General features: G+C 43.9%; 1 protein-coding gene across 2 annotated transcripts; it reads left to right on the top strand.

Moving 5' to 3' along the window:
- Positions 1-20109: 20109 nt before the first annotated feature.
- MTMR8 (myotubularin related protein 8) lies at positions 20110-64966 on the top strand. 2 transcript variants are annotated; one of them, XM_077285070.1, is made up of 14 exons: positions 20110-20301; positions 20709-20831; positions 22837-22999; positions 28672-28829; positions 38482-38610; positions 41518-41652; positions 43985-44117; positions 49880-49989; positions 50875-51000; positions 53161-53210; positions 55566-55766; positions 56449-56574; positions 57634-57760; positions 59745-64966. In XM_077285070.1, the coding sequence occupies exons 1-14, from the start codon at positions 20278-20280 to the stop codon at positions 60009-60011; spliced, it is 1872 nt and encodes a 623-aa protein (XP_077141185.1). In that variant the 5' UTR covers positions 20110-20277; the 3' UTR covers positions 60012-64966. The 2 variants fall into 2 exon arrangements, with proteins under 2 accessions (XP_077141185.1, XP_077141186.1); XM_077285071.1 differs by having other exon boundaries at positions 20147-20301; positions 59748-64966.
- The last annotated feature ends 7123 nt before the right edge of the window (positions 64967-72089 follow it).

The raw sequence follows: 72089 nt of genomic DNA, 5'->3' as shown, positions 1-72089 counted from the left end.
GTGCCAAAGCGACCTATGATGCAGCGTATGCGTCATGGAGGGATCGCGTCCCTGCAGATCGGGTGAAGGGGTTAACTCCCATTTTACCCGATCTGCAGAGACAGGGGGAGTGGTGCTTCAGCCCAGGGGGGGTGGCTTCACCCCCCCCGTGGCTACGATCGCTCTGATTGGCTGTTGAAAGTGAAACTGCCAATCAGAGCGATTTGTAATATTTCACCTAAAAAACTGGTGAAATATTACAATCCAGCCATGGCCGATGCTGCAATATCATCGGCCATGGCTGGAAAACCTGAAGTCACCCCCCCCACACCCACCGATCGCCCCCCCAGCCCTCCGTTAGTCCTCCGGTCCCCTCCATCCGCCTGCCGGCTCCCCCGTCCTCCTGTCCGCTCCCTCCTTGCTCAGGATCCCCCCCCCTGTGCTCCGATCACCCCCCCTGTGCTCCGATCCACCCCCCCACCACCCCTTCATACTTACCGATCCTCCCGGTGTCCGGCCGTCTCCTCGCTGGGCGCCGCCATCTTGGAAAATGGCGGGCGCATGCTCAGTGCGCCCGCCGAATCTGCCAGTCGGCAGATTCCTTACAGGTACATTTTGATCGCTGTGGTAGGTTCTATCACAGCGATCAAAATAAAAAAAATAATAAATAACCCCCCCCCCCCTTTATCACCCCCATAGGGACAATAATAAAATAAAGAATTTATTTTTTTTTTTTTCCACTAGGGTTAGGGTTAGAACTAGGGTTAGAACTAGGGGTAGGGTTAGGGGTAGGGTTAGGGTTACGGGTAGGGTTAGGGGTAGGGTTATGGCATGTGCACACAGAGCGGATCGGCCGCGGATCGGCAGCGGATCGGCAGCGGATCGGCAGCGGATCGGCCGCGGATCCGCAGCGGATCGGCCGCGGATCCGCAGCGGATCGGCCGCGGATCCGCAGCGGATCGGCCGCGGATCCGCAGCGGATCGGCCGCGGATCCGCAGCGGATCGGCCGCGGATCCGCAGCGGATCGGCAGCGGATCGGCCGCGGATCCGCAGCGGATTGGCAGCGGATCCGTAGCGGATTGGCCGCTGCGAATTCGAAGCAGTTTTCCATCAAGTTTACAGTACCATGTACACCTAAGGAAAACCAAATCCGCTGTGCCCATGGTGCGAAAAATTCCGTGCAGAAACGCTGCGTTGTATTTTCCGCAGCATGTCAATTCTTTGTGCGGATTCCGCAGCGTTTTACACCTGTTCCTCAATAGGAATCCGCAGGTGAAATCCGCACAAAACAACACTGGAAATCTGCTGTAAATCCGCAGGTAAAACGCAGTGCCTTTTACCTGCAGATTTTTCAAAAATCGTGCGGAAAAATCTCACACGAATCCGCAACGTGGGCACATAGCCTTAGGGTTAGGGTTGGAATTAGAGTTAGGGTTGGAATTAGGGCTAGGGTTTGAAATAGGGTTAAGATTAGGCTTGTGGTTAGGGTTACGGATAGGGTTAGGGGTGTGTTGGGGTTACAGTTGTGGTTAGGGTTGGGATTAGGGTTACGGTTGGGATTAGGGTTAGGATTAGGGTTGGAATTAGGGTTACGGGTGTGTTGCGGTTAGGGTTGTGGTTAGGGGTGTGTTGGGGTTAGGGTTGTGATTAGGGTTATGGCTACAGTTGGGATTAGGATTAGGGGTGTGTTGGGGTTAGTGTTGAAGTTAGAATTGAGGGGTTTCCACTGTTTAGGCACATCAGGGGTCTCCAAACGCAACATGGCGCCACCATTGATTCCAGCCAATCTTGCGTTCAAAAAGTCAAATGGTGCTCCCGCCCTTCCAAGCCCCGACGTGCGCCCAAACAGTGGTTTACCCCCACATTTGGGGTACCAGGACAAACTGGGCAACAACTGTTGGGGTCCAATTTCTCCTGTTACCCTTGCAAAAATAAAAAATTACTTGCTAAAACATAATTTTTGAGGAAAGAACAATTATTTTTTATTTTCACGGCTCTGCGTTATAAACTTCTGTGAAGCACTTGGGGGTTGAAAGTGCTCACCACACATCTAGTTAAGTTCCTTCGGGGGTCTAGTTTCCAAAATGGGGTCACTTGTGGGGTGTTTCTACTGTTTAGGCACATCAGGGGCTCTGCAAATGCAATGTGACGCCCGCAGACCATTCCATCAAAGTCTGCATTTCAAATGTCACTACTTCCCTTCCGAGCCCTGACGTGCGCCCAAACAGTGGTTTACCCCCACATATGGGGTATCAGCGTACTCACAACAAACTGGGCAACAAATATTGGGGTCCAAATTCTCCTGTTACCCTTGTGAAAATAAAAAATTGCTTGCTAAAACATCTTTTTTGAGGAAAGAAAAATGATTTTTTATTTTCACGGCTCTGCGTTGTAAACTTCTGTGAAGCACTTGGGGGTTCAAAGTGCTCACCACACATCTAGATAAGTTCCCTTGGGGGTCTAGTTTCCAAAATGGAGTCACTTGTAGGGAGTTCCTACTGTTTAGGCACATCAGGGGCTCTGCAAACGCAACCTGATGCCCGCAGAGCATTCCATCAAAGTCTGCATTTCAAAACGTCACTACTTCCCTTCCGAACCCCGACGTGTGCCAAAACAGTGGTTTACCCCCACATATGGGGTATCAGCGTACTCAGGAGAAACTGGACAACAACTTTTGGGGTCCAATTTCTCCTGTTACTCTTGCAAAAATAAAAAAATTCTGGGCTAAAAAAATATTTTTGAGGAAAGGAAACACATTTTTTATTTTCACGGCTCTGCGTTATAAACTTCTGTGAAGCACTTGGGGGTTCAAAGTGCTCACCACACATCTAGTTTAGTTCCTTGGGAGGTCTAGTTTCCAAAATGGGGTCACTTGTGCGGGAACTCCAATGTTTAGGCACACAGGGGCTCTCCAAACGCGACATGGTGTCCGCTAATGATTGGAGCTAATTTTCCATTCAAAAAGCCAAATGGCGTGCCTTCCCTTCCGAGCCCTGCCGTGCGCCCAAACAGTGGTTTACCCCCACATATGGGGTATCATCGTACTCAGGACAAACTGGACAACAACATTTGGGATCCAATTTCTCCTATTACCCTTGGGAAAATAAAAAATTCTGGGCTAAAAATCATTTTTGAGGAAAGAAAAATTATTTTTTTATTTTCACGGCTCTGCGTTATAAACTTCTGTGAAGCACCTGGGGGTTATAAGTGCTCACTATGCATCTAGATAAGTTCCTTGGGGGGTCTAGTTTCCAAAATGGGGTCACTTGTAGGGGAGCTCCAATGTTTAGGCACACAGGGGCTCTCCAAACGCGACATGGTGTCCGCTAACGATTGGAGCTAATTTTCCATTCAAAAAGTCAAATGGCACGCCTCCCCTTCCGAGCCTTGCCGTGCACCCAAACAGTGGTTTACTCCCACATATGAGGTATCGGCATACTCAGGAGAAATTGCCCAACAAATTTTAGGATCCATTTTATCCTGTTGCCCATGTGAAAATGAAAGAATTGAGGCTAAAAGAAATTTTGTGTGAAAAAAAAAGTACTTTTTCATTTTTGCGGATCAATTTGTGAAGCACCTGGGGGTTTAAAGTGCTCACTATGCCTCTAGATGAGTTCCTTGGGGGGGTCTAGTTTCCAAAATGGGGTCACTTGTGGAGGGGCTCCAATGTTTAGGCACACAGGGGCTTTCCAAACGCGACATGGTGTCCGCTAACGATGGAGATAATTTTTCATTCAAAAAGTCAAATGGCGCTCCTTCCCTTCCGAGCCTTACCATGTGCCCAAACAGTGGTTTACCCCCACATGTGAGGTATTGGTGTACTCAGGAGAAATTGCCCAACAAAATTTAGGATCCATTTTATCCTGTTGCCCATGTGAAAATGAAAAAATTGAGGCAAAAATAATTTTTTTGTGAAAAAAAAGTACTTTTTCATTTTTACGGATCAATTTGTGAAGCACCTGGGGGTTTAAAGTGCTCACTATGCCTCTAGATGAGTTCCTTGGGGGGTCTAGTTTCCAAAATGGGGTCACTTGTGGAGGAGCTCCAATGTTTAGGCACACAGGGGCTTTCCAAACGCGACATGGTGTCCGCTAACGATGGAGATAATTTTTCATTCAAAAAGTCAAATGGCGCTCCTTCCCTTCCGAGCCTTACCATGTGCCCAAACAGTGGTTTACCCCCACATGTGAGGTATTGGTGTACTCAGGAGAAATTGCCCAACAAAATTTAGGATCCATTTTATCCTGTTGCCCATGTGAAAATGAAAAAATTGAGGCAAAAATAATTTTTTTGTGAAAAAAAAGTACTTTTTCATTTTTACGGAACAATTTGTGAAGCACCTGGGGGTTTAAAGTGCTCACTATGCTTCTAGATAAGTTCCTTGGGGGGTCTAGTTTCCAAAATGGGGTCACTTGTGGGGGAGCTCCAATGTTTAGGCACACGGGGGCTCTCCAAACGTGACATGGTGTCCGCTAAAGATTGGAGCCAATTTTTCATTCAAAAAGTCAAATGGCGCTCCTTCCCTTCCGAGCCCTGCCGTGCGCCCAAACAGTGGTTTACCCCCACATATGAGGTATCAGCGTACTCAGGACAAATTGGACAACAACGTCCGTGGTCCAGTTTCTCCTTTTACCGCTGGGAAAATAAAAAAATTGTTGCTAAAATATCATTTTTGTGACTAAAAAGTTAAATGTTCATTTTTTCCTTCCATGTTGCTTCTGTTGCTGTGAAACACCTGAAGGGTTAATAAACTTCTTGAATGTGGTTTTGAGCACCTTGAGGGGTGCAGTTTTTAGAATGGTGTCACTTTTGGGTATTTTCAGCCATATAGAACCCTCAAACTGACTTCAAATGTGAGGTGGTCCCTAAAAAAAATGGTTTTGTAAATTTTGTTGTAAAAATGAGAAATCACTGGTCAAATTTTAACCCTTATAACTTCCTAGCAAAAAAAAAATTTATTTCCAAAATTGTGCTGATGTAAAGTAGACATGTGGGAAATGTTATTTATTAACTATTTTGTGTCACATAACTCTCTGGTTTAACAGAATACAAATTCAAAATGTGAAAATTGCAAAATTTTCAAAATTTTCGCCAAATTTCCGTTTTTTTCACAAATAAACTCAGAAATTATCGACCTAAATTTACCACTAACATGAAGCCCAATATGTCACGAAAAAACAATCTCAGAATCGCTAGGATCCGTTGAAGCGTTCCTGAGTTATTACCTCATAAAGGGACACTGGTCAGAATTGCAAAAAATGGCAAGGTCATTAAGGCCAAAATAGGCTGGGTCATGAAGGGGTTAATGGTTGCAGTCGGCATGTTTAAACCCAGCATAAGACCTTGAGGTGAAGCATGCATGATGAATCCTGCTTGCAGATCAGCTCCCTCGAGATTCAGATCCAGCTAAGGATTACTGGAGTTGTTGGCTGTTTGAAACCTATGACTGGACTATATCTGACTATAGCTGAGTGTAGCGCTGTGCTCAACTGTCTTTGATAGTGTCGTAGACTTAAATGGAGCAGCACATGTGCAAGCTGCAGCTTCATTCTTTTCCTCCTGATCCTAGTCTTGTGGTCATGTGAGAATGGGGGACATAAGTTCACTGTTTTGGCATTTTGCTGGAGTCCCAAGAATTTGCCACCATCAATTTATCATTTTCACTTATCTATTGGATAGATGCTAACTACTTTTAGTTGAAATACCTTGAACAAAACGTTCCACAAGAGTAAGTAGAAGCAAAAATACTTGGTAGTTCAAGGGGACGTGGATAGTCTGCAAGGGGAGACAAATCACACTACTCAGAAGCAAGTGTGATAATCAGTTCCTAAGAATATGGCCATTAAGGGAAAGCAAACTGAAAATAAATCAATATTGACTAAAATACTGAGCGCAAGGAACAAGAGTAAGGTGGCTTTTGCAAATATTCGGCCACAAGTATTTAATGCATTCCAAGAAAAATAATTGTCAGACAAGGTATAACAACAAAAAAAAATCAAAATTCTTTAGCACAAAAAATACATTTTCATATTTCACAAATAGATTTTTCTTTTATTAGTTTTTGTATGTACATGACTGAAATGAGAGGTATTATTAGAAAAGAAAATCAAGATGTAAAACAAGTGAACAATCACAGAGTGACCAAAGATGTCTCCAAAAATATTGGTTAAAAAAATATTGGTTTGAAAAATTGAAGGGGCGTTACATAACCCAAGTTGCATGACAAGATGCCCTCTGAAAAATTAAAGGCAATTTTCCATTCATCGTGTTCTCTCATACAAATCAGGTCAGACGCTCTCCTAAGATTTAGCTTGGTGAATCAACGTGCAACCCATTAACTGATTGTAGAAGAGCAGGAAAGAGATGGGAGATCAGGAATGAGAAGTCCTAATGCAGCCTTTATACAGACTGACTGCTATAGAATTTTACATGGCCTTACATTGTGGACCAGAAAGATTATATTTTTTAAATTTTGGCTATAAATCAATTGGGCAAACATAGGCCCCTTTGTGGTTGGAGTTTTGAGACTCCTCAAAAGAAAATATATATTGTGGAAATATTCAGGTAATCTCATCAGGAATATTGGCACAGTATTTAATTAAGTCACTCAGAAAAATTCAAAATTAGATGTTTTAATTTTTCAACTAATTTTGATATTGTCATATGTAGGACTGTTAGAGATGCGGCAAAACCGAATAGTTTTTTTTTAATGTCTTTATTTTTTGCATTGGGTTAATTTAAACTTTTATATTTTTTGCATTCTTTAAATATTTTTAATAACTTCCCTTCATTTGTCCAGCCTACTGTAATAATTATAGGGGATAACTCAGGAGACTCTTTGCGTGGAACAAGACAACTACAGGACACAGTATTATAAGTGGTAAAGTCTATATTATCATATGGTGATTCAAGCAGGTGCAGAGAGAAACTCAAGTCCACAACACTTGGTGCAAACGCAGTTTAGCAGTCTATAGGAAACTTCAGAGGAAAATGCAATCAAGCAGAAAGTCTATGAAGCACAGTTATTCTTGAGGATACTTGGCACGAATAAATCCTTGTCTTAGTCCAAACACAGATAGATATGCTTATAAGGCAGTTCAAATCATATCTTAGCTCAACCAGGGAGGCCTGGTTAATAGTCTCAGGTTTTTGCAGAGCAGCAACAGCTTACATGTCCAGCAAATGTAGATGGAAGTAAACACGAGCAGCAGATGAAGGAGGATTACTGGAAACTTGTGTATGCAGCAGGAACTCAGAGCAGAGTAGCAGGATCACCACACAGGTTCACGGTTCACAGGAGCAGGTATATAGCCAGGGAGTAATCAGAGGTCAGTAGCTAGATGCAAGGCAGAATACTCTAGCACAGACTGAAGGCTGGGGTGGAGTTTTATAGCAGGAAGACACAGTGCACATGAGACCAAAGACGCCATCTTGGAAAAGGGCAGTAATGCACAAAAGGTAAAAAATGTTCAGAGTCCTGACACCCACATAGGGAACTTGAACTTACGATAGAGATTGGGGGGAGTGCAAAGAGGGAAGAGTCAAAGTTCTCTAGATTTCCCTGGTAACCCATGAATGGGTCTCACGCACATCAGAACCATATAAATATTATATAAGACACTGAAAGTGGCATCCAAATGGTTGAATTTGCGCAATCATAGCAAGCTGTGGTGCTGCTGTAAGAGGCAAGAGTCAGCTATATAAAACAACTGACACAATTTGTACAGCGAGCTCAGTTACTGAGATAGCACCATATATCTATACCAATCGGTCGGGAAATGGTATCACTAAAAAATTTTTTTCTGATAATGCAGTAAGACAGGTAACGATACTTTTGCTAAACCAAAGAGAAATACCTGTGCGCCGGGTGGGCATACCTGTAACTAACTAGATGCTGGAGTTTTCCAGCATCAGCTGTTTGGGTCAGGCTTGTATTAGGTGACCAGACTCGACATAGTAGTAACAGACAACCAATTTCCAACACATGTTCATTGGTAATGGTACCGAGCCACGATTGTTGGGACCACAGCCCTGGGAAGAGAGGTTGCAAAAAATGAATGTTGTCTTTGTTTCTACAAATGTTCATCCAGATGAATATCCATGGACACAACTGATTCCTATGACTTCTTTCACATAATCAGAAAGTCCACATGAAAATGAAAACAGAGCGTGATCATTCCATTATGAGTGAATATCTCAGCGACAAATTCACACAAAACTCTTCAGCAGGGAATTATCCTTAGCATAAGGATTGGACCTTACTTTCCAGAACTATAACAGTCAGTCGTTGTGTAGTAGTCCCAATACCAAGCGTAAGACTACTGAAAGCTCTAGATAGCTCTAGAAAGCTCTATGTTTAAATCTAAGAGAGACAGGAGAATTTGGGAGTATAAATTTATGGCAACCTTTGACACACTTAGTGCAGGAATGAATGTGTCGCATGGATTTAGGTATTTTTACATCAATTAAGGAATTTGCACTTGAGGCCATGTGGGGTCATCATAACAGAACCAGACCCCAATCAGAGGACAACAAAACATTCACTCCTAATCTAGGAACTTTCCAATATTTATCGACACAACTGTTTATCACTTATCACTCTCCCATAATGACAGTTCTGTGCTGTGTACAAATATGTGATTCTTCAGAATTTGCTTTAGTCTGTGCCTGATGAAGAGATCTGAGTAGTCTCGAAAGCTTGCAATTTGTGACCATCTTTTCAGTTAGCCATTAAAGGGTATCAACCACTGAGGACTCTCAATTCTAAATATTTTTTCCACTGACATGAACAGTCTATAATTTTAAGAGTAGGTTAATTTTAACATTGAGAGATAGACTATCAAAAATAAAATCCAGAAAATTACATTGTATAAATTATATAAATTTATTTGCATTTTGCAGTAAGAACAAAGTAATTCATCCCCTACTACACATTAAGGCTGCCGTCACACTAGCAGTATTTGGTCAGTATTTTACATCAGTATTTGTTAGCCAAAACCAGGACTGGGTGATAAATGCAGAAGTGGTGCATATGTTTCTATTATACTTTTCCTCTATTTGTTCCACTCCTGGTTTTGGCTTACAAATACTGATGTTAAATACTGACCAAATACTGCTAGTGTGACAGCAGCCTTAGAGTTCTGGCTCCTACAGACCAGGTAGACGCTCCTAATCAACTCAATACCTGCATTAAAGACAGCTGTCTTGCATAGTCACCTTTATAAAAGACTCCTGTCCACAGACTCAATTCATCAGTCAGACTGTAACCTCTACAACATGGGCAAGACTAAAGAGCATTATAAGGATGTCAGGGACAAGATCATAGACCTGCACAAAGCTGGAATGGGCTACAAAACCATAAGTACGACACTGGGTGAAAAGGAGACAACTGTTGCAATAGTAAGAAAAGGGAAGAAATACAAAATGACTGTCAATCAACATCGATCTGGTGCACCATGCAAAATCTCACCTCGTGAGGTAATCCTTGATCCTGAGGAAGGTGAGAGATCAGCCTAAAACTACACAGGGGAACTTGTTAATGATCTCAAGGCAGCTGGGACCACAGTCACCAAGAAAACCATTGGTAACACATTATGCCGTAAAGGTTTAAAATCTTTCAGTGCCCACAAGGTTCCCCTGCTCAAGAAGGAACATGTGTAGGCCCGTCTGACGTTTGCCAGTGAACACCTGGATGATTCTGTGAGTGATTGGGAGAAGGTGCTGTGGTCAGGTGAGACAAAAATTGAGCTCTTTGGCATTAACTCAACTCGCTGTGTTTGGAGGAAGAGAAATGCTGCCTATGACCCAAAGAACACAGTCCCCACTGTCAAGCATGGAGGTGGAAACACTATGTTTTGGGGGCGTTTCTCTGCTAAGGGCACAGGACTACTTCACCGCATCAATGGCAGACTGGATGGAGAAATGTACCATAAAATACTGACCGACAACCTCCTTCCCTCCACCGGGACATTAAAAATGGGTCGAGGCTGGGTCTTCCAGCAAGACGATGACCCAAAACATACAGCCAAGGCAACAAAGGAGTGGCTCAAAAAAGAGCAAATTAAGGTAATGGAGTGGCCTAGCCAGTCTCCAGACCTTAATCCCATAGAAATCCTATGGAGGGAGTTGAAGCTCCGAGTTGCCAAGTGACAATTTAGAGATGATCTGCCTGACATGTGAACAAACCTCATCATCAACTCCAAAAATGTCTGACTGCTGTGCTTGTCAACAAGGGTTTTGCCACCAAGTATTAAGTCTTGTTTGCCAGAGGGATCAAATACTTATTTCTCACTGCAAAATGCAAATAAATTTATATAATTTATACAATGTGATTTTCTGGATTTTATTTTTGATATTCTAGCTCTCAATGTTAAAAGTAACCTACCCTTAAAATTATAGACTGTTCATGTCTTTGTCAGTGGGCAAACTTACAAAATCAGCAAGGGATCAAATACTTATTTCCCCCACTGTACGTGGCCCTGGCGTCTTCACCATCAGAAGTAATACGGGGAACAGGGCAAGCTAGGGTGTCCCTATTTTTAGGGACAGGAATGAAGCCCCTGGTCCTTGGACACCCAACAACAGAGTCATGACAATCTATCAAAAACAGGCTTGTCACTCCATTTGCCTTGACAAAGTAACTGCTGGTTTTTGGAGTGATTTGAGAGAAGAGATGTCACCAAGTTTGGTCCGAACCAGAGAAGGAACGATAATAACAGAATTTAATACCAAAACTATAGTTAGGGGTCAGATGGGAAGTTCAAGACCAGAGGTTTATAAATTAGGCATAAGAGTAAATTGAGATTACAGGGCTCAAATTCTAAAGGGCACCCACGCAGTTAAACAGTAGAAAAAAGTGGAACAGAAACCAGGTCAGTATACAAAGGGACAATCCAACATAAACGCACCAAGACTGTAGTACAATACAATAAGGCAATTGGCAGGTCTCACACAGGGATTCAGCTACAGCGCTCGGTGTTCCTTCTACTGGCCCTCAGATGCATGAGATAATTGGTTTACTGTCTAATCGCAGCAATTGGAAGGCAGTCGCATCTTTAACTACTATATCATTTATAGCTGGCCACATGATCTAGCAAGAGAGTAGTGCACTAGAGTCCACTGTATTCCAGCATTACCATCACCACCTCCCCTTCTGTTAGCGCCACACAAAAGTGAGCACAAGACTTACAGGACTCTGCTACTCTTATATAATATTGTTGAGGGTTTCCTTTAACTGCTGTTGAAAACCTCAAGCTAGTACCTCAACTAAGTTGTAACTAATAAGAGTAACTTCCTGTTGCTGCAACATTTCTTTTGCGAAAGAGCAGCACACACCTTAACCTCAATCTTGGGCTAAGCACACACTGTGCTTCTGCACTTACCAAAAGGTATACAGTGCCTACAAGTAGTATTCAACCCCCTGCAGATTTAGCAGGTTTACACATTTGGAATTAACTTGGCATTGTGACATTTGGACTGTAGATCAGCCTGGAAGTGTGAAATGCACTGCAGCAAAAAAGAATGTTATTTCTTTGTTTATTTTTTTTTTTAAATTGTGAAGTGTCTTTTCAGAGGGTCATTTATTATTCAACCCCTCAACCCACCAGAATTCTGTTTGGTTCCCCTAAAGTATTAAGAAGTAGTTCAGGCACAAAGAACAATGAGCTTCACATGTTTGGATTAATTATCTCTTTTTCCAGCCTTTTCTGACTATTTAAGACCCTCCCCAATCTTGTGAACAGCACTCAAACATGGTCAACATGGGAAAGACAAAGGAGCATTCCAAGGCCATCAGAGACAAGATCGTGGAGGGTCACAAGGCTGGCAAGGGGTACAAAACCCTTTCCAAGGAGTTGGGCCTACCTATCTCCACTGTTGGGAGCATCATCCGGAAGTGGAAGGCTTATGGAACTACTGTTAGCCTTCCACGGCCTGGACAGCCTTTGAAAGTTTCCTCCCGTGCCGAGGCCAGGCTTGTCCGAAGAGTCAAGGCTAACCCAAGGACAACAAGGAAGGAGCTCCGGGAAGATCTCATGGCAGTGGGGACATTGGTTTCAGTCAATACCATAAGTAACGTACTCCACCGCAATGGTCTCCGTTCCAGACGAGCCCGTAAGCTACCTTTACTTTCAAAGCGTCATGTCAAGGCTCGTCTACAGTTTGCTCATGATCACTTGGAGGACTCTGAGACTGACTGGTTCAAGGTTCTCTGGTCTGATGAGACCAAGATCGAGATCTTTGGTGCCAACCACACACGTGACGTTTGGAGACTGGATGGCACTGCATATGACCCCAAGAATACCATCCTTACAGTCAAGCATGGTTTTGGCAGCATCATGCTGTGGGGCTGTTTCTCAGCCAAGGGGCCTGGCCATCTGGTCCGCATCCATGGGAAGATGGATAGCACGGCCTACCTGGAGATTTTGGCCAAGAACCTCCGCTCCTCCATCAAGGATCTTAAGATGGGTCGTCATTTCATCTTCCAACAAGACAACGACCCAAAGCACACAGCCAAGAAAACCAAGGCCTGGTTCAAGAGGCAAAAAATCAAGGTGTTGCAGTGGCCTAGTCAGTCTCCTGACCTTAACCCAATTGAAAACTTGTGGAAGGAGCTCAAGATTAAAGTCCACATGAGACACCCAAAGAACCTAGATAACTTGGAGAAGATCTGCATGGAGGAGTGGGCCAAGATAACTCCAGAGACCTGTGCCGGCCTGATCAGGTCTTATAAAAGACGATTATTAGCTGTAATTGCAAACAAAGGTTATTCCACAAAATATTAAACCTAGGGGTTGAATAATAATTGACCCACACTTTTATGTTTAAAATTTATAAAAATTTAACTGAGCAACAAAACTTTTTGGTTTGTAAGATTTATGCATCTGTTAATAAATCCTGCTCTTGTTTGAAGTTTGAAGGCTCTAACTTATTTGCATCTTATTAAACCTGCTAAATCTGCAGGGGGTTGAATACTACTTGTAGGCACTGTATGTCAAGAGCATATATTTTAGCGTTGCCATTGACCCCTGGCCCACACTGTGTGCCCAATATGCGCTTGCATACTGCTTTTTCTTACTGTATAGAATAGGGCAGCCGGCATATTACTTTTTCCACGTTCATGCATGTGCACTTTCGACTGAGCTCGGAGATCATAGATATAGGGGGTTGAGAGGAAGCGGTCAGCTGGCTGGGACAACTGTTCAATGTGTGTGGCCAGCATTAGGGATTACTGTAAAAAAAAATGTAATTGCGTCAGTTCCCTGTCTCGTTAAACAAACTATATTGAGACAGGGAACTGAAGCAATAGGAGATCTGTAGATAAAAATCACTATAGTGTGCTGACTCGTGTGGCTAGTATAGTGGGAAACACAGCAAACACAAAGGGTTTTAGTTCCTTAGGCAACCAAATTGCATGGTTCTGAAAAAGGAGTCGGTGGACTCTGAAATGCGTCGACAATAAACCTGAAATTTTATCTACTATAACTCATGTCACAATTCCAGAGAGGGCAGAGACACTTCCAATCTGGTTACCTTTATAATCACAGCAATTGACAGACAGTAGTAGCTTTAACTACTTTATCATTTATGGCTGGGCCCAAGCAATCACTGGCTAGCAAGAGTAGTGCACTCCCCTCCAGCACTGAAACAACTAGAGCCCACTGTGTGGCAGCATTACCATCACCACCTCCCCTTCTGTTAGCGCCACACAAAAATGAGCACAAGACATACAGGACTCTGCTACGGCTGTGAGACTCAGAGGCACAAGCTGAATGGTGGAGCAGGGACCTTATAGCTCTCTCCTCCACTCTTGTGTTCACCAGTAACTGTATCTGCCATTGATGCTCCAAATCACAGGTGTGATATGATGTCGTGCGTGCTGCAATGAGACTCAGACGCTGAGTGAATGGTGCAACAGGGACCTTAAGGCTCCCACCTCCTCCCTTGTATACAAGTGCATCTGTCACTGATGCACCAAACAGCAGGCATGATCTTGTGATGTCATTGTGTCTGCTGTACTGAGACTCACAAGCTAAATGGTGGAACAAGGAGCCGGTAGCTCCATCCTTCACCCTTGCATTTAACTTTATCTCCATCTGCCACCGTTTCCAGCACTTTTTTGTGCCTCAGTTTGCAAGGACTGCGTTGTTTGACTTGTCTCTCCGAAATCAGCAGGTTGAACGGACATTCATCTAAAGTGAAAGTGTATCCCCTGTAACATGACTTCCAGACACCTAGTAGACGGGAGGTGTGTATCACAGAGGTGGTTGTCCTCTGTGATGTAAACCTGATCTAATGATCTAGTGCATATAGTACAAAGAGGCTTGTTTTGTGCATCTGGGCCAGATTTTACGGGCAGCCTTAGACATGGATGGGTCTGGCTGCCCAAATACCCCACCTCTAGGTGTGGTTAACAAGGTAAAATGGAGTCTGTTTGTTTGACACATGGTCTGTGTGTGGAGGTTAGAAGACCTCCTGTGTGTTATCTCCAGACTGAGTCTGTATACTGGATGCTATTCAGCCTGTGTGATATGGACCGTCTCTAAAGTGACTTTGTTAAGAACTCTTTATTGTGTTGCTTGCACTCATGCTTGTGGCATGATTTATGAAGCGCCAATAAACCAGCATGGACATTTCAATGGAATCGGTTCCTGTGGAGCTTTGCCATGCACCCAAGTGAGAAGCATTCCCACACCCTTAGCAATATGTCTTCTGTATCAGGGTTGCCAACTTCCCAAAAAATCACGGACAGACAATATTTTTTAAGGACATATTGGAAAACCATAATAAATAATTGATTAGAAGTGATACATGTTTACAGCTAATAATTCTGATATAAAGATGTTATCTGCAATCACTATAAGCTGTAAAGTGATAATTAGTCAAAATCTGTAAAGGTTTCTTCAGCTTAAAAAAATCACATTCGCCTTAAATTAATATTTATAGACAGTGCAAAAAAATGTCTTGTTTTTACAGACTGTCCTGGAGTTTCTGGATAGTTAGCAATACTGTGCTATATGTTTTAGAAATATTGATACAGAATTCAATGGTTGGAGAAAGTCTGAGAGGCACAGGAAGTCTTTAATCTTTAAGCACAGAGCAAGAAGAGTCATCTAATTTTTTTTAACGTTTTGAAATATCTGCATGTGTCTTCTGTTCATAATTAATAAGTCAGTGCAACAAAGGGTGCTAAACTTATTAGGTCTCATTTATGATTAGACCACAAAACAATTAAACCAGCAAACATCAACTGGTATGACAAATTATATTATATTGCCCCAGCACCATGATAGGGTTAAAGAGAAAATTGTATCTAGTGCTACTTTTCATGATCTTTAGTGCTCATACTCACTTGCGAGAAACTCGGATGAGTCTCGCACGGCAATACCCGGCTCTGCACCCGGCACTCAGGAGCGGAGCGTGCAGCGGCATGTATTCCTATGTGGCCGCACGCTCCGATCTGAGTGCCGGCAGCAGCGCCGGGTATTAACATGCGAGACTCATCCGAGTTTCTCGCAAGTGAGTATGAGCCCATACCAAAGCAGTTTATCATACTGACTTGGAGAATCATATTGCCAGGTCAGTTTTACCATAAAGTGAACAAGGTGAATAAAAAAACCAGCTCTGAAAATCCAGGGTAGCACATCTACCCCAGACTTTTATCTCCAGCAGACCACCACTTTGGATCCAGTGGACTAGTATCGAGCCATAGACACTGCATTGTGCTTCCTGTTTTGGCTTGGTCTTTTTAAGGGGGCATTGTTATAAAGGTGTAGCGGCATCAACATAAATGGGTAAAATTATAATGCTATTGCACTGCAATAGATATACAACCCTCTGGCAGCTGATGTTGGTGTGCTCGTCATTGGTGGCGCATGACATCACTGTATGTGAATAGCATCAGGATAGGGGACATTATTATAGGATGGGGCAAGGATAGAGGATACTATTACAGGATGGGGAAAATAAGTCTTTGTATCTGGAGGTTTTAAGGGAAGCTGCATGGAAATTACAACCTTTGCTACAAAAAGGTGCCCAATTAAAATCTGTATTTCCAGCCCCTTACCCTCATTTCTGTTTTAAGCAGGTCCCAAATTTTAGAAGCATCACTGTCAAAAGCTCCCTGTCCTCGCCAACAAAAAAATCCTTTCCCTACAAGCAGAAAAAAATGGAAAACCTGTCCATTTATAATAACAACTGACAAGATAAAGATTCCCCGCTCACATCAGGACTACAAGATACCAAGTAATTTCAGCTGCATCACAACTAATGTAGTGTACTTAATTAGTCATGTCCAAAAGTGTTGACACCTTTGAAATTGTTCCAGAAAATGAAGTATTTCTCCCAGAAAATGTCTGCAATAACACGTTTTGTTACACACATTTATTCCCTTTGTGTGTATTGGAACAGCACAAAAAACAGAGAAGAAAAGGCAAATTGGACATAATGTTACTTTCTGCGGAGACGAGTCCTGAACAAGTAACGGCAGCCTGCGCCGGATGAAGAAAATGGAAAATGAGTGACTTCAGTTGGATGCATTAATGGTAAACCTCTGGATTCACCTTTACTATATCCACTCATATTGTGTAATGTCATCAGTAGTAATATTAGCGTTAGTACTGTGGTTCTTGATAATGATCAATATGGTGATATAATGCAGTTACTATGTTGTGCAGTTTTCCTTGTTCTGCCATGGCAAGGGTTAATCCGTTTAGTTGATCTTCTGGAGCTCTCCATCCTGAATTGTCTCAGCTGTTCTGTGTTTGCCACTCTCTATTGGTATATATGCTCACCACTGACACTTGGGAATTGCCAGTGGTATTTCTACTTCCTGGTTTGATGATGAAGGAGAAAGTTCAGTATTTGGAGTTGGCAGTTGGAGAATTTTTCTCGAGATTGCTGCATGGAGTTGGTTTGCGTGTTTTTCCTTAGGCTGGTTTCACATTTGCGTTGGGCAGAGCTTTGGAGGGCTGCATACTTCCTCCGTTAAGCCCCACCCACTGCTGAACCTCTTCCATTCAGCTCCGCCTACGTCTGCACGCCTATGTCTACGTCTGGTATGCAGGCCATGCGGATGCATCCGCGTCGTTTTGACGCTGCGCCGACCGCAACAAAATGCAACATGTTGCATTCAACACGTAAAACCAGCCTTTTCCTCTCACATTTGGTTTCCCCTGCCTATACCTTCCGTTTCCCACTCTGTTGTTTTTGTGAGTGAATTTGTAAGATTGTAGTTTTCTTTTATCCCTGTTTATTAAGCTTGTCTGTCTGGTTAGTGTTTGTCTATCCACTTTAGCCCCTCAACTCCCTGGGTAGGGAAGGATCAGATAAGGGTTAAGTTAGGAGCATAGCTAGATACTCTCCACCATCCGGGCTAATCCGGGGACAGGGATAGACTAGGGCACCCCTAGATTGAGGGTGGGTGCCCACAGTCCATTGTCACTACGTGACAGGTACAGTGCTCTTGTCCATGAAGCCAACCAATCCTGGTCATAGCCTCGCCACACCATAGAAACAAGAGGCACATGACTTATTAACGGTCATGTGATTCCAAATGAATGAAAATATTGCATATGTCCGAATAAAAGCACATCAGAGAAAGGGGAAAAGATAAGAGGGGGCACATAAGTAAGCAGAAACTGAGGCAAGAAAGAGGCAAAATAGATAAGACAGTCAATAATTATATCTGTCTTTGCTTACTTAGTTTTTACCTATGTTGATGTTTATTAAATATTTGATTCTGTGGGTTGGGTCTTTGTAGTGATTGGTGTAAGCAGGTTTGTAAACCACACTATATAAGCCTGCCCCATTGCTCCATGTTCGTACTTGAAAAAGACCTTCTACAGGTTGGAACGTTGTTCATGTTTATGGCAGAATAAACTTTGCTTTAATTTAATTTGTTGGACTTGGACTCTGTATTGCGCACGTATTGAGATTTGTGGCAAGGCGCATGCCACTTTTCAGGCGCGAGGGTACACATATGTTTTTACAGGATCAGAAAGTTATAGGGGCCCATACCTCTGACCACCATGATGGGCCTCTGCATTAGGGCGCATAAAACTCTGATTATGCCTCTGGCAAGGGGCCATTTTTCCCTGTAATTGGAGGTACTATGGCTGCACCAGTCACAATGGAAAAAAGGATCAATAAAGGACCACCAAGCTATGACTTGCCTACTTTGGACACATCATATGAAGAGAGCAATCACTGTAGAAGGACATCATGGTTAGAAAAATAGATGGTACAAGGAAGACTGGCAACCCCATGGTTTGGTACTATCGAGATAACGGAAGAGAAGACCCTGGTGGACCTATCTAGTCTTTGACAAGATCGATCTTCCTACAGAGCGTTCATCCATCAAGTCGCCATGAATATAGTATAGGGTGTTAATATATTTACTGATCGCCGCCTTCCCCAGTTTCCAGCGCCGTTCCGGTCCTGTTGCCACTCACATGGCTGAAATTCCAAATTGCCATAAGACTGTGGTTTATATGGACAATACATTAAGACTGGGGTTGCACACCAGTCTTCATGAAGGGCTCGCCTTAGTACAATGCACCAAATTCATTAAGAGGCGCGCACCAATTAATGAATTTGGCACATGATCTGAGTGGAGCGTGCCTCTCCAGAAATACTACTCCAGTCAGAGACTGGAGTAGAGCTTTGGTGTGCACATGCTGCCATTTATAATTAAGTAGCAGCGCTCCGTCTCCTTTCCAGCTGCTCCTATTTTGGCAGAGCTGCCTCAAAATGTGAAAAATCGCCAAAAGTTGCGACACTTTTGCACAATTCCATAATGAGCTAAAATTTTGTGACTTTTTAAAGACTTTGTCAGTTTTCTGTTGAACAAGCATTGATGATTTGGACCCCATGTGTCCCCAACGACCCCAGAAGTCGTTTATACAATGTAAGTCTAAGGAGTGTCAGAATGAGGCCCCACAGACTTACATTGTAAAAGAGACTTCCCGCTCACAAAGAGCATAGAGTGATCCAGACAGTCGGCAGGCAAAGAAGTCACACGAGTGAGAAGAGGACTGGAGAGAGACAGCGAAGACAGCGATCGGGAAGTAGATTCCTGCAATTACACCACACACATTTACACAGGTTTAAGCTGTAAAAAAGATAAAGAGAGCTTTTTCTGGTTTGATCATTAATGGGTTGGAGTCTATTCCGTGCTACTCATTCCATAGGTTACCGGCCACCTCTGCAGCCTATCAGTGGGGGTTGGTCTCCTAGGCAACAAGTGCAGGGGTGCTTACAAGCGCTACTACATGGCATGTGAGACGTGCTCTGTATATGGCCGGATAGTTTCACCCAGCAATCCCCAGCGGCCTTGTGCTGCTGGGGGTCTCATCTGTATCAGACAGCGCCCCGCTCAGGCCAGTGGTGCAACCATTCTGCTTCACTAATCTGTCAATCATGAGCACACACCCCAGGGGGGGGCAATGGAGCGCGGTGCGGCTGAGGAACAACCCTATAAGGGGGCACTCTGGGTGCATTAGTTTGCTCTCTCCTGACAGCTCTGCCGGACTAAGCTGCCCTCTCTGCTCCTCGGTTATTCCTCCTGGAAATGTCACAGCCTGCAGCCTGTCCATCCCGTCTGTACTGCTGCGTGCTCGGCCATCTTTACACCTAAGGCCACAGTCACATTCGGTCAGTTTTGTACCTCAGTATTTGTAAGCCAAAACCAGGAGAGGGTGATAAATGCAGAAGTGGTGCATATGTCTCGATTATACTTTTCCTCTGACTGTTCCGCTCCTGGTCTCTTCTATGCTGATACCTCCTTACATACAAGCTCCGGGAAACAATCAGTAAGGAGGGGAGCGGGCCGTCTCTGCTGGAACGTTCCCCCAGAGTTGGGGAGGATAAAACCCTGAAGCCCCATCTGCAGCATTAATCCTGACTGACCAGGAGTCACTGACAACAAGCAGAGATCCTGGAAATGGGGCGCAATGACCAAACAGGCAGGAAACCTGTCTGCGTCGCCCATAGCAACCAGATCCCCCTTCTGTCAGTGTAGGGTCAGACCTGCCGCCATTAGTGACACTGCTGGAGAGCGGTCCGCCGGCGGGAGTGCCCGGGTGCACCGTGTACTGTGGGTGCCGCCTCTGCCCGCCGTACAGCCGGGTGCCGTCTCCATGGTGACACACCTGTGTACAGGAAGTGCTCGGCGTTTCCAGCTGTGGGTGGTCACGTGAGGTCAGCTGACAAGGAGGAGGCGGCGGCCAGGAAGATGGCGGGCGCTGTGACAGCACGAGGGGCGTGGGGCGGCAGGAGGTGAGGAGCCGGGGCAGACGACCATGGAGCACATCTCCACCCCGAAGGTGAGGGCAGCTGTGGCGGCCTGCGCCCACTGATAAAGTTCCCTACCACTGTGTCCTCAGCAGGATGGCAGCAGTGATGCTGTGAGGTCTGTGCTCCTGCTGACAGTCCACGCTGAGGGTTCTCCTCCCTGCTGTGTGGCACGGGTGCTGATCTATATGAGGCCCCCAGGTGATGTGGCGGAGAGCGCACACGATGGAGGTCACTGGGGGCGTATAGACCTGTCCACTGTCAGGGGTCGTGTGTGACACGTGTGGGCGAGACCCCGGGATGTGACCTGTATCTACAGCCTCCATTCCTACAGCCTCCATTCCTACAGCCTCCATTCCTACAGCCTCCATTCCTACAGCCTCCATTCCTACAGCCTCCATTCCTACAGCCTCCATTTCTTGTCTTCCTCTTTCCCTAGGTGGAGAATGTGAAGTTATTGCACAGATACACCAGCAAGAGGCCGGCCTCCGGGACCCTCTACCTGACTGCCACCCACCTCATCTATGTGGACGCCGCTGCTGGTGGCCGCAGGGAGATCTGGGTGAGTAGCTCCGGGTCTGTTCACATGAGCAGTCGCGCAGAGTACTGGACCTACCCGTATTGTCATTACTGCTGTTGGATAGAAAGGCGATCTGATGCGCTAGTTACATAGGTTGAAGCAGGGGGACACATTCATGGCGTTACTCTGATTTGTTTGGTCTCTATATTTTTTTTTTTAAATGAAGTGTTCAGAATTGTTTCTTCTTCTGTTCTGTAAAACGCACACCAAACGGAACCAATGTGGACCCCATAATAATCGTTGGGCCCCTCTGCTTCCATTTATTACCAGTGCCTGGATTCTGTTTCTATTGCTGATCAGGAACAAACAGAATGTGTAACTGGAACTATCACCGTAACCGTCCATGGCCGCCTGCTCTCACACATGGTGTCTGAAAGTGTTCAGGCCCTAATCTGCCCGCACACATACTGTTTTTGTTGTGCTCGATATGACAGAGTGGAGAGATGCCCAAATATCATGGGGGCAATTCATGAAGACTGACGTTCCTCACACTACAGTCTTAATGAAGCGCTCGCTGGAGTCCTCCAAGTAATGAATCTAGCACCTCTGGTACCTAGTGTGCTCCGTCACCAGAAATATGCACTGTAGCGGCGTAACTTATGATGAATTGGGCGGCGGTTGTGGCCATACCCTCTCCCAGCCATGTGATTCCCATATTAGTATGACTGGCATAAAAACACCAAAAGTTGCAATATTTTTGTGCAGCTGCTGAGTTAACGTATTTATGCAAGATTTCTGGCGACAGCACCTTAATGAATCCTGCCCCATGTGCTTCACATGTACTTTCCTTGAGGCCAAAAACAGCATGTGACTTATGTCGTTTGTGAGCTATAGGTATTAATGTAAACCAAACCTCCAGGGCTGCTTGTTGTAATCAAAATAAAATCAATGTTTTATCATCAGGAGATTATCACTAGAGCACTAGTTGCCTCATGCCATGTATAACGCCTGCTCCGTGTAAACCCCCCACCACCACCATTGAGTGTCAGCTTTGTGCCTATGCACAGTGTTCACAGAAAGCTGCCAATCAGTGGTGTGGGCGGGGTTATACAGAGCTCAGCATTCACAGAACTGCTAGATCTGCAGCAGAGAAAACTGATTTTATCAAAACTACAGCTAGCAGCACAGTAAGTCACATATCACTGGAATTAGGGTCTTTGCACCTACATCATGCTGCTGTCATTACATAGCAGAAATCTGGTGGCATATTCCTTTTAATGTGTGTGTGTGTGTGTGTGTGTGGGCGACCTCAAGCCTCTTCCCTAAAGACAGCAGCTAATTTATTTTACTTGCTAATATAGCACCATCGTATTGCACATAGTTTTAAAGACATCATCACCACTGTCCCCATTGGGGCTCATAATCTTGGTTCTATATCAGTATGTCTTTGGAGTGTGGGAGACACAGGACTATCAAGAGGAAACCCATACAAACACGGGGAGAACATACTAACTCCTTGCAGAAGTTGTCCTTGGTGGGCTTTGAACCCAGGAACCCGGTACTAATCCCTGAGCCTCAGTGGTGGCCAGAATCTCTCCCTTTGTCATGTATGCTCAGCTGAGTGTTTTTGTGTATGGGTGGTTGGGAGAGATGGCAGTCATCTGAATGCCCAAATGCAGCTATCCAATGCATGGCCAGCCTAAGTAATTCCATTGTGTCTATAGAATATCAATAACTGTAAGAGGTGGTTTTCTGTACCCGAGGTATGTACCGGGAGCTGATGCACTGTAGAGTGCTATCCCATAATACATTGGCCTTATTAATGTCTGGGTGTCTCCTTTCCTGCACAGTTGTGCTGGCCGCACATGGCTACATGCTGTGGTTATCAGCCGCAGGCTAGGAGCACACATTATGCCATTGTTCCACACTGACAGGACCCGAGAGAGAAATAAAGGTGTGGACCCGTTTTTCAGTTTCCTTCTATTACAATGTTACCTGTAGCTTTTATGATTCTGCACTAAAGCTGACTATCTTTCTTGTCTCGCAGATTGCCCACCACCACATTGCCTCCGTGGAGAAGCAGGCTCTCAGCACCAGTGGATGTCCACTTACTATTCATTGCAAAAATTTCCGAGTGACTCATTTTATCATTCCAAGAGAAAGAGATTGTCATGAGGTGTATTCGTCACTGATCAGACTGTCACAGCGAGGTACTTAGATTTCACCTCTGTTTAATCATTACATGCAGTGAGCTGTAGTTTGGGGTGTAAATGTACCTGTCCAACAGCCTTCTCCAATTTCCAAACACTGCACATGGAGCGCTGTTTATCGGAGGCGGCTGATGGCCGATCGGGTCACATCCTCTTCTAACAGTAGTCGTGAGGAAGGAGAAGAATCTGTAATACTGGTATATTCGTAAAGGCCTTGAAGTCGTGTTAGAAAAGCGTACCTGTCATTTCTCCTAATACCAGATTAACCCCTTCATGACCCAGCCTAGTTTGGCCTTAATGACCTTGCCGTTTTTTGCAATTCTGACCAGTGTCCCTTTATGAGGTAATAACTCAGGAACGCTTCAACGGATCCTAGCGATTCTGAGACTGTTTTTTCGTGACATATTGGGCTTCATGTTAGTGGTAAATTTAGGTCGATAATTTCTGAGTTTATTTGTGAAAAAACGGAAATTTGGCAAAAATTTTGCAATTTTCACATTTTGAATTTTTATTCTGTTAAACCAGAGAGTTATGTGACACAAAATAGTTAATAAATAACATTTCCCACATGTCTACTTTACATCAGCTCAATTTTGGAAACAATTATTTTTTTTGCTAGGAAGTTATAAGGGTTAAAATTTGACCAGTGATTTCTCATTTTTACAACAAAATTTACAAAACCATTTTTTTTAGGGACCACCTCACATTTGAAGTCAGTTTGAGGGTTCTATATGGCTGAAAATACCCAAAAGTGACACCATTCTAAAAACTGCACCCCTCAAGGTGCTCAAAACCACATTCAAGAAGTTTATTAACCCTTCGGGTGTTTCACAGCAGCAGAAGCAACATGGAAGGAAAAAATGAACATTTAACTTTTTAGTCACAAAAATGATCTTTTAGCGAAATTTTTTTTATTTTCCCAAGGGTAAAAGGAGAAACTGGACCATGGACGTTGTTGTCCAATTTGTCCTGAGTACGCTGATACCTCATATGTGGGGGTAAACCACTGTTTGGGCGCACGGCAGGGCTCGGAAGGGAAGGAGCGCCATTTGACTTTTTCAATGAAAAATTGGCTCCAATCTTTAGCGGACACCATGTCGCGTTTGGAGAGCCCCCGTGTGCCTAAACATTGGAGCTCCCCCACAAGTGACCCCATTTTGGAAACTAGACCCCCCAAGGAACTTATCTAGAAGCATAGTGAGCACTTTAAACTCTCAGGTGCTTCACAAATTGATCCGTAAAAATGAAAAAGTACTTTTTTTTCACACAAAATTTCTTTTAGCCTTAATTTTTTCATTTTCACATGGGCAACAGGATAAAATGGATCCTAAAATTTGTTGGGCAATTTCTCCTGAGTATGTTGATACCTCATATGTGGGGGTAAACCACTGTTTGGGTGCACGGCAAGGCTCGGAAGGGGAGGCGTGCCATTTGACTTTTTGAATGGAAAATTAGCTCCAATCGTTAGCGGACACCATGTCGCGTTTGGAGAGCCCCTGTGTGCCTAAACATTGGAGCTCCCCTACAAGTTACCCCATTTTGGAAACTAGACCCCCAAAGGAACTTATCTAGATGCATAGTGAGCACTTATAACCCCCAGGTGCTTCACAGAAGTTTATAACGCAGAGCCGTGAAAATAATAAATGTTTCCTTTCCTCAAAAATGATTTTTAGCCCAGAATTTTTTATTTTCCCAAGGGTAATAGGAGAAATTGGACCCCAAATGTTGTTGTCCAGTTTGTCTTGAGTACGATGATACCCCATATGTGGGGGTAAACCACTGTTTGGGCGCACCGCAGGGCTCGGAAGGGAAGGCACGCCACTTGGCTATTTGAATGGAAAATTAGCTCCAATCATTAGCGGACACCATGTCGCGTTTGGAGAGCCCCTGTGTGCCTAAACATTGGAGCTCCCACACAAGTGACCCCATTTTGGAAACTAGACCTCCCAGGGAACTAATCTAGATGTGTGGTGAGCACTTTGAACCCCCAAGTGCTTCGCAGAAGTTTATAACGCAGAGCCGTGAAAATAATAAATGTGTTTCCTTTCCTCAAAAATATTTTTTTAGCCCAGAATTTTTTATTTTTGCAAGGGTAACAGGAGAAATTGGACCCCAAAAGTTGTTGTCCAGTTTCTCCTGAGTACGCTGATACCCCATATGTGGGGGTAAACCACTGTTTGGGCACATGCCGGGGCTCGGAAGGGAAGTAGTGACGTTTTGGAATGCAGACTTTGATGGAATGGTCTGCGGGCATCATGTTACGTTTGCAGAGCCCCTGATATGCCTAAACAGTAGAAACCCCCCACAAGTGACCCCATTTTGGAAACTAGACCCCCAAGGAACTTATCTAGATGTGTGGTGAGCACGTTCAACCCCCAAGTGCTTCACAGAAGTTTACAACGCAGAGCCGTGAAAATAAAAACATTTTTCTTTCCTCAAAAATTATGTCTTAGCAAGTAATTTTTTATTTTTGCAAGGGTAACAGGAGAAATTGGACCCCAACAGTTGTTGCCCAGTTTGTCCTGAGTACGCTGGTACCCCAAATGTGGGGGTAAACTACTGTTTGGGCGCATGTCGGGGCTTGGAAGGGAGGGAGCACCATTTGACTTTTTGAATGCAAGATTGGCTGGAATCAATGGTGGCGCCATGTTGCGTTTGCAGAGCCCCTGATGTGCCTAAACAGTGGATACCCCTCAATTCTAACTTCAACACTAACCCCAACACACCCCTAATCCTAATCCCAACTGTAGCCATAACCCTAATCCCAACCCTAACCCCAACACACCCGTAACCCTAATTCCAACCCTAATCCTAACCCTAATCCCAACCCTAACCCTAATCCCAACCCTAACCACAACTGTAACCCCAACACACCCCTAACCCTATCCGTAACCCTAACCACAAGCCTATTCTTAACCCTATTTCCAACCCTAGCCCTAATTCCAACCCTAACCCTAAGGGTATGTGCCCACGTTGCGGATTCGTGTAAGATTTTTCCGCACGATTTTTGAAAAATCTGCAGGTAAAAGGCACTGCGTTTTACCTGCGGATTTACAGCAGATTTCCAGTGTTTTTTTGTGCGGATTTCACCTGCGGATTCCTATTGAGGAACAGGTGTAAAACGCTGCGGAATCCGCACAAAGAATTGACATGCTGCGGAAAATACAACGCAGCGTTTCTGCACGGAATTTTCCGCACCATGGGCACAGCGGATTTGGTTTTCCATAGGTGTACATGGTACTGTAAACCTGATGGAAAACTGCTACGAATTCACAGCGGCCAATCCGCTGCGGATCCGCGGCCAATCCGCTGCGGATCCACGGCCAATCCGCTGCGGATCCGCGGCCAATCCGCTGCGGATCCGCGGCCAATCCGCTGCAGATCCGCGGCCAATCCGCTGCGGATCCGCGGCCAATCCGCTGCGGATCCGCAGCCAAATCCGCACATGCCATAACCCTAACCCTACCCCTAACCCTACCCCTAACCCTACCTGTAACCCTACCCCTAACCCTACCTGTAACCCTACCCCTAACCCTACCTGTAACCCTACCCCTAACCCTACCTGTAACCCTACCCCTAACCCTACCTGTAACCCTACCCCTAACCCTACCTGTAACCCTACCCCTAACCCTACCTGTAACCCTACCCCTAACCCTACCTGTAACCCTACCCCTAACCCTACCTGTAACCCTACCCCTAACCCTACCTGTAACCCTACCCCTAACCCTACCTGTAACCCTACCCCTAACCCTACCTGTAACCCTACCCCTAACCCTACCCGTAACCCTAACCCTAGTTCTAACCCTAACCCTAGTGGAAAAAGAAAAAAAAAAAAAAAAAAAATATTTTCTTTATTTTATTATTGTCCCTACCTATGGGGGTGATAAAGGGGGGGGGGTTTATTTATTATTTTTTTTTATTTTGATCGCTGTGATAGAACTTATCACAGCGATCAAAATGTACTTTTAACGAATCTGCCGACTGGCAGATTCGGCGGGCGCACTGAGCATGCGCCCGCCATTTTGGAAGATGGCGGCGCCCAGCGAGGAGGCAGACGGACACCGGGGGCCTCGGTGAGTATAAGGGGGGGGGCGTCGGAGCACAGGGGGGTGGCATAGCAGCACGGGGGGAGCGGGCAGGAGCACGGGGCAGCGGAGCACTGGATCGAGGAGACCGGACCCCATAACGGAGCACTGGGGGGGCGATCGGTGGGGTGGGGGGGGGTCACATTAGTGTTTCCAGCCATGGCCGATGATATTGCAGCATCGGCCATGGCTGGATTGTAATATTTCACCAGTTTTTCAGGTGAAATATTACAAATCGCTCTGATTGGCAGTTTCACTTTCAACAGCCAATCAGAGCGATCGTAGCCACGGGGGGGTGAAGCCACCCCCCCTGGGCTGAAGCACCACTCCCCCTGTCTCTGCAGATCGGGTGAAATCGGAGTTAACCCCTTCACCTGATCTGCAGGGACGCGATCATTCCATGACGCCACATAGGCGTCATGGGTCGGATTGGCACGGGTTTTCATGACGCCTACGTGGCGTCATGGGTCGGGAAGGGGTTAAAGATGGTCTTGCTGTCCTCATCCATCACAAGTTAAAATTACTTTTATGGCACAAACCAGATTGAAATGTCAAGTTTTTCTTGCACCGTACCTTTGCAGCTACTCTTGGGCTGTTTTTACTTTATCTGCTTTCTGCCAGCACCATAGGTACTGGGACTAATTTTCCCTCACTTCCCAGCATGCAGTCCACTTGCTATTGTCATAGGGTTTGAGCCTTCTAGGTTATACCTGCCAGTTTGACAGACAGGCGTACAGAAGCAGAGAGACAGTGCCTCTCACTTCCTCTAATTCATCTTGATGTGTGATTACACTTGACAGTAGCAGTGGATGGTAAGGTACTCCAAAGTGATACATTTTGGTGTGCTTTTTCAAGCTGAAAACTACATTTTTGGTAATGAAATACTTTGTAATTTTGCCATTGATCATCACATGAGCCTCAGTGTATTGAAATGACTCTGACCGTTTATTGCATGGTCTATTTGTAACATACAGCAGATAAATATTATTGATCTCTTCTTACCAGTGGCTTTATGCCTGTAGTGTTTGCTCTGTTTTGGTCCTTTTCTTCATGTGACTGGACTTGCTGGACCATACAGCTGCTTATTCAAGGATTACAAGTCATTCCCTACATGCGTTCCTGCAAATCTCTAATAAAGATAATCAAGGCATAAAGTGACATCCAGTCCACATAAAGTATATGATTCTTGTAGTCAACTTGTGGGTCATGGGGTACAGCAGAAGAGCCAAAACAGAGTCTTAAAGACTTAACATATGGACCCTACAATACCTTATTCCTGTAGGACCACCTATGTACTGTTTGATTAGCGCGAGTCTGGCCTCTCGTCTGCTTTGTTTCACAATACCACAGTGAAAACTGTAATAAACTACCATTTCCTTATGCAAAGTAAAATAGAAATGATACAAGCATAAAACTAGTGTAAATCCCAATGTGATAAAGCTGGCTGCACCAGACCTGTATGATATTAGATCTGCTGCCTGGCCGGGATTGGGAAATGTGATACAGACCCTTACATTACATTTTACTGATCTGAAGGAATAGTATGTCATTGTTTTTAAAATGCATGATTTTTGTATGTTTTATCAGTAAAATATGAAGACTTGTACGCCTTCTCCTACAATCCCAAGCCTGACCAGGACGAACGCCTTATGGAGTGGAAGTTAATTGACCTGAAAACAGAATATATGCGAATGGGAATTCCCAATAACTACTGGGTGCTGAGTGACATCAACAAGGATTATAAGGTCTGTACCCTACATAAAGCCATTACTCTTCAGTGTAAAATATTACAGCACAAGTCGGACCGCAGGGAGCAATGATTGAAAAAGAGCCGAAAAGTGTGGATCAGGTTATATTTTCCATATTGCTGTGTGAAGCGCTGCATTATCTGCCCGTATTAAGCTGGACATGTATACAAAATACTGGACAGGGCCTCCTATTGGCTAACAAATAAGGACACTGCGCCTCGTAGGATGTGCAAAGCAATGTGACAGGTAAGGGTCACATTAAACGCTCCTCATTTGGTTAGAACTTCAAAAGGTGCTTGAAAATTTGCTCTTTAATAAGTGTCGCATGTATATTATCACATCCGTGTTGTTAGTACACACTTTTAACCAACTAAGGCTAGGTTCACACTGTCTGTAAACTTTTAGCCTGCAGTATGCGTCAGGAGATTTTCGTCATGTTTAATGTAATGTCCCCAGAACCATGAAAAATCCCAAATGGTAAATATAAAAGCATCACTTTGCCGTGCAAAAAATAAGCCCCAATATCCTTGACCTAAAACAGAAAATGGTGATACAATCAACTTTTTTTTTTTTTTTTTCTTTTCACCACTGAAATAATAAAAATTTGAATGAGTTTGGTATCTCAGCAATTGTACTGACCTGTTCAGTCATGATGCCAGGTAAGGTTTACTACACAATGTACGCCATAAAAACAATCCAGCCCCCCAGTCAGAATTTTTTTTTAGCAATTTCACCACACTTGCATTTTTTTCATAATTTTTCCAATACACTATGTAGTGAAATGAATGATGTCATTCAAAACTACAACTTTTACTGCAAAATAACAAGCCCTCGTATGTCTGAGGACAGAAAAGTAAAGTTTCTCCTTAGAAGAAGAGGAGGAAAAACGGGAAATTCGCAATGTCGGGAAGGGGATAAAGGATTGCACATATAAGAAGGGTGTAATTTATAAGGCTGACAAGATTCTCCCATTAGGTGATTAAGTAAACTGGACATAAAATAAAGGTTGGGTGGAGAGTTGATTTAGAGGAGGTGGATGATTGGCATTTGATGATTATATTAAAAGAAATCTTGCTAAATTTCGATAAACCCTGCTCACTGATTTGTTCAGTTAACTAGTTCTGGCCCTCCCAGACTCTATAAATGTCGGGGCTGTCTGCATTATATTCTGCAGTGATGTTCTCAACAGCTGCACAACATAGTTGAACCTCCTAGAGAAGGCAGAGATGGTTTATTACTTTTTCTGCCTTCCTGATCGCTGTACACACAGCGCTGAGCGAGAGATGTGTATACAGTATTAAAAATCACTGACAGTGCTTCCTCCTCTGGACCCAGCAGTCATGTGATCGCAGGGTGTAAGGAGGGAGTAAGGATTTGCTGGGGTCTAGAAGAACCAGCAGTCACCCCCTGCTATGCAAACAGGAGTCTGAATTTTACCTTTAATTGGGGCTAATATACCAGCCTCTTACAGGGGAAATCAAATTTAAAGAAAGACAACAGTATTTAAATGTTGAAATGTCACACCACAAAGAGCTCAACTCTAAGCTAAGATTTCTTAAAGGGAATCGGTCACCAGAAATAACACTGTTAACCTGCAGATATGGGGTTAATCTACAGGTTAACTGTGTTATGATGCTGTTTGGCGCCTGCACGTAGCTGAATACAGTGGGGAAAAAACGATCTTAAGGCTATGTGCACACGTAAGAAAAGAGGTGCAAAATTTTCTGCACAAAATCTGCATCTCCTGGCAGAATCCGCAGCTGCGTTTTTTATGCGTTTTTTTGTGCAGATTTTATTTCTATAATGGAGGGGTGCAGAAACGCTGCAGAACTGCACAAAAGTGACATGCACTTCTTTGAAATCTGCAGCGTTTCTGCGCAGATTTTTCTGCACCATGTGCACAGCTTTTTTTTTTTCACATTGATTTACATTGTACTGTAAATCACAGTGCGTTTCTGCTGCAGAAAAATCTGCTGCAGATCTGCACCAATTCTGCACTAGATCTGCATCGTGTGCACATACCCTAATTCTCCCTGCCAGCATTCAGTCATAGGGGCGGCGCCTGTCAGTCACTGCTCTGTGTATGCAGAGTGCCTGCTGTACCCGCGTCCTGACCCTGACTGACAGCTGGCTTCAATGTAGAGCCCGTGTCAGTCAGGGCCGGGGGCGCGGTTACAGCGGGCGACAGGCGCCGCCTCTATGACTGAATACTGAATGCTGGCGGGGGGTAGAGAGAGTTTTATCCCCTCTGCTGCGTGCAGGCGCTGGACAACATCATATAATAACGCTGTTAACCTGTAGATTAACCGCATATCTGCAGATTAACAGCGTTATTCCTAGTGACGGGCTCCCTTTAACCCCTTCCCGACATGCGCCGTACTAGTACTGCGCTGCCGGCACTGCATTACTGACAGCCGCAGTACTAGTACGGCGCCCCGATCACCGCGGTCTCGCGCTGAGCGCCGCGGTGATCGGGTGCGGGTGTCAGCTGCATATGACAGCTGACACCCCGCAGCAATGCCCACGATCAGCGCTATCGCCGATCGCGGGCATTTAACCCCTCTGATGCCGCTGTCAACAGTGACAGCGGCATAGAGGGGGATCGCGCAGGGACGGGGGCTCCCTGCGCTCTCCCACCGGAGCAACGCGATGAGATCGCGCTGCTCCGGTGACCTGGAAGGAGTCCCCGGATCCAAGATGGCCGCGGGACTCCTTCCGGGTCATGAGATGACCCTGCTTGCCGGCGTCTGCTGAGAATCCTCATAGCAGGCGCCGGCAAGCCTGTGGAACGTGCCTGTCACATCAGTGATCAGACAGAGTGCTGTGCACACTGTCTGATCACCGATCTGTGATGTCCCCTCCTGGGACAAAGTAAAAAAGTAAAAAAAAAAATTTTCCACATGTGTAAAAAAAAAATTCCTAAATAAAGAAAAAAAAAAAAAAAATTCCCATAAATACATTTCTTTATCTAAATTAAAAAAAAATCACACAATAAAAGTACACACATTTGGTATCGCCGCGTCCGTAACGACCCCACCTATAAAAATATATCACTAGTTAACCCCTTCAGTGAACACCGTAAAAAAAAAAAAAAAGAGGCAAAAAACAACGCTTTATTCTCATACCGCCAAACAAAAAGTGGAATAACACGCGATCAAAAAGACGGATATAAATAAGCATGGTACCGCTGAAAACGTCATCTTGTCCCGCAAAAAAAAAGCCGCCATACAGCATCATCAGCAGAAAAATAAAAAAGTTATAGCTCTCAGAATAAAGCGATGCAAAAACAATTATTTTTTTATATAAAATAGTTTTTATTGTGTAAAAGCGCCAAAACATAAAAAAATTACATAAATGAGGTATCGCTGTAATCGTACTGACCCGAAGAATAAAACTGCTTTATCCTTTTTACCAAACGCGGAACGGTATAAACGCCCCCCCCTAAAAGAATTTCAGGAATTGCTGATTTTTGTTCATTCCGCCTTCCAAAAATCGGAATAAAAAGCGATCAAAAAATGTCATGTACCCGAAAATGGTACCAATAAAAACGTCAACTCGTCCCGCAAAAAACAAGATCTCACATGACTCTGTGGACCAAAATCTGGAAAAATTATAGCTCTCAAAATGTGGTGATGCAAAAACTATTTTTTGCAATAAAAAGCGTCTTTTAGTGTGTGACGGCTGCCAATCATAAAAATCCGCTAATAAACCCGCTATAAAAGTAAATCAAATCCCCCTTCATCACCCCCTTAGTTAGGGAAAAATAATACAATTTAAAAAAATATATTTATTTCCATTTTCCCGTTAGGCTACTTTCACACTAGCGTCAGTACGGGGCCGTCGCGCTGCGTCGGCCCGACATACCGACGCATACTGTGCAAGCGCCGCACAACGGGCGCAGCGGATGCTGTTTTTCCACGCATCCGCTGCCCCATTGTGAGGTGCGGGGAGGTGGGGGCGGAGTTCCAGCCGCGCATGCGCGGTCGGAAATGGTGGACCGTCGGCACAAAAAAAGTTACATGTAACGTTTGTTGCTGCCGGCGGTCCGCCACAACACGACGCAACCGTCGCACGACGCTTGCGACGTGTGTCAATGTCGCTAATGTTAGTCTATGGGGAAAAAACGCATCCTGCAGATGACTTTGCAGGATGCGTTTTTTCGCCAAAACGACGCATTGCGACGTATGCAAAAAAACGCTAGTGTGAAAGTAGCGCTAGGGTTAGGGCTAGGGTTAGGGTTAGGGTTGGGGTTAGGGCTAGGGTTAGGGCTGGGGTTAGGGTTGGGGTTTCAGTTAGAATTGGGGAGTTTTCACTGTTTAGGCACATCAGGGGCTCTCCAAACGCGACATGGCGTCCGATCTCAACGCGTTTGTTTGCGTTAAAAACGCAAGCGTTTTTATAGAAAAAAAACAGAACACACACTGAAAAGTCACCCACCACCATCAAGGTGACAAAGGGATCCAAACCCTAACCCTACCCCTAAACTCACCCCTAACCGTTTAATGAACATTTTCTGACAGTCATAGTGCCACGATATTTCAGTGCCACGATATTTCAGTGCCACGATATTTCAGTGCCTATTTCAATGCATTTTTTCACACATGCGTTTTTTAAAAAAACGCATTTAGATAAAAACGCAAGTGTGAAACCAGCCTTACCCCTGGGAAAATAAAAACGTGGGGGCTAAAATATAATTTTCGTGGAAAAAAATATATTTTTTATTTTCGCGGCTTTGCGTTATAAACTGTAGTGAAACACTTGGGGGTTCAAAGTTCTCACAACACATCTAGATAAGTTCCGTGGGGGGTCTAGTTTCCAATATGGGGTCACTTGTGGGGGGTTTCTACTGCTTAGGTACATCAGGGGCTCTGCAAATGCAACATGACACCTGCAGACCAATCCATCTAAGTCTGCATTTCAAACGGCGCTCCTTCCCTTCTGATCTCTGCCGTGCGCCCAAACAGTGGTTCCCCCCAATGTATGGGGTATCAGCGTACTCAGGACAAATTGGACAATAACTTTTGTGGTCCAATTTCTCCTGTTACCCCTGGGGAAAAAAAATTGCGGGCTAAAACATCATTTAGTGGAAAGAAAAAATTATTTTTTAATTTTCATAGCGCTACATTCTAAACTTTAGTGAAACAATTGGGGGTTAAAAGTGCTCACCACACATCTAGATAAGTTCCTTAGGGGGTCTTCTTTCCAAAATGGTGTCACTTGTGGGGGTTTCCACTGTTTAGGCACATCAGGGGCTCTCCAAACACGACATGGGTTCCGATCTCAATTCCAGCCAATTTTGCATTGAAAAGTCAAATGGCGCTCCTTCCCTTCCGAGCTCTGCCATGCGCCCAAACAGTGGTTTATCCCCATATATGAAGTATCAGCGTACTCAGGACAAATTGCACAACAACTTTTGGCGTCCAATTTATCCTGCTACCCTTGGAAAAATAAAAAATTTGGGGCAAAAATCATTTTTTGTGAAAATTAATATTAAATTTTTTTTACGGCTCTACATTATAAACTTCTGTGAAGCACTTGGAGGTTCAAAGTGCTCACCACACATCTAGATTAGTTCCTTAGAGGCTCTACTTTCCAAAATGGTGTCACTTGTGGGGGTTTCCACTGTTTAGGCACGTCAGGGGCTCTCCAATCGCGACATGGGCTCCGATCTCAATTCCAGCAAATCTTGCATTGAAAAGTCAAATGGCGCTCCTTCCCTTCCGAGCTCTGCCATGTGCCCAATCAATGGTTTACCCCAACATGTGGGGTATCGGCGTACTCAGGACAAATTGTACAACGACTTTTTTGGTCCAATTTCTCCTGTTACCCCTTGGTAAAATAAAACAAATTGGATCTGAAGTAAAAATTTTGTGGAAAAAAAGTTAAATGTTCAATTTTTTTTAAACATTCCAAAAATTCCTGTGAAGCACCTGAAGGGTTAATAAACTTTTTTAATGTGGTTTTGAGTACTTTGAGGGGTGCAGTTTTTAGAATGGTGTCACTTTTGGGCATTTTCTGTCATATAGACCCCTCAAAGTCACTTCAAGTGTGAGGTGGTCCGTAAAAAAAATGGTTTTGCAAATTTTGTTGCAAAAATGAGAAATCGCTTTTCAACTTTTAACCCTTATAACTCCCTAACAAAAAAAAATTATGTTTCCAAAATTGTGCTGATGTAAAGCAAACATGTGGGAAATGTTGTTTATTAACTATATTATGTGATATAACTCTCTAATTTAAGGGCATAAAAACGAAAAATTTGAAAATTGCGAAATTTTCATAATTTTCGACAAATTTCTGTTTTTTTTCACAAATAAATGCAAGTCATATCGAAGAAGTTTTACCACTATCATAAAGTACAATATGTCACGAGAAAACAATCTCAGAATCACCAAGATCCGTTGAAGCGTTTCAGAGTTATGACCTCATAAAGTGACAGTGGTCAGAATTGTAAAAATTGGCCGTGTCAGTTAAGGTACCTTCACACGAAGCGACGCTGCAGCGATAGCGACAACGATGTCGATCGCTGCAGCGTCGCTGTTTGGTCGCTGGAGAGCTGTCACACAGACAGCTCTCCAGCGATCAACTATGCCGAGGTCCCCTGGTAACCAGGGTAAACATCGGGTAACTAAGCGCAGGGCCGCGCTTAGTAACCCGATGTTTACCCTGGTTACCAGTGTAAAATATCGCTGGTATCGTTGCTTTTGCTGTCAAACACAACGATACACAGCGATCGGACGACCAAATAAAGTTCTGGACTTTATTCAGCGACCAGCGACATCACAGCAGGATCCTGATCGCTGCTGCGTGTCAAACGAAACGATATCGCTAGCGAGGACGCTGCAACGTCACGGATTGCTAGCGATATCGTTATAATGTCGTTTCGTGTGAAGGTACCTTTAGGTGAAAACAGGCTTCGGGGTGAAGGGGTTAAGTGATTAAGACCTTTTGTGACAGACCTAACTCTACATGCTCAGCACCGCAGGAGGTAAGGATACTTGCATACTCGTGTAGGTCCCCACTATTTGCCAACTTAATCTTTGATTTTATCTATGGGTGACCACATAAGTCAGTACTATACTATTTGTGATTTTCTATGTATTTGATATTTTGGATTTATGGATGTATAGTAGTTTCCCTTTGTATTGTACCCTATATTGATTCTGACAGCTCTGTCTATGTATTGTTTCACCCATTAGTCATTATAGTGGTATTTACCAATATAACTTGTATAGACATTTATTGTTACATTGGCTTCATTGCTTTTTGTGGTGTCACTTTTTTTAAGTTAACTAATTATTTTAATATTTTGACTCTTTGGGTGCACATTTTTTCTATAGGCCATAGAATCTCATCGGTAGTAACGGTCATCTCCTACCTCTGTAATTGTACAGTCTGTCTTCAATGAATACAGATTTTACCTGTGAAATGAGAATTTTTGGAATTATGGAGATTTCTTTGAGATATAATAAAGTTTCTTACTTTCACATGCACTATTGATTTATAAAATTAAAATTGAAATGACTGTTATTTTTTAAGCTTGACATTCATTTTAGATAGCTGTTGACCTTCCTACCTCTTCATTCACATACCACATATAACCCATTCTATTGGTCAAATCATAGAAAACAAGGTCCGAGAGTATAAATATCTTATAAAGTTTATTAATCAAAAATTTAAAATTGAATTGGATCAGAGTAACACAAAAGTAGAAATATTGGGGGATAATAAATATAATGATTAAAGATGCAGCAAGATTGCTCAAAAAATTGCTGCATTTTTAATCATTGATGGGACTATGATACATAGATATAGCTAGGATATTGACTTATTTTTTTATAGTGTGTACTATATATTCTCTATACTAGCAATGCATATGTTACTCCACTTCTGGATTAAACCTAGCTATATTTTTCAAAATATCCCCTAATATTCCTGCTTTTTGTGTTACTCTGATCTGATTCAATTTAAAATTTTTGATTAATAAACTTTACAAGATTTTTATACTCTCGGACCTTGTTTTCTATGATTTGACCAATAGAATGGGTTATATGTGGTATTTCAATAATTGAGTTATTTGTATTCAATAGATGATACCGCTTTTTGGGTAAACCTTATCTCTTCATTCACATGTACAGGAACTCAGGGCAGTAATGTATGTTCTCTGCATGGGAAGAGCAATTATTTGCTGGCAGACAGCATAGTGGTGGCCTGATCTCCCTTGGCATGATAGGCATGTTGAAATTGCACAGCCCTGATATTTTTTTATCCCTACATATCCTTTAGGTGTAAGGCAGCTCGGTGTCTGTGGTTAGCATTCTATCCTTGCCGCGCTGGGGTCCCAGATTTCCACTAAGGACAGTATGTGCAAGGAGTTTGTTCTCCTTGTGTTTGTGTGGTTTTACTCCGGTTTCCTCCCACACTCCGAAAATATACGGATAGTGAATTTAGATTGAGCTCCAGTGGGGACAGCAATGGAAATTTCTGTTAAGCGCTACGGAATGTGATGGCGCTATGTAAGAAAAATGAGTTACAACCTGCCTATACGCCTAGAGGCACTCCTCCCCCTCCCATCAAAATGTGCATCCTCTTGATATATTGCAGTCATCATATTATACCGCACTGTGTACTTACAATTGCTCATCTTGTCTTTCTATTTTATTATTATTATTATTGTTATTTTTATAGCGCCATTTATTCCATGGCGCTTTACATGTGAAAAGGGGCAAATATAGACAAATACGATAAACATGAGCAAAAAACAAGGCACTAACAGGTACAGAAGGAGTGAGGACCCTGCCTGCGAGTGCTCACAGTCTGCAGGGGATGGGTGAGGATATCCAGTTAATTCTTCTCTTTTCTATTAGGTCTATGACATCACGTGATTAAAAATTGATGAGCTGAATCCTAAGCTCAGTGGAAATGTGAGGTCAATTTTCCCTGTATGAGTCATAAGTCACTGCAAAAGTCCCTGGCAGGAGGAGGAGGGAGCAGCTGGGTCAGGAGGTGAAGAGGGGAATGATAAATGCAGGGACAAGAGACTTCCTGTTTCTGCGTAGAGCAGAGAAAAGAACAATTATCTGGGTAGAAAGGCAAAATGAGCAATTGTAAGTACATAGTGCTATATAATATGATGACTGAAATATAATAAGATGATAACTTATGGGATGAGGAGGGCTTCTTTATCCTTTTTTAATTTGGCTGTTAGCGATTGACAGAAGTGATCAGCAACACACATTCAGGGGGCTTTTATCTTGATGCCCAAAACTTGCACTATTTACTGCAGTATCTTGAACATGTGATCAGAGGATCACAGCTTCAAGTCTTGTGGGGGAATAGTCCATCTTTTCCAGTTTGAAAATAAATAAAGCCATCAAATAATAGATTTGGTATGACCACATCCATAAAAGTTAAGTTGTGGCTGTTTGACACAGATGTCAGCTATATTATATCGCCAGCTTCAGCCGTGTGTGGAGGAAGCACTGCTCCCGAGCCCTCCCCATACATGCTCACCCCAGTTTAGGATAGACAGTTACATCCATTTGCAAGGAGGGGTTTAAAGTAAAATTAAAACGAAAAGAACCCATTAAGTTCATGTGATAAGTGTGTAGTGGAGATAACTGTGGACTTACAATATGTTCCCTTTTTACAGGTGTGCAGTACCTACCCAACTTGTCTGGTTGTACCTAAAGAAGCCTCTGAATCCACAATTATTGGAAGCTCAAAGTTCAGGAGCAGGGAGCGGTTCCCCGTGCTATCGTACTATTACAGAGAGAACAATGTGAGTCACATGCCGTACTAACACTCTCCCTTATTATGTGCGCTGTCTTAGAAATGTGAGCATAGATGTCCTAATCACAAAAAAATGGGAAGCTGATATCATCTGATATTCTCTGCCAGCTAGCAACATGTTCCAATATACAGTAGACCCTTCATTTCAGGAATATTACCATGCATGTGTTTTCCTTAAAAATAAGTAACCCCTCGCAGGTCAGATAATCAGCAGAGTGGACTGCCAGGAGTAGCAATTGTGCTTATGAAGAAACTCCCAGTTATTGAATAGTATAAGGGCGAGTATACAAGTGCCTATTGACTTTCTGTATCATTGATCGACCAACAATAAGGTCAAATAATTTTCCCTGTGTATAAAAGGAACGTTACAGTACTACGTCTGCTCTTTATATTGCACCTGTGCTAACCAAAATATAGTATTTACATAGCAAAAATATGCAGTGTGTAATATATGGTAAATAGTGATGAGCGAGTGTACTCGTTGCTCGGGTTTTCCTGAGCACGCTCGGGTGACCTCCGAGTATTTCTTATTGCTCGGAGATATAGTTTTCATCGCCTCAGCTGCATGATTTATGGCTTCCAGATAAGCTGAATACATGTGGGAATTCCCTAACAAACAGGCAACCCCCACATGTATTCAGCGTATCTGGAAGCCGTAAATCATGCCACTGAGGTGGTGATAAACTATATCTCCGAGCAATAACAAATACTCGGAGGTCACCTGAGCGTGCTCAGGAAAACCCGAGCAACGAGTACACTCGCTCATCACGAATGGTAAAATATAAACTGAACTTTTTATGCAAAAATGAGTGCAGAGCCCCAAGGTCCTCACCAAAACGTCTTTTATATAGATTAATCAGCCCATTTGACAATGTTTGTATATCTGTTTCCTCACCATTTGATTTTGGAGTGCTGGCAATCTTTGTGGAACATACATATATAATTTTAAAACAAAATCATGCAGCAAAAAAAAAAAACCTTCTGGAAATTGACTCGCCTTTTTAAAGGGGCTATCTGGGAATTTATTTTTTTATTTTCTCTTTTGGACTAAGCAGTTATTGGCAACTGATTTTTAACAACCTGTCTGTTCAGCTTGGCCATGATGTTTTCTGGGGTGGTGCAGTCAGAACTCCTGCTTCCTGTGTAGTCGACAGAGCAGCTCCTTCTCTCCCTCTCTGCTCTGTCGACAGGTCGTCACTGCTGGCATCATGTTGATTGACAGGTCAGCTTAACATAGCTGAGATCCGTCTGTAAACCAGCGCGTCAACGGAGAGGGAGAAGTACTCTATCGACCTGACATCACAGCATGTGGGAGAATGTCCGTCAGTAGTGGTCTGTGACTGCTCTGAGCCAGGAGAGCTCATCACAGGGCAGCACAGGTAGGTAGTCAGCAATTAACTGCTAGGAAGTGCTTAGTCCATATGAAACTCTCCCAGATAATCCCTTTAAATATGTCCAATTAATGAAGATCTTATCTATAGAACCCTTAGGGTACCGTCTCACTATACGATTTACCAACGATCACGACCTGCGATACGACCTGGCCGTGATCGTTGGTAAGTCGTTGTGTGGTCGCTGGGGAGCTGTCACACAGACCGCTCTCCAGCGACCAACGATGCCGAGGTTCGCTGGTAACCAGGGTAAACATCGGGTTACTAAGCGCAGGGCCGCGCTTAGTAACCCGATGTTTACCGTGGTTACCAGCGTAAAAGTAAAAAAAAAACAAACCGTACATACTCACCATCTGATGTCCGTCAGGTCCCTTGCCTTCTGCTTCCTGCTCTGACTGAGCGCCGCCGTACAGTGAGAGCACAGCGCAGCAGTGACGTCACCGCTGTGATCTGCTCTCACTTTCCGGCCGGCAGACAGACAGAGCGGGAAGCAGACGGCAAGGGACCTGACGGACATCAGATGGTGAGTATGTACGGTTTGTTTTTTTTTACTTTTACGCTGGTAACCACGGTAAACATCGGGTTACTAAGCGCGGCCCTGCGCTTAGTAACCCGATGTTTACCCTGGTTACCAGCGAACGCATCGCTGGATCGCTGTCACACACAACGATCCAGCGATGACAGCGGGAGATCCAGCGACGAAAGAAAGTTTCAAACGATGTGCTACGACGTACGATTCTCAGCAGGGTGTCTGATCGCAGTAGCGTGTCAGACACTGCGAGATCGTAACGATATCGCTAGAATGTCACGAATTGTGCCGTCGTAGCGATAAAAATGCCACTGTGTGACGGTACCCTTAGAGGCCAATCTGCACACTGGGCAGGAAAGCTGCTGGAACAAGCGTTTAATGCCTGGCAGGTATACACATGTGGTGGGCTGATTTTTAGGACATGTGCATGGTTCCTGCTGGGTCTCAGTTTCCTCAGCAGCTTCCTCAGTGTGCAGCATCGCCTCAATACCCAGCATTGAAATGTTAGACCCTGCACAAACCCCTGTATATCTGCAGAAGTGACTGCTGAAAGCCTGTGGTCTACCACAACATGTAGTCTGCTGTGTGCCTCCTGTGTATGATCACGAGGAGGTTTGTATGAATTGTAGCTCCAGCATCCGCAGGGCCACCTTACTACATTCTCACAAATCACCGGACCATAACTAGTGAGGCCATTACTGTCTGCTCAAAGATCATTACTGAACTCGCTGCATCCACAGAGTTTAACTGTTCATTACCACGGAATAAGTAAGCAAAGAGAATCCGGTCCATTACATTTGTCCCATAGATGGAGCCGGGGTCATTTCAAGTCAGAATTGAGAAAGAACAGTGATGTCTACAGTGATGGAAGGACTGCAGAGAATGGAAACCATAGCAGCATTTCTGAGCTTGGCCTTAATGTATCTACACCATTATTGTGTTAGAAACATATATTCATGTTGTGTTTTGTCCCCAGGCTGTGATTTGCAGATGTAGTCAGCCGCTGTCAGGCTTTAATACTCGCTGTGTGGAAGATGAGAAGATGCTCGAGATAATCAGCAAAGCCAACCCAGCCAGTACCTTCATGTATGTGGTAGACACAAGGCCCAAGGTATAAAATTTCAGAGACCGGATCATGTTTGGGGGTGCACTCTGTTATCCTGTTTGATATTTTCAGGAAACCTTTTCGATAAGATTAAATTCCAATCTGTAGGCCCTGTTCACACTGTGACACTTCTGCTCCAGGCAAGTGTCTGGGGTCTATTCTCCCAGCATAGGCATGAAGAGTGCTCTTTAGACCTCTGCCAGGCTTGTATACATCGGTGTAGTCGACAAGACTTTTTTTATGCAGATATCCTGCAATGGAAAAGTGTGTGTGTGTTTTTTATTGTGCGTTTGAGTGAATTATATGCTTATGTCTATACCTGCCACCAGCTTCTGATCTGTAGTAAGATGGTAGACGAGGCCTGATGAGTCAAAGTGATCGGTTAAAGTGATCACTGACGAAATCTAGATACTAAAACGTCTTTCTGGACTTTATTAGAGTTTAGCAGTTGGATGGGATGCCCTCCCTCTCCTTCCCCCCCCCCCCCCCCCCAAAACCGCCCTTCGCTCCAGTGCTGCCACTCTGACGTCTCTGCCACCACTCGTCTGACCCTGCAGTCAATCCGTGGCCTCAGTAATCACAGGATTCATGGCCCTCACATCAGTTCTTCTGGGTTGGTGGAGACAGAGGACAGATTCCGCGGGTGAATATAACTTTTTGGTTTCTCTTAAAAGCATCCTCTTCCACTGCTAAATTTTAGAAATGACAATAAAAAAAGACCCTTGAAACTTATAAACTCCTTCCCTCCTAATCAATAGTTTCAGCAATATCTCAATAAGACTTTATAGAAACGTCTTATAAAATGATTGTTTTAGTAAAACAAATCCCAATTCATGTGCAAAATTATGGAATATGAGGGGATCTGTGGCTTAGGTCTTCCCTGTATTTTCCAGAGTGCCATAACAATCATCAAAAGTAGCCTATTGTTTTTAATCAGATTTTTTTTTCCCTTTCCTTCTTTTATATTATTATTATTATTATTATTATTATTATTATTATTATTATTAGCAATGCTTTGTATTATTCAATATTGTAAGCTACATTAAAAATGAAAGTCTTGCAATTTTCATACTGACCTTTTTTAGACTTTAAATAGGACGTTTCATCAGTTTGAGCATGATAACCTGGCCACATGATGGAATAGTGGTTCTCGAGCTGCGTAAAAGGCAGTTTTTATGTGTTACACTTTACAAATATGTTTGAAGATATTTAGCCTTCTTACTTGGCCCTTACAATCCAGAGAGAAGTGCACGAAGCATCCATTGAGCACTATGCTGCAACCGGTGTACAGAGATCAAGGGAGTTAAGACATTTTTGCATACCCTGTTAGTGAATTCTTAAGAGTGGATCCTACTTGCAGGATTCTCATCTTTTGGCCAGACTACAAAGTAGTCCTGCATTACCTAGGGAAGCAATTGATTTGAATGAGTGCTATGTAATGCTAGAATTTAACGTCAGCAGGATTTCCTTCCCAAATTAGTTATATGTACATGCAGCTATTGGAAAGACAAGTCCAATTACGGTATACCTTTAGCTACACAATCTGTTCCTCCGTTACTGAGAAACCAGAATTTAAATCGATGTGCAAATGAGGCTTAAGTGCTTTCTACAGGATGAAGCACTTCCCAAGCCTGTGTCACTCCAGCTCTATTCCCCACCCAGTGCTACTGCCTTTTTCTTTACCGACAACCTCTGTGCAATGTGACTTCAAGCAACAGAGCCGTCTGTCAAGCAGGGGAAGGCAGTGCTGGGCGGGGAATGGAGCTGGGGAGACAAGATGCTTGGGAAGTGCTTCCATGTGTCCGAAGCACTTCAGACTCATTTGCATATCGTTTTTAAATGCAAATTTCTCAGTACCAGAGGAGCAGATTCTCCAGCTAAAGGTATGCCTGGACTTATGCTAACATTACCAAAGTGCATATAAATAGTTTGGAGACCAAATCCTGCTGACCACCCTGTGGTGGCACTGCAGGAAAATTAACACTACTAGATTACCCCCCAAAATGACTGCTGGTCACTATGTAAGCAGCTTGTTGTCATCTCGCCTTACCAATAGGTAGCAGTTGTGCCTTTTCTTTGTCTTGCACTAGTGTAAGTGAGCACATAAATATCGGGCGGCTATGTAGATACTGTGCCCACGTGCACACAATCTATGCTCGTCTGACACTAGACGTCTTATTGAAGTGTATAAGTGCCGCGGATCTGCAAACAGTCTCATGTGGACATTGGTGTGGTCCTGGCGCATTGTCCCAGGATCTCTGGGCCTGCAGTGTATTCTTGCTATGTACCCTTGTGTTATGTGGTGTTAATAACTTGTCTGCACAACTTCCCCTGACAGCTGAATGCCATGGCAAACAGGGCTGCAGGGAAGGGCTATGAAAATGAAGACAACTACCCCAACATCCACTTTCAGTTTATTGGCATTGAGAACATCCATGTAATGCGAGCAAGTCTGCAGAAGCTATTGGAAGGTATGCACGTTGCCTGAAAACCTCTGCATGTTCACCAATGATTTCATGTCTACAGGAAAAGGTCTTTGGCCATACAAATACATTTATACAAATCTACAATTGGTCTAAACATTATTTTGTAATTTGTTGAAAATGCAAAATTAAGGAAAAAGCATTAAATGTGCAAATGGCCACGTTTCACCTGCATCAGCACAAACTGGAAAGCCATAGTGTTGTATTACTGTCTGTGGAATGTAGCCTTGTCCCAACATGAAGACACCTGCCACCCCTCCCCCATGGCCCTATGGACAAGGTCTTATTGATATTTATTATAATGTAGATTTTTATTTTATTTTTTTTTTGGTAACCCATTAATCATACACCTTTCATACATACAGCCTGCAGCTGCATGTATTTCTCTCCCATGAGTACAAAGGATTGGGCATGTTCAAAACCAGGAAAGGTCCCTCTCGAAATGGAGCTGCACGGCTCTGTACACTGCGTAGTGACTGCTGCTGGGTCGTGCAGATCAGCTCCTATTCTCTTCAATAGGAGCTGAGCTTCAGACTCTGGCATCAGATGCTACAGTGTACGGAGCCGTGCCGCTCAGCTCCATAAGCTGTTTCCATCGGACTGCCGACAAAGGTGATAACAGCTGATCGGTGGGGGACGATTAAAGCAATGGACATCCCCTTTAAGATGCTGGATCATATATTTAGATTCAATTCCCCATTCGCTGCACCCTGAAAAGTGTAAATCACCTTAGTGTGAACACAAGCAGATGTAAGACTCCTGCCCTCATACGGAAGGATGCTGGTGCTGGGGTTATAATGTGTCGGTCCTTATTCGGCCATTATTAGGATTCTATCCCTGACTACTGCAGATATCCTGAGGACTGCCGTACTGTCACCTATGGAAGTTACTGGTAGCTTCCTGCTGTAGATCGTTCATTGAGGGGTCTGCTGCACAGGAGTCTAATGCTGTCACACTTTTAATAACCACTTGGGATAAATCACCCTTGCAATGAACAGTGACCCCCATTGCTCGTATAGAAGTGTCAGAGCTCTGGTGGTTTCTATCTGTGGCACAATATTCTCATAGTGCGGCTTGATGAGCCCACGTATTACTGCCTGAACTTTGCTACTTCCCTTTAACCCTTCTACAACTGTGCTAACTAGGCGAGAAAGTATGGGATTATAATGTCCTGATGCGCCAAAATTCCAGACACCTTGTCTATGTATTTAATCTATCAGGCATGGAAATTAGTGATCATTAGTCAAGTGGGCTAAATATGGATATTGATTTATTTTGTCCTTCCTCTTCTTTACTCACCTGCAGTCTGAAAAATGGATAAATGCAAGAGTTCAAGAGGAAGATCAGTCTATGACTTATTGCTTAATTATTATACAGCTGTATTGTATACCAATAATGAGACTTGCTTATTGGCTGGTGGGCTACTTACGTGGTATGTTACCTAAGTGGCCAGTCGTCCTGGATATCAAATGCAATGTTGATGTATAAATTGTTGGGTATGTTCTTAGTGTGTGTTTGTGGGTTTGACTTTTGCATGATATGTTTGTTTTCTTGTATATCTTTCTCATATCCTTTATATGAACATGTGTTGTCTGGGGGAGAGTGCAGGCCCCTCTCTCCAAATTACGCTGCTATCATTCTGGGTTTGCAGTGTTTGTTATACACTTTGTTCACAATTAGTAGGCAATCTGTATTTTTGATGATTAATTTGTATTATTGAACAACTTCAGTGCTGTCACTCCAAAAGGTTAGACCTGAATATTTAAGAAAGTTAAGTGAGCTTTTGTCTTTCTTAGGAGAATATCTATGTATAGAATTATTGGCAACTATTAGGCCTCATTCAGACGTCAGATGTTCTCGTAAGAGTGCTATCCTTGGTTTTCAGGGATGGAACTCTTACCTGTCATGGTCTTTAGGGCCATTCACATGTTCGGCATTTTTCCAGTCTTTGGAAAATCATGGGGACATGTCCCATTATTTATTTTTTTTTTTTTAACTCAAATAAATTTTTATTTAGGATCACATTGCAATTAACTTGTCACATTCTTATATTTCAATACAAAGTTTTCACCCCAAAGAGACACCCCCTCCCCCCCCATTCCCACCTTAATCCACCCCCTCCCAAACAGACAGCCCACCTCTTTTAATAACCTAACCATCAGGATTATAGAGTTAAGGTACCGTCACACTAAACGATATCGCTAGCGATCCGTGACGTTGCAGCGTCCTCGCTAAGCGATATCGTTTAGTTTGACACGCAGCAGCGATCAGGATCCTGCTGTGATGTCGCTGGTCGCTGAATAAAGTCCAGAACTTTATTTGGTCGTCCGATCGCCGTGTATCGTTGTGTTTGACACCAAAAGCAACGATACCAGCGATGTTTTACACTGGTAACCAGGGTAAACATCGGGTTACCAAGCGCAGGGCCGCGCTTAGTAACCCGATGTTTACCCTGGTTACCAGCGTAAAAGTAAAAAAAACAAACAGTACATACTCACCCAGCGTCATACCTCCCCCAGCGTCTGCTTCCTGACACTAACTGAGCGCCGGCCCTAAAGTGAAAGTGAAAGCCGCTGTGCTGTTAAGGCCGGAGCTCAGTCAGTGTCAGGAAGCAGAAGCTGGGGGACGCTGGGTGAGTATGTACTGTTTGTTTTTTTTACTTTTACGCTGGTAACCAGGGTAAACATCGGGTTACTAAGCGCGGCCCTGCGCTTAGCAACCCGATGTTTACCCTGGTTACCCGGGGACCTCGGCATCTTTGGTCGCTGGAGAGCGGTCTGTATGACAGCTCTCCAGCGATCAAACAGCGACGCTGCAGCGATCGGCATCGAGGAATTCCCTTCTTGTAGGCGGCTCATCCCTAATCCAATTTTGCGCTATCACCTCTCGAGCCATATACAGTAATCTGGCAATAGCTGTCTTCAGGTTGTTATCCACTCCAATCTCATCCACGCATCCCAACAAGCACACTATCGGGTCTCTTGGCACAGTGCATTTGTACGCACCTTCCACTCGACTCAAAACCACCAACCGAAAAGCAGCCAGTCTCAGACACGTCCACATCATATGAAATATATCAGCACCTGCGGACTTTCACTTCGGGCACTCACCAGCACGCAGACCTGCCTTGAACAATATTTCCAGAGATTTATAGACTGTGTATCACATAGAGTTGTGAAAGCCTATATGGTTCGCTCAGCGATAGCCTTGGTACCCATTCCAGCGGACATGTCCCATTATTATCCCGATCATCTTTTCATAATCGGTAATGCAAGTCTGAGACGGGGGGGGAAAAAAAAAAAAAAAAAGACTGCAGTCAGATGCCATTCGAGCGCTGTTCCATTTTCCCAGGCTGCGACATTGGAGAAAGTGGAGAAGCTTTGTTTTTGGAAACAAAAAGTCATAAACTCCATTCATAGTCTGTCAGTTTCTTAATCTGTTCACAATCTGCGTTTTGGGCAGCACCAGGCTCAGCCTCCCAGAGACTGTTCAGAGAGATGGACTGTTTTCCTTCACTGTGAATGTCCTACCCATTTATAGAGGGCCAACACATTTTCAAGAGGGTTTAGGACCGGTCAGAATGGGGGTTATGCCATTATTCTTTCATCTTCACTGGCCGCCAAGCAGTGGAGACTTTGATGGAGCCCTGTCCTGCACAGATATCATGGCTTTCTTGAAAGATGCAGACATTTTCCTGTACCACTGCTTGTGGAAAGTGTCTTATAAAAACTGTCAGTAGGTTTGGGAGTTGATTTTGAGTCCATCTACAACCTGAAAAGCTCATCTTTAATAATACCTGCCCATAGCTGTATCCCACCCCCCACCTTGCTGGTGTCTGAGTTGAAGTGGAGGTCTGTGCCCATTACTGATCAGCCATGGCCCATCCGCTGGTCTGTCAAGACTCCCACTCAAATCCTCAATCCATAAAACCTTTGAACACTCTGTCTGTCTGCAGATATTTTTTGGCCCAGTCTTGACATTTCAACCTCGGTGTTTCGTTCAGTGGTGGTGGGATTTGAGCCTTCCTTACTTCGGCCATGTCTCTGAGCACCTTGTTCTTCTGGTCACTCCAGGGAAGTTGCAGTTCTGGAATATCTAGAAAACTAAATGGACTGGCTCCACCTAAATTGTGGATGCCCACAAACACTGCAAAGTGGCATGGGTCTTGGTGGAATGCTCCAACTCTAAATGCCTACACAGGGTGAGGACCGGTAGGGTAAAGATGAAACGCACCACCGCCTAAAGTAGTGCAAGGACGTATTATGTCATGTAAGTGCAGAGAATGATATGCATGTCTGAGCGGAGTGCACAGTAGAGGTTCTGGAGATTCCATCAAAGCAGTATAATATGTAGAGAAATACTCTTACTACTAATTACTAATGTGCACTGAGATGAGGATTGGAACAAATAAAACACCTTTTTCCTTGGTTGTGAAATATGACCGCACTGAAGGATAATGGCTTCCTTGTCGCTTCATGATTGATTCTTCTCAAATCCTTGACAATTACTGTGCGTCTTTTTTTTTTTTTTTTTTTTTTCTCAACACGTTTTTTCGTGACCCTGTTGACTATTTGCAACAAAACGTTTGGTTCTTTGATCCCCCATTATCTTAGCAGTTTCAGAGCGCTGCATCCCTCTTCTATGACTTGTAAGAATTTTTGACTTTTAATTTTTGACTTTTCGGAGTCCAGTAAAGCTCGTTTTAGACCCATTTTGGCTGAGTAAAACAAACTGCCTAATAATTCTGCACACCTTTTATAAAGGGTGTTGTATCCTTAGGCCTCACCCTCCTCATTACATAAATACATATGAGCTGATCTTCTTCATCCAATATATTCAGGTTTATACAGCTTGGAGACGGAAAATCTGCATAAAAGTGAAGATACGGTAAAAATGCTCATTTGCCTGATGATTCTGCACACAGGGAATATCCCCAGCATGTGGATACATACACATACAGTCACTAGACAAAAGTCAAGAGTACAGTCTATTTTTGGTTTCTGTTTGGCCGGTAAACATTGGGGTCTCTCTATTTTTGGTATATGGAATAGTAAAGCGGGCTCCTCTACTCCATATAGTTGCAGTAAAATCTGTGAACCACAAGTATTTTTTTTGTTTTTTTTTAACAAGGAAAAGTCATTAGTGGCATCTGCAAACTCGAACATTTCGATTTCTTGAGTGATTGCTTTGTGCTACCACTGGGATATGTTCACATTGTCTTTTTTTTCCACCATCATTCTCTGTGCAAAACGTGCCAGAAAAAATGCTGAGAAAACACTCAAAAGGATGGAACAATTCTATGTAAAAGCTTTTCATATGTTTATGTTCAGGCTTTTAAACATCTCTTAAGCACTTCAGGCTTTGAAACTCAAAGGCGTAAAAGCCTTGAAAAGTCGTAAGTTTTGCGCAAATGTTTTTTCTTGTTTGTTTGTGAGTACGTGGCATGTCTGCCCATCAAATTCAAAGACATTTTCGGTACATTGTGCACATTTTTCCCCCACTGGTGCAGCGATGGTGGCACAGAAAAATGCTGCTGTATGAATATTCCCTAACCATGATGCAGAGTTCAGGGGACCCTGGTTACTTTAATTCGCGCTTTGGTAAAATATCTGCAAAACACGATTTCTAGAAAGGTAGACCTAGCCACCAAGAATTTAAGAAAGCGAAGTTACACACAGAAGTTAGATATATATTTTGATCTCCTCTCTATGGAGAAGTATGTTAACTGTAGTTTGTTTTTAATCCTTTAGCTTGTGAACTGAGGAATCCGACCATGAGCAGTTTCCTTACAATCTTGGAAAACTCCGGTTGGCTGCGGCACATAAAAGCAGTATTGGACGCTGCCGTTTTTCTAGCAAAGGTATACGATGTGCTTTTCTTTTGTCATGTGTTACCTTCATGTTAAATTATATAAGTGGTGTGAACGTTAGAACTAATAATATACTGACGGTCGCTCTCATATTACATAAAAATATAATTCAAAATAAAAAATAATCAGTTCTTCACCTTTTCCAGTTCCGTAATATTCTCACTTGGCTTTTAGAAAAACGAATGATCAGAATGTGGTTGCTATGGGAACACCACTGTTCTGTGATTAGTTCTCGGTTTCGCCGTTGTCCCCTTGTGTGACTGATTTAATTTGACACACTATTGATTTACCTATAATGTTGCTATTCTGTCACTGTGGTTCCCCATCTCCCAGTTCGAGAGAAACCTGGAATGGTTTCTATCTTTTTATAGTAATATCAGAGACTCGCACTGTTGTATCCATGTAACAACAGCCAGTAATAATGGTCTGCTGGTAAAGACGGCGTTGCTGACGGCCTCATCGACCTGCTTTCTTCTCAGCTAATGGTTTCCTTCATGATGAAAATTGGAGCCGCAGTGATGGAGGATTATTAAAAAGTGGCAATGCTGGAAGTGGCTATATCCAGCTGTAATAAAGGTGAAATAAGGGCCGATCTGGACCTTAAAACCTAGCAGATGAGCCTGAGAATGTAGAGATTAAATTAAAGGGGTATTTTACTCCGAGAAAGGGGTGGCATATTACTAGGATATCCTGGGTGGTCTCTCCTCTGGGACTCTATAAATAAAGGATGATACGCAGAGTGATAATGAATGAAGGGACCACCTCATAAACTCCAGTTTTCCCCATGTACTTGAATGGAGCTGAGCTGGAGTGCGTAACCTGGTAATGTGCCATAACTTGCTGAGACTTTCATCTTTTCTATCTTGTTCCTGACAGGCGGTTAAAGATGATAATACCAGCATCCTGGTTCACTGCTCAGATGGTTGGGATCGCACAGCACAAGTCTGTTCTTTAGCTAGTCTTCTTCTTGAACCATTCTACAGAACCGTTAAAGGATTCCTGGTAAGACCGCTCACTGTTTTACATTTTGCTTTTGCCCAATTTTTCAGTTCCATAACCATGTATTAAGGCACACCTACACTTAGAGGGAATCTGTCATGAGGTTTTGCACCTATTCTGCTAACAGAATAATTTAAAGAGCAAAGATGATGATTACAGTGATGTCGCTTACAGGGCTGCTTGCTTTAGTTTTGATAAAATTCAATTTTCTCAGTAAGAGATTTATCACTAGCAGACTAGTAAACCTGCTGCCAGGTAGTCCTCCATATTCATGAGCTCTTTATAACTCGGCCCCCAAAACTGGCAGATTTCTGCCCATGCACAGTGTACATAGAAAGCTGCCAACCTGTGGTGGGGGGCAGAGTCGTACTGAGCTCAGCATTCAAGGAACTGGTAGATCTGTAGAAGATTAACTCTGCATCAAACGGCCCAGTAGATGACACAATGCTGTAATCCGGGTCTCTGACTATAAATTATCCTGCTCTCAGATGGTGTAGCAAACATCAGGTAACTGACTTCCTTGATGGCCAGCCTCACATAGGAGACACTGAGACTGCTTTGTATACGTCACATAGGAAACACTGCTGTATACGCATCATGTAGGAGCCATGAGAATGCTCTATACATCATCGGATACACTGAGAGACTCTCCTAGATGTCGGAGAAGCAAAGCTATAGACAAGCAATGTGAGCGGGGCAGGATGGCGGAGCTCCTTAAAACACACACACTTGGGTTGGCACTGGTCAGTGTTGGATTTAATCCAGTCTTCGGCAATGTCCAGAACACTGCTTGCGTGCTCGCAATTCTCTCCATAAAAATTAAAGGGCTGGCAGCTGGAACAACTCGGCCAGTTGCTCATTATGCATTTAAATACTGCATCTCACTGGAAATCTTTTTGGTCACATTAATAGTCATCCTGAGCCTCGTGGCCTGTGGGTTGGACACCCTTGATGTAATATGTAAGGCGGGCTCACAATTCATCCCTGACAGTTGACAAGGATTGAGCAGCTTGAAAGGAAATGCCTAATTCTTTTGTTCATAGAGATATGTCCCCACCCATACTTTATTTTTATTTATTTATTTTTTGCTCCAAAGTATTTTTAGCGGCCCATTTTAATCCGCAATAGAGATAACAGACTTGAGTCACTTTTGTTGTACAAGATTTTTTTTTTTCTTTCAGTAATTTGCTTTATCAGCTTTTTTGGGGACAAAGAACCAATGAGTGTGTGAAAATGTAAACATTACTATACACATGAGACTTCTCCTGGCAGGCAGTACAAGGACTGTAGTCCTATCCGTACAAGCATTTACTATGCACAAAACGTTCTATAATGGATCAAGTTAGCTGCCAAACAAGACAGATTGGAAATTGTTCTGATAAATTTCAGAAAAGAATAATCGAAAAAATGGATAATTAAGGAAAAATAGTTAATTCATATCATGTCTATGGCCAACCTTAGTCGTATTGTCAAATATTTGTTTTTTGCAAGACATCTTGGCTTATGTTGGTGTGTTTTTTTTGTTTTTTTTTATAATTTATTTAAGGTTTACTCCTATCTTCATACATGAATATTGTTGGATAGTCCTTATAAAAACAAGCACTTTTGCGATTTGCTGCTTATTAAAATTTGCAGCTGTTCTTACGATTATACCACTTTTGTTTGCAGCGCGTTGTCTAGGAGACTGACCACTACTGCTATCTAGCAAACTCCATAGGAGAGGGTTTAGAAGCACTGCGCATGTTCTGCTGGTCTAGCCGCAGTGGTCGGGGTCCCAAGAACCAGAGCTAGAAATAAAAGAAAAGTGCTAATATTAGTGATGAGCGAATATACTCGTTACTCGAGATTTCCCGAGCACGCTCTGGAGTCCTCCGAGTATTTTTTAGTGCTCGCAGATTTAGTTTTTATTGCCGCAGCTGAATGATTTACATCTGTTAGCCAGGATAAGTACATGTGGGGATTGCCTGGTTGCTAGGGAATCCCCACATGTACTTATGCTCGAGTAACGAGTATATTTGCTCATCACTAGTTGATATCTCAAGAACCACTGAAATTGTAAATTAGCAGTAGATTTCAGAAGTGCTTTTCCTATCTAAGAACTTTACCCCATTTAAGTAGGACAATATGCAGATTATTGAAACTATTTACACATTATTTCCATAGGTACTTATTGAAAAGGAATGGATTTGCCTAGGGCACAAGTTTTCTCAAAGGTACCGTATGTATTGATGTATTTAATGTAGACCAGTCAGCATTTCTGACATGCCCGTTGTAGTAAATATTAAAATAACAAATCAGGAGTACTATGCCTTTTCCGTTGCCTTGTTTTGTTACATTGCGACCTGTGTTTCCATTTTTGTAATCCGATTTATGTGTGATGCATCAGCGCTAAATAGGCTAAGTTGGTGAGGTGAGAAAAATATAGGCATAAATTAAATTTAACTGATCAAATAACAAAAAATTGACATTTGCATATGTATTCACCCCGTTTGCGATGAAGCCCCTAAAAATTTCTGGTGCAAGCAATTCTCTTCATAAGTCACATGCTTAGTGACAAGACGTCCCCCAGTGTGCAATCTAAGCGTCACGCGTCTATCAGTATATACACAATCAGTAAATGCATACCTTTTCTGAAAGGCCACAGAGGCTGCAACACGATTAAGCAAGAGGCACCACTAACCAAACAGCACCATGAAGACCAAAGATCTCCAAACAAATCAGAGGCAAAGTTGTTGAGAAGAACAAGTCAGGGTTGGGTTATTTAAAAAAAAATAAAAAAAAAAATCCCAGTCTCTAAACCCCCGGAGCACCATCAAATCCATTATCATCAAATGGAAAGATGGAAAGAACATGGTACCACAACAAACCTGCCTGGGCACGGAGGGCATTAATCAGAGAGGCAGCACAGAGACCAAAGGTAACCCTGAAGGAGCTGCAGAGTTCCCAAGCAGAGACTGGAGTATCTGTCCTTATGACCACAATAAGCCGTACACTCCACAGAGGAGGCCTTTATGGAAGAGTGGGCAGAAAAAGCTTTTACTTACAAAAATTGTAAGGCTCATTTTGAGTTTGCCGAAAGACATGTGGAAAACTCCTCAAATGTATGGAGGCAGGTGCTGTGGTCAGATGAGACCAAAATTAGACTTTCTGGCCACCAACGTAAACTTTGTCTGGCGCCAAACCAACACAGCTCATCACCCTAAGAACATAATTCCTACAGTGAAACATATTGGTGGCAGTACCATGCTGTGGGATTGTTTTTCTGCAGCAGGGACAGGGAAAGTCGAGGGGAAGATGGATGGTGCAAAGTACAGATATTCTTGAGGAAGTCTGTCAGTGATTTGAGACTAGGACAGAGGTTCACCTTAGAAACAAGACAATGGCCCAAAGCATACTGCTAAAGCAACACTCGAGTGGTTTATAGGGAAACGTGTAAATGTTTTTGAGTGGCCTAGTCAAAGCCGAGACCTTAATCCAATGGCGAATGTGTGGTCAGACTTGAAGATCGCTGTTCATCAGAGGAAACCATCTAACGTGAAGGAGCTGGAGCAGTTTTGACTTGAGGAATGGACAAACCTCCCAGTAGCAAGATGTGGAAAGCTCAGAGACTTATCCAAAGTGATTTGCAGCTGTAATTGGCGCCAAAGTGAATAGTTTTCACACTGAAGTTTATTTTGTCCGATTTATTTGCTTGACAATAAAAAGAAAACCAATTATTCACAGTTGTAGGCATGTTCTTTACATGAACTGAGCCCTCAGACATGAAATTCCAGGTCCTTAGGTGGCAAAACAAGAAAAATGCCAAGAGGAGTGGTGAATATTTTCGTAAACCAATGTATTGCCAATATATGCCATCACTTGATTGGTGAGGGTATGTATGCCGCCGTTCATTTTTAGAGTGAATTAAAAGGGGTTGTCCACTTTGCAGGAAGTTGGCCAGCAACTTTGTAATTTTACATCCTCTCAATTTTTAAGAACGGAGGGATTTCTAATTCTATTTTTTTTACTGCTCGTTACCTGGATTATTTGCCACCTCTTCAGTCTTGGCGGTGACTGATCTCCTAGGTAAGGAGTGCAGCGCTCATATGCTCTTTCCCATGGAGCTTGTAAGTCCTAGTTTGAAGCTGGCTGGATCCTTTGCTGCAGAGACAAAGCTTCCTCTTCTTGCAGCATCGGCGTGTGCACAGTTCGGACCAGCGGCACAACTATTGTACTTGAACTGTCAATCAAGCAGGAGTGCGTCAGCCCCTAGCACACAGGAAGCTGGAGAGGGGAGCGATATGGTGCTTAAAACACTTGGTGAAATAACTCTTTAAACTTCACTGTGCTGGAAAAGCAGAACTATCCTCACCGTATGAACTCTAATATCCGTGTCCGTTCTTCGCGAACGTTGGGCAGAGGTGCGATATGCAGGTGGTTCTGCTTTTCACAGCTCAAGCTCCAAGTTTAAAGCATTACTAATTTTTGCGCATTCAGCAGAAGGCCACTTCAAGGCTTCCAGCGTATACACACACACACATGCGTCTCGTCATATGGCAGCCTCACCTGATCTCTCTTTTCTACCGCAGATGCCATCATTTAGAGTTTGATCCCAAAGAAGTGTCTCCCGTGTTCACACAATTCCTGGAGTGCGTGTGGCATCTTATGGAGCAGTTCCCTTGTGCCTTTGAGTTCAGTGAAAAATATCTACTGGAAATTCATGATCATGTTTATTCCTGCCAGTTCGGAAACTTCATTGGAAACTCCCAAAAAGAGCGTGAAGAACTCAAGTCAGTGTCTGACAGAATTTGTTTGTTTCTTATGTGTTTTATGTACTTTGAATACAGTTATTTTCAGTTTGTGCAGACTTATCACATCTGAAGAACTTTCCTGGATAGGAGGCTACCATCTGGTTCTATAGTGCACTTTTTGCTTTAAAAATCAATTTACACGTCCAAATTCAGTTCAGCAGATGATACATTTTATAGACAAAAGGGTCTGGATATACAGTACCTTCCGATCAGTGGATTGATGTCACAATCCACATTGTACAATTCTTGTTTGTCTATGGATTGTACTGAGCAGTTCAATGACTTTACGTGGCGCTGTCATACAATGCTGCCCTAGGTAGAGGCACTGCTGCAGCTGCTCAGTGAGGGGAGGTGGGACTGCTCTGATCGCTGGGGATATCACAGTGTCTGCTCTGACTGCTGGGGAAAACAGGAATGAATGGTGGGTGGAAGATGGGCATTTTCTTGTGTAATATGTCCTTAGTCTCAATTCTGGCTCCTATTTTTAGGATCTGACTACTGTACTGTATTCTGTATTATAGACTGGTTCTAATCAATGGATAAAGTCTATATAATTCAATGTTAAAATGACCTTCAGTTGCTAGTATTGTGCATTTTGTAGCTATCCTATGATAAACTGTTTTCCTCAATCCTAAATTTTTTTTTTTTTTTTCCTCAACAGAATTTTTGAAAATACGCATTCCTTGTGGCCATTTCTTCTAAAAAGGAAGCAAGAGTTTATGAACCCCTTGTATATATCAAATGCGTATAAAACCCTCCAGCCAAATACCTACCCGTTCTGCTTTAAGTGAGTAAAAATAACATGGTCACTCCTGATGCTTGCCGCTCTCAGCAGCTCTTTACAGCTGTGGAGCGTTATTATTTTTACACTATTTGTGCAGCAGTCATGGTTTGCAGCTTTCTTCCAAACGTTCTTTTGAGCAAATAAACAATTGTGGTCAGCGAACATTTCTGTGGCAGACGTGCATGTAATAGATGGAGGACATTGCTGGAGATGTTCTTGAATGGTAGAAGACAATTTTCCCATAACAGTGATGACAACTAGTTGTACTTTTTCTAAAGCCATTTTCCCTTAAACAGAATCTGTCAGTAAGATTTTCTGCCTCATCTGAGCGCAGCATAATGTAGTCACAGAGAAGCTGATTCCTCTGATGTATCACTTAGTTTACTGGGTGCAGCTGTTCTGATATAATCAGAGCTTTACGATTTGGTATGAAGCAGAGCTGAGAAAGCTAACCCCGTCCACACCAGGCTCTCTGTGTGCAAAGTCCATAGACAGTGAGGTGCTCAGCACAGGAGGGAGCGTGTCAGGCTAGGATGCCCTCCGCTGCTGTGTCCCAGCAATGATAAGCTCCTGGTGCTAAAACAATCATTGTAAGCAAACAAAACCACAGAGCTTGATAACAGAGGCATCACTGGAATCTGTGTTTTAACCCATACATCATGATTTCTTCACATTACATAGCAATAACCTGCTGACAGGTTCACATTAATGCATGACTATTCAGCTTCTCCTCTCTGCCCTGCTCTGGCTAGAGTGTATGGTGGCCATGATGGATTGTTATGGCTAGTGACTACAAAGCCTAACAAGTCATCACATGATTTACTAATAAGCCTTTTAGCTTAAGAAATAAAGTGACCGTAACACAAAATCTGTGAGGATAGTTTCCCACTCGCACCGCTGGCCTAACATGGAGATGGCAATCTCTTATGTGGCCTCCATGGACTTAATCCCATGCTTCCTACACCAAGCGGCCGATCCCTTCTCTCCTGCCGTCCAGTGATTTGAAGACGAGACGGTACAGTATTGTCTTCAGCGTACAATTCTTTCTTTATGTATTTTCAGATTCTGGTGTGGAATGTATAACCGATTTGACAAGGGCATGCACCCGCGGCAATCTGTCCTGGATTACCTGCTTGAATGTATGAACAGGAAGGCAACTTTGAAAGCTGATAAAACTGACATGGAGGATGTAAGTGAAATGTTTGACTTAACCAGTTCAGGACCTGGGCCTTTTCTCCCCCCCCCCCCCTTCCTCGCCAAACAAATTGTGGGGTTTTATCATACTTGCATCTTTGCATGGAGCTAAAAATATTTTCTTCTTCTTCACATATTCTTATTTTTTTACTCCTAGGGGAAAAACACAACAGTAACATTGTCTATTTTTCCAAGTCTTGTTGTTTTTTTTTGTTATTCTATACATCCTGCCCCCCATAAGGTATTAAGTGTGATCAGTGAGGCAGAGGTGGTTGTAAACCATGTCTGCCTTCTCTATGGGGAGTTGGGCAGCTCCTTGCACCCACAGCTGCACCACCTCATACAAGCAGGTTCTTCTACATTCTACAGAGATGTTTTATAAGGACAGTGCAAAGAGCGGACCGCCCAGAGATTTACAGTGTCTACACACTTTGGGTTTTGGTGCAGAAAAATCTGCTGCAAATATTCAGAGTGTTGGAAGAAAAAAACGCTAAGTAAAATGCTCTTTATTTTTACTTTGTTTTCCAATTCATTTAAATAGGTGAAAAATGCTGCATAAACACTAAAAAATTGACATGCTGCAGATTTATAAAAAAAAAAAAACTTTGAAGGTTCAAATCTGCAAAGAAAAAAATAATTACTAGGAGCATGAGATGTAAGAAATCTCGCTCACATTGCTGGTTTTGTAAAATCTATGCAGTGATTTATTTATTTTTTTTAAACACACTCTGAAAAGTAAAGCATGTAAACAAGCCTTTTTGGCGGTCCAGAACTGGATAAGGCCGCCTATAAACATTAGACAGCAGTTGGACAAACAATTGTATAGCCGACAGCTTTGTCGACCAACTCCCCCATATACCGGCTCGGCCACGCACTCCTGTGAGACCAACTCCCCCATATACCGGCTCGGCTGCACACTCCCATGAGACCAAGTCCCCCATGTACCGGCTTGGCCGTGCACTCCTGTGAGACCAACTCCCCCATATACTGGCTCGGCTGCACACTCCCATGAGACCAAGTCCCCCATGTACCGGCTCGGCCGTGCACTCCTGTGAGACCAACTCCCCCGTATACCGGCTCGGCTGTACACTCCTGTGAGACCAACTCCCCGATATACCGGCTCGGCTGCACACTCCCATGAGACCAAGTCCCCCATGTACCGGCTCGGCCGTGCACTCCTGTGAGACCAACTCCCCCGTATACCGGCTCGGCTGTGCACTCCTGTGAGACCAACTCCCCCGTATACCGGCTCGGCTGTGCACTCCTGTGTGACCAACTCCCCCATACACCGGCTCGGCCGCGCACTCCTGTGAGACCAACTTCCCCATACACCGGCTCGGCCGTGCACTCCTGTGAGACCAACTCCCCCATACACCGGCTCGGCCGTGCACTCCTGTGAGACCAACTCCCCCATACACCGGCTCGGCCGCGCACTCCTGTGCGACCAACTCCCCCATACACCAGCTCTGCCGCGCACTCCTGTGCGACCAACTCCCCCATACACCGGCTCGGCCGCGCACTCCTGTGCGACCAACTCCCCCATACACCGGCTCGGCCGCGCACTCCTGTGCGACCAACTCCCCCATATACCGGCTCTGCCGCGCACTCCTGTGCGACCAACTCCCCCATACACCGGCTCGGCCGCGCACTCCTGTGCGACCAACTCCCCCATACACCGGCTCGGCCGCGCACTCCTGTGCGACCAACTCCCCCATATACCGGCTTGGACGTGCACTCCTGTAAGTGGCAGCAACTGCTCTAGGGATAAGTAAAGGATCGGCAGCTGACATTCAGCAGGCATTGACAAATGTTGGGGAAGGGTTGGCAGGCCCATACACATTACGCTGACTGCCGATCCCTATGAGAACGATGGGTCCAGCTGACTTTAGCCTAATGTGTATGGGGGCCCTTTAGAAGAACTATTTTTTGCTTATTGTATAAGGTAATAGAATTTAACAATTTGTTCTGTTCCAAACCAGAAGCTTCCCAAACCAAACACCCTTCCAGAAGATGCTTGCTCCTTGATTGACTGCTTTGAAGATATTCCAGCAGTGAGAGAACAGTCTGATGATCTGCTTCCAGAAGGTGATAACGAAGAAGTTCCTGCTGATTTTTCCAATAGTTCTGTGGCAAACAACGATCTGTGCTTAAAAAGGGAAATAAATGAGGAAGAGCACGGGCCGAGTATCCAGAACCCCCCTCATACGTATTCCTCTGACAATAAGACGCCAGATACCACTGAATAACTGGAAATGGCAATATCCTTGCACCACAACTACCATTAGGGAGGAGAAGAACAAAATGGATCAGTTTATCACTGTTTAAAGGGAATACAAAATGGTAAAAGCTCAGACACAATGAGCCATTCTGATCATGTAGGTGCCATGGATGTCTGAATCCTGGACAGGCTGTTGGTCTTAGAAATGGTTAACACATCAGCCAAATCCTCATAAGCTTCATTCGCACACTATAATTTGGCTAAAGGTGGCTACATCCTTGGCATCATAGGTAGGTCATTTGGGTATCGGGCAGGATTTGCAGAGCAGTGATGGGGGAATGTCATCTTCCATGGGTTCCCTATAATTCACCTTTTGATCAGCCTTGTTTGTCTCCATTGGTGAGATGGGTCATTAGGTTCTAGGTATAATGGCATAGAGGCACCATAAACTTTATACCGTTGTACTTTCAGTCTGTATATTGAAGCTGATACATTTGCAGTATTTATCCGGGAGTCGGGCAGCAATTGATGCATCAAACAACAATGACGACAAGCTTTTTTTTTTTTTTTTTTTCCATTCATGAAATGTATGATTACCTCTACGCTCATCCATGGACTCGTTTGATTGCACTTTTACCTGGCACCGGTAGGATTTCCTGTTTTTAATCCAAGAGCACTTATTATGGGAATGTAAAGGTCAAAGCGTCTTGATTCATTGTTTGTATAATGTTAAATGCATAAGATTTTTTTAACTTGGGCAATAAAGGACAAATACTGTTAAATTATGCAAAAAGCAAATTTATCAAATGTTTCGCCACCATGACATAATTTTCTTATTTCACTCCAATTTTGTATATTCACTTTGATGTCAGACACTGAGGACCTTCAAAAGGGAAAGACAGATTGTACATTTGGATCTTACTGTTTTCTGGTCTGATGGTCACTGAATTTTTAGCTAACATTTTTTGGGAAAAATTGTTGTGCAAATTCTAGATAATTTGGACCCTTATGTGGGAATGTAGACATGTAAATCTATGTTCTGTGCAGTACATTGCTGTATACTGTGACTCATCATGGTTACCTCTAAGGCTATGTGCACACGCTGCGGATCTGCAGCAGTTTTCCATGAGTTTGCGGTACCATGTAAACCTATGGAAAACAAAATACACAGTACATGCTGCGGAAAAAAACGCAGCGGTTTACACCTGCTCCATAATAGGAATCCGCAGGTGGAATCCGCACAAAAAAAGCGGTTTTCCTGCAGATTTACCAAAATCAGTGTGGAAAAATCTGCTCCCCATTCCGCAGCGTGTGCACATACCTGAACAATGATAATTGTGGATGTGTGTAGAAGGAGGGTTGTCCCCTACACTCCCTGGGGTGTATAATATGCACCTAACAATGATAATTGTGGATGTATGCAGAGGGAGGGTTGTCCCCTGCACACCCCGGGGTGTATAATATGCACACATATAATAGCAGATCTGCTTATAGAAGCTAAGCTGCAACTCATTTGGACACGGTTATGAAATAAATGGAGGGACACTGCTTGTTGCCAGAAGCATCAGTGTTTTATCTCGGTGCTGGTTTTCATGCTTGATTCCACAATGCAGAGATTTTTCCACGGCAGCTAAAGGAAAATCAATCTAGTTGTCCATGTAGACAGTCAGATTTGCCATTGTTGCCCATATGACATAATGTTATACTACTTCAGTATCTATAGTGTTACATACTTATTTTTGTTACGCATTGTAAAGTGAACTAAATGGTTATTAACGTAGATCTAATGCTATAAAATGTGTTTTCTGAATTTTGTTAATTTATTGTCACTAGTTTAATTAAACCAATTTTGTTGCCGCAGTTGCACTGCTTTCTGGTTACTTTACTGACCATGTCAAAGATTAAAGGGAACCTATCGCTTGATTCATGCTGCCCAAACCACGGGCAATGTGAATCCGAGCCTGAACTCACAATTGCAGGCAATGATGTATTTCTTTGAAGAGCTGGCTGGGCACTATAGGAATAGACGGGACTAGTCGGACACCACCGGACGGTTTCTCCCTAGAACCAATTTTAGTTGATTGACAGGTTTCTACTTATGTACACACAGGGGAGAGACATGTCAATCACCTCGAGGTGTATGAGGTGAAGCCACCAAGGGGCTTCATACTCAGAGAAAAACATAACTGACTGCAATAGCACAGCCAGGCTCTGAGCTACGCTTCCCATGGTGTGGGCAGCGCACAGGTGACGGGTTCCCTTTTAAACATGGTATAAAGTAGAAATGCTCCTTTTGTATGCCGTTCTTATCTTCTGAGGAGACTTGTGAGCCTGTCTTAGTATATAGTAATAGTATCAATGAGAATCCCACTGATTGCTAGAATGAGGGTGCTATGGCCACCTTCCGCCATTATCCTTGGAGTACCAACTACGCAGTTAGTGGTGTCTGCTCCATACATGGTTTGCAGGTGGCCAGAAGTAAAGGGCTGATCGGTGAAGGTTTCAGACCCTCTGATGTGATATTGATGGCCTACCCTAAGGACGGGGAATGATGCTTGGAAGATCGGAGAGGATCTGTTCACCTCATGCTATTGGTATTCCCTGACACGGGTCACCGTATAGCTACACAGTGGCAGGTGGCCGGCATGGACTGCAGTGTGACTACGCGGTGTGCTGTGCTTTCATACATAGTAAAAATGTATACTGACACGGGTCACTGCAACAGAGGCCTAAAGTGCATACTTCTGCCCTTATCAGGTGAGCTGGGGCCATGTATATGCATCGGGTATCCCAATGCTCAACTTGTCAGCATGGCGTGACATGAACACATCCTGTGCCCCAAAGGAAAAAGTAGTGATCTGTAGCCTCCGGCTCTGACGCCTGCCGGTAGCGCTTTGCTGCATCCCGCAGACTTTGTTAGGAGCGAAAAGTTACAGGTCATAGAAGTAGAAACAGAGACTTGGATAGTAATATTATAGCGGCCTGTAATAAATGTGCAGCATGCAGCTGTCCCGTAGTGTTTGCTTCTCACACTGTGACGTTGCATGTAACATAAAAGCTGTTTTATATTTCACGGCACTGAATGTCTATGTGCAAAATGTAAACGCAAGCATTCCGAAAGACCTATTCTTGCAGCAGCTTGATAGATCTAGAAATGCTATCGTCGTACAAGCAATATCTTAGTATGGGTTCTCTGGGAGTGAGAAACTGGTGAGTGTTATCTCAGTGGAGAGAGCAAGAACCTCACCGTATGGACGTCTATATGGGGGAGTGCCAGTATAGAGGATACAAGGGAATTGGGGATCACAGAAAACTCTGGTCTTGCCTGGAGAAGGTCTTTCACTATATGGGTTCACGTCCTGATCCATACTGAGCAAAATCATGAATTTTTAATTTATTATTAGGAGACTTTGGTAACACATATGGGGAATATTGAAATAAATGGCACCAATTTCCACTCCCAGAGATGCTTTTTGGCTGATCTAGTCAACGTGGTCTTTGTATTAATCTAGGCAATAATGTATTCTAATGTGTGATGCCCTATAAATGTTATAAAACTGCCGCACTGAACAGGGTGAAAAGTATTTATATCAGTCTTAAAAACAGAGTATTTGAATGAGATTGGAAAAAGTCCTTTTTAACAGAAATAGCGCCAATCTTGGACGTGGGCAGTGTCTGGTATTGCGGCTAAGCTCTGGTTACGTGGCATGTGTGGAGATTAGTGATGAGAGCAAGTGCTACTTACTGGAGCTTGCCATGGATGCTCGGGTGACATGTTCAAGTCCCCATGGCCACATGTTTCAAGGCTGTTAGATAGCCACAACATATGCGGGGATTGCCTGACAAAGAGCCTACAAACATTCGGAGACTCGAACGTGTCCCTCAAGCACCCGCGATACTCCATGCATACCTGAGCACCCTAGGCAAACTCCAGTAACTAGCACTTGCGCTCATCACTAGTGGAAATGCAATGGAAAGCCCCTTGATGAGTGGTGCCGCCCTTGGGATGCTCTTCTCCGATATCTTACAGCTCCTACATGCTTGACAATAATGTTGCACTTGAAATAGTGACTTGCACTGAAATCTCCAAACTACTAGTCTCGCCTAGGTATCTACCCAAGGACAACAGTTACCTGTTGATGTACGCTCCTGGGATATTGATGAGCTACAGCCAATCATCGGCTGTTGATTGCTGTCACTGGTCTGCTGCCGCCCATGTCACGTGCCCCACTGGGAATGGCGGTCACTGGAACAACGCTGGTGCGGGAAGTAAATATCCACTAGTTTGTAATTGGTGTCCCAAAGTGATAAAAGGGGTTGTCTGGTCTAAAACTAAGTGTGTAGTCAATCTATGCTACTGCAGACTTGTGAATTCTCATACTGCGAGCGATGGTCATGTGAGCAAAAGTATACGATAAGCAAACTCCCAGACTAGGCTTGCAAAGGGCGAGGCCAGAAACTATTTAGTCGGATTGTGGCCAGGAGTATACATATCATATATGTGCAGTCAAGGATTCACAAGCAGTTGCATAGTGACTGCAGACTTAGTTTTAGACTGGACTACCCCTTTTAAGCAGGGTTTGTCCAGTGGTGGAGCGTCCCTTTTAATGAGTAGTTCTAGCAATGCATCATATTCTATACAGTGAATTTCAAAAATGTAAATATTCAAGAGTTTTCAAACTAGAGAACTGAATGTTGGGGATCTGTGCTCCCCGCCCAGGTGTGCACTGGTTATAAAGAAAGTGAATGTGTTGTGTTGGTGCATGTGGTGCCGGTCCTCCCAGTAGATTGGGGGTATCAGAATGCTACAACCTGAAGCCCCCCGTAGGTAAACGTTTGCTTTATGCCAACGCTGTAATGTCTTGTACCAAAGTCTGTACTGTATATCATTGCACTGTTCGGATCCACCCTTGCTCACCACTCTTCCAGATTCATTTCATTTGGACATTACTGTTTGTTCTTAACAAAAATAAATTTTCAGCACTTTTTAAACTTGTTGTGATTTTCATTTGGGTTCATTCACTAAATAGTCATCAATATCAGAAGAAAATATTATAAAATGTTGAGTCACAATGTTTGATGGGGGAGAAGTGCACGTAGGTTCTGTCATAAGTGCGGAATGAGCCTGGGCGACACTACAGACCCCTGTGCAGCGTCATCCATGTGTGCGAGGTGGTATCCAGTACAAAACTCAGATCAATGCAAAGTCCTGGTGTCCCCGCCTCATGGGTGAGCATTCTTAGGTGACAACTTCATTCCCCTAAAAAGTAAGGTCCCTCAAAGTCAGACCACCATTGGTCACACATTCATTGCGCATCCCAAGGGTCAGTAAGCATTAGGCCAGGGTCACACTTGCGAGTGTGATGGGAGAAACTCGCATCAATACCCAGCGGCACTCGGACCAAAGTGTGCGGCTGCATGTATTTCTATGTAGCTGAACGCTTCGGTCCCAAGTGCCGGCGACAGTGCCGGGTATTGATGCAAGAGATTCGCACGAGTTTCTCGCAAGTGTGACCCCGGCCTAACTCTTCTAGTATACAGGCAAATAAATACAGCGGCACTCTGAGTCCGCTGAGGTATATGTGAGCATAGAATATATGGATTTCGGACTGTATTACTGCTTTATAGACAATACTTATAACAGTGAGGCATTTAAGGCTGCTTGAGAAAATCATAAAAGCCCATCTGCCCACAACAGTGACCTTTTTATTTTACCCTACTATTCACTATGAGAATTACCTCTTAGGCGAAGGTCTATGGCTGGTTGGCTCCACCATTAACCATCCCAGCATCCACCATACATAAACAGCAGGCTCAGGAGCCAAGCCCGCACTGTACATGTGACCGCGCCAATCTCTGCTGGTAACTTCAGGAGCGCAGTCCCAGGGGTGAGCCTTCCCAGGTGCCGATCAGCCTCCTGTGACAGATTGGGAGGCATGTTCAGCCAATATGGAGGCACTTGCCACAAAACCCATGAGATTTTGCACGTAGACTGTGTAGACAGCAGCCACTTTAGCACTATAGTGGAGCATTCCTCACTAGTCATTTGTCCCATCCTTACAGATTCTTGGTTATGCCAGGTGCTCCATGTAGATATCTGTAATATTTGCCACCTGTTTTACCAGTTATAATGTATAAAAATATTCAAAGCATTTGTATAATGCAGAGAGGTGACAGCTGCAAATAAGTGTCCACAAGCTGAAGCGCTTATTAAACTTGGGTATGTTGACACATGTAATATCCACAATCTCTGGAATATATCTTTATTGCTATTTTATTTATCAGTCTGTTGCAGAGTAAAACAAAACAAACAAACACATGGAAGCTGTTAAAGGGAACCTGATGATTTCAGAAACATTATTTAGCTCACTGTCAACCAATGTCCTGGGAAACGATTACAGTGTAGTGTGCAGTGACTATAACTCCTATCTGCACCGTGCCAATGACCTAAAGCCAGCGGCTGCAGGGAGAACACAACCTCAGTTTCAGTCCATTGCTGCTGCCTCAGTAACGGAGCCAGACATATTACCACTGTATCTGCAGGTACGGTAAATAGTATTTTTTTGGAGGTGGCAGATTTCCTTTAAACGGGTTGTCCAGTATTGTCTTGATGTCTGCAGTCACTTTATGTGCTGCTGAGAATGATGATCTTTTGTGCAGCACAGAAGATCATTTCACCTGACGAGTGATCATCAGCCTGCTTAGACCTTACGATTACTATCAAACCAGCGTTCTTAGGAACAATCATTCACTATAATCATGCAGTGTAAATGTACTCTTTGCCTTTTCATGCTACAAGATAAATTCAATGTTAGTAAATTAGAAGGTCACAAAGCAATACAATATAATCCTGCTCAGGTACAGATTATAGAAAAGGCAACTGCCCTTGGCTAAAGATTGGAGGATTAATTTGGCGGACTCGGGTCTCATCAGCCAGGTGAGTAGTCTCTGGCCACGGAATGTGAGGTTCGCGAATATCTTCTGGGATCCTCAACTCTGCTTTTGGTGAGCGAGGGCTGGCGCAATGTTATATGTGAAGTTGATGCACAGATGATGTCGCACCAGCTCAGCTAATCAAAAGCTGCGCCAAAGAAACTGGAAGATAAGAGATTACGAACTTCACATTCAGTGACCAGAGATGACTGACTTGGCTGATGGGCCCAAGTCTGACAAACTGATCCTCCCATCCCACCTTTTGGCTTCTAATTTCATTGCTCTATGTAAGTTTATACACATGGAAAAAAAAAAACGCATACTCTCCTGGCTCCAGTTTCCTCGCGCTTGGCCTATGTTCTGGTGTACTGAATCTCCGCACCAGCGCAATAAAATGACGTCACCGTGACTGCTGGCTTACACGCTGATTGGTGGAAGATGGAGATACAGTGGCTGAGGATGTAGAAAGTGAGCGACTACGGAGGGCAAGGGCAGCCTTTGGGCCACTGTTTCAGCCCTCCGGCTAGTGCGGACTGCAGACCGGACGTGGCCCGTGGGCAGCAGTTTGCCCAGAACTGGTCAAAACGGTTGCATAACTTGCAATATAATGCTCTCAAAAATATCACATTCATATTTATTTTGACAGACAACACCAAAAGTTTAAAGGGTTTATCTGGGATTATACCCTGCTCAAAAAATAAAGGGAACACTTAAACAACAGAACATAACTCCAAGTAAATCAAACTTCTGTGAAATCAAACTGTCCACTTAGGAAGCAACACTGTTTGGCAATCAATTTCACATGCTGTTGTGCAAATGGAATAGACAACAGATGGAAATTATTGGCAATTATCAAGACACACTCAATAAGGGAGTGAACCTGCAGGTGGGGACCACAGACCACATCTCAGTACCAATGCTTTCTGACTGATGTTTTGGTCACTTTTGAATGTTGGTTGTGCTTTCACACTCGTGGTAGCATGAGACTGACTCTACAACCCACACAAGTGGCTTAGGTAGTGCAGCTCATCCAGGATGGCACATCAATGCGAGCTGTGGGAAGAAGGTTTGCTGTGTCTGTCAGCGTAGTGTCCAGAGGCAGGAGGCGCTACCAGGAGACGTGGAGGGGGCCATAGGAGGGCAAGAACCCAGAAGCAGGACCGCTACCTCCGCCATTGTGCAAGGAGGAGCACTGCCAGAGCCCTGCAAAATGACCTCCAGCAGGCCACAAATGTGCATGTATCTGCACAAATGGTTAGAAACCTACTCCATGAGGATGGTCTGAGTGCCCGACGTCCACAGATGGGGGTTGTGTTCACAGCCCAACACCATGCAGGATGCTTAGCATTTGACACAGAACACCAAGATTGGCAAATTCGCCACTGGCGCTCTGTGCTCTTCACAGATGAAAGCAGGTTCACACTGAGCAGATGTGATAGTCTGGAGACGCCGTGGAGAGCGATCTGCTGCCTGCAACATCCTTCAGCATGACTGATTTGTCAGTGGGTCAGTAATGGTGTGGGGTGGCATTTTTTTGGAGGGCTGCACAGCCCTCCATGTGCTCGCCAGAGGTAGCCTGACTGCCATTAGGTACCGAGATGAGATCCGCAGACCCTTTGTAAGACCATATGCTGGTGCGGTTGGCTCTGGGTTCCTCCTAAGGCAGGACAATGCCAGACGTCATGTGGCTGGAGTGTGTCAGCAGTTCCTGCAAGATGAAGGCATTGAAGCTATGGACTGGCCCACCCGTTCCCCATACCTGAATCCGGTTGAGCACATCTGGGACATCATGTCTCGCTCCATCCACTAACGTCACATTGCACCACAGACAGTCCAGGAGTTGGCGGATGCTTTAGTCCAGGTCTGGGAGGAGATCCCTCAGGAGACCATCCGCCACCTCATCAGGAGCATGCCTAGGCATTGTACAGTAGGTCATACAGGCACGTGGAGGCCACACACAATACTGAGCATCTTTTCCTTGTCAGGAGGCATTTCCACTGAAGTTGGATCAGTCTGTAATTTGATTTTCCACTTTGATTTTGAGTATCATTCCAACTCCAGACCTCTGTGGAATATTAATTTTAATTTACGTTGATAATTGTTATGTTTTATTGTTCTGAACACATTCCACTATCCAATTAATAAAAATTTGCAACTGGAATACTTCATTCAGTGATATCTAGGATGTGGTATTTTAGTGTTCCCTTTATTTTTTTGAGCAGTGTATATTGATAACCTCTGTGCAATAGGCCATCAATATTAGATCAGTGGGACAACTCCCCCCCCCATATCCCCCAAAGGAGCAGGATCAGGCTGCTAGCCAAACCAATACAGTGTATGATGTGTAGGTGTATATGTATGTATATATATATATATATATATATATATATATATATATATATATATATACACACACACACACATTATATATATATATATATATATGTGTGTGTGTGTGTGTATATATATATATATATATATATATATATATATATAATACTGTGTACTTTTTATGTAAAAGCACAGTCTATAATGCTTCCATACTGCAAAATGAATATAAGCAGGCATACCACACTTTTTTTTTTCCTTGCAGACTATGCTTTTTCCTGCCGCAGACAAAGGACAGTCTCTTGTCAGCCATCCTGTGAATGGAGCCTGTTATGAACTGGTGGTTTAGGAGCAACATGGGACGAGCTCTGGAGGAGGTGGTACCTGTACAAACCGCAGTTCCTGAGCTTATCACAACACTAGAAGTAGCCTTGGGATGTTCCTGTCACTCCCTAGACACCTCGTCACAGCTGGAGGATTAACTACCCCTAAAGATGGAAACAGGAAAGCTATCTTGCCTCAGAGAAAATCCCCAAAGGAAAGGCAGCCCCCACAAATATTGACTGTGAGTGGAGAGGGAAATGACATACGCAGAATGAAATCAGAATGTAGCAAAGGAGGCCAGTCTAGCTAGATAGAATAGGACAGAATACTGTGCTGTCAGTATTACAAAACTAGAAAAATCCACCACAGAGTTTACAAAAATCTCCACACCTGACTAAAGGTGTAGAGGGTAAATCTGCTTCCCAGAGCTTCCAGCTAAACAGAATAAATCCATATTGACAAGCTGGACAAGAAAAAACATAGAAAGAGCTGAACGATTAAGTCCACAATATGTGGACAGCAAAAGAACAAGCAAGGACTTATCTTTGCTGAACTGGTCAGAATATCAGGGAAATCCAAGCAGAGATGTGAATCCAAGCAGGAACCATTGACAACTGGCCCAGGCTGAAGGATAGAGCCAGGATAAATAGCCGAGCCAGAAAGACGATCAGTGGAAGCAGCTGCTGACTGTTAAATCCAAGGAGCAGCAGTTCCACTCAAAACCACCGGAGGGAGCCCAAGAGCAGAACTCACAAAAGTGCCACTTACAACCACCGGAGCGAGCCCAAGAGCGGAATTCACAACAGTACCCCCCCTTGAGGAGGGGTCACCGAACCCTCACCAGAGCCCCCAGGCCGATCAGGGCGAGCCAAGTGAAAGGCACGAACCAAATCGGCGGCATGGACATCGGAGGCAACAACCCAAGAATTATCCTCCTGGCCATAACCCTTCCACTTGACAAGATACTGAAGTCTCCGCCTCGAAAAATGAGAATCCAAAATTTTCTCCACTACATATTCCAACTCCCCCTCAACCTACACCGGGGCAGGAGGATCAACCGAGGGAACAACGGGCACCACATATCTCCGCAACAAAGATCTATGGAAAACATTATGGATGGCAAAAGAGGCAGGAAGGGCCAAACGAAAAGACACCGGATTGATAATCTCAGAAATCTTATAAAGACCAATAAACCGAGGCTTGAACTTAGGGGAAGAAACCTTCATAGGAACATGACGAGAAGATAACCAGACTAAATCCCCCACCCGAAGCCGGGGACCAACACACCGACGGCGGTTAGCAAAACGTTGAGCCTTTTCCTGAGACAACGTCAAATTGTCTACCACATGAGTCCAAATCTGCTGTAACCTGTCCACCACAGAATCCACTCCAGGACAATCAGAAGGCTCAACCTGCCCCGAAGAAAAACGAGGATGAAAACCAAAATTACAAAAGAAAGGCGAAACCAAAGTAGCCGAACTAGCCCGATTTTTAAGGGCAAACTCGGCCAACGGCAAGAAAGCCACCCAATCATCCTGATCAGCAGACACAAAGCATCTCAAATAGGTTTCCAAGGTCTGATTAGTTCGCTCAGTTTGGCCATTTGTCTGAGGATGGAACGCCGAAGAAAAAGACAAATCAATGCTTATCCTAGCACAAAAGGCCCGCCAAAACCTAGAAACAAACTGGGAACCTCTGTCAGACACAATATTCTCCGGAATGCCATGCAAACGAACCACATGCTGAAAAAACAATGGAACCAAATCAGAGGAGGAAGGCAATTTAGGCAAAGGTACCAAATGGACCATTTTAAAGAACCGGTGACAAACCACCCAGATAACAGACATCTTCTGGGAAACAGGAAGATCCGAAATAAAATCCATGGAAATATGCGTCCAGGGCCTCTCAGAGACCGGCAAAGGCAAAAGCAACCCACTAGCGCGGGAACAGCAAGGCTTGGCCCGGGCACAAGTCCCACAGGACTGCACAAAAGAACACACATCCTGCGACAAGGAAGGCCACCAAAAGGACCTAGCAACCAAATCTCTGGTACCAAAAATCCCAGGATGACCAGCCAACACTGAAGAATGAACCTCAGAAATTACCTTACTAGTCCATCTATCAGGAACAAACAGCTTCCCCTCTGGACAGCGGTTTATCAGCCTGAAATTCCTGAAGCACCCGCCGCAAATCAGGGGAGATGGCAGAAAGAATCACCCCTTCCTTAAGAATGCCAACCGGCCCAAGGACTCCAGGAGAATCAGGCAAAAAACTCCTAGAGAGGGCATCAGCCTTAACATTCTTAGATCCCGGAAGATACGAGACCACAAAATCAAAACGGGAGAAAAACAGGGACCAACGAGCCTGTCTAGGGTTCAGCCGTTTGGCCGACTCGAGGTAAATCAGATTCTTATGATCGGTCAAGACCACAACGCGGTGCTTGGCTCCCTCAAGCCAATGTCGCCACTCCTCAAATGCCCACTTCATAGCCAACAACTCCCGATTGCCAACGTCATAATTG

This window comes from Ranitomeya variabilis, chromosome 2, assembly GCF_051348905.1.
Source record: "Ranitomeya variabilis isolate aRanVar5 chromosome 2, aRanVar5.hap1, whole genome shotgun sequence".
Classification (NCBI taxonomy): Eukaryota; Metazoa; Chordata; class Amphibia; order Anura; family Dendrobatidae; genus Ranitomeya; species Ranitomeya variabilis.
This window is presented reverse-complemented; position numbering and strand designations above follow the sequence as displayed.

What these genes read in the sequence shown, in the direction of transcription:
- MTMR8 (XM_077285070.1), top strand. Translation starts at nt 20,278, where the DNA reads ATGGAGCACATCTCCACCCCGAAG. An exon ending in GTGGCCGCAGGGAGATCTGG is followed by an intron (nt 20,832 to 22,836) that starts GTGAGTAGCTCC and finishes CTTGTCTCGCAG; the next exon opens with ATTGCCCACCACCACATTGC. An exon ending in ATAAAACTGACATGGAGGAT is followed by an intron (nt 57,761 to 59,744) that starts GTAAGTGAAATG and finishes GTTCCAAACCAG; the next exon opens with AAGCTTCCCAAACCAAACAC.